Source organism: Phalangium opilio, unplaced genomic scaffold, assembly GCF_054372755.1.
Source record: "Phalangium opilio isolate 3A_F unplaced genomic scaffold, DU_Popi_V2 ptg000013l_1, whole genome shotgun sequence".
Classification (NCBI taxonomy): Eukaryota; Metazoa; Arthropoda; class Arachnida; order Opiliones; family Phalangiidae; genus Phalangium; species Phalangium opilio.
Genome location: NW_028324148.1, coordinates 4,639,846 through 4,711,934, shown reverse-complemented (window position 1 = coordinate 4,711,934; position 72,089 = coordinate 4,639,846). Strand labels below are relative to the sequence as shown.

The window sequence follows — 72,089 nt, the reverse complement described above, 5'->3', positions numbered from 1 at the left end:
AATAGTAAACTCGAAATATCTCTAAGTTGATACAATGGTAGCAACTGCAAAGTGTTAAGACGGTCTGAGTAAGAAACCCTAGTCCTAGTATTGTACATTGGAATATCATAGTAACTCTGGCCAACTATAAAAGATGTAAAATGTCTTAAAACTCTTTCAATACATGCAATGTCCTTTTTCAAATACGGCGCCCAAACCTCGCATGCGTACTGCAAGACTGGCGTGACTAAAGCTTTGAAAGCTATAATAGACGCCTTGGATTTACCAAAAGTTCTCATAATTAGTCCTGAGAGACTGCGAGATTTGGCGCAAATGGTGTTTATATGATAGTTAAACTTCAAGTCACTAGAAATGAACACGCCTAAGATTTTAGTGACTTGTACACGAGCTAAGATGTCATTACTTATTTTATAATCATAACTAAATGGATTTTTGCGCCTGCTTATTACCATATAAGAACATTTCTGAGCATTTAGACGTAGGTGATTGACAGTACCCCATTCAATTATTGCATCTACATCCTTCTGTAATTCTAAGGCTTGTGGTAAATCATTCACAGGACGGGATAAATACGAATCGTCCGCATATTGCCACATCACTGTCCCCGAGCTAATTTTCGCCGAAAGGTCATAAACATATAAATTAAAGAGTAAGGGTCCCAGCACGGAGCCCTGAGGAACACCAGACGTGACTGGTAGGTAACCAGAGGGCTGTCCCTGAAACAAGACTCTTTGCTTGCGACCAGAAAGAAAATTTGATAACCAGCGCAAAATGTCTCCCCTTATACCAATGCTGCTAAGCTTGCATATAAGAGGCCCGTGAGGTACTGAATCGAAAGCCTTTCGCCAATCAAATACAACGACATGAATGTCTGAGGGGCGTCGTTGATCAAGTATTGTGGCCCAATCGTGAAAAGCCTGAACTAATTGAGTCACGCAACTAAACCCCGAACGAAAGCCAAATTGACTGTCTGGTAGAATGTTTGATACCGCACAAAAAGATTTAATATGATTAGATATTAGGATTTCCATTATCTTACAAAATATAGAAGTTAACGATATGGGTCTATAATTTGACATATCAGATCTGTCCGAACCTCCCTTAAATTGTGGTAACACGTTAGCTTTTTTCCAGTCTGAGGGTAACTGACCGCAACGGAGGGAATAGTTAAAAAATTCCGCAAGTGGTACAGATACCGAAGCACTACAGAGTTTTAAAATTTGTAGTGTGGTCCCATCTGGACCCGCAGCATTTGACTTTAAATTTTTAATGGCTCGGACCACTTCCGAAGGGGAAAAGATAATTTCATATTCGTTTATGGTATTATACATAGGATCATCAGCACTAGGGCAAAGGGTAGAAGGAGCAAAACACGATTGAAAATATTCATTAAACTTGGTAGCTATTTCCGATGGGCTGTTTATGGGGACATTGTCAATATTCAAGAATTTCGGGACCGGAAGTTTGGTTTTACTTCCAACAAATCTCCAAAACTCTTTAGGTTTAGTTGGAATATTAGCAGTCAAATTATCGATGTACTTCCGATATTGTTTCCTCACAAGTTCTCTCACCTTATTGCAAACTCGCCTAAATTTGGTTCTATTGGTATCAGAAGGATTAGCTTTAAATTTCCTAAATAAAGATCTCTTAATATGCGACAAGTGAATAATTGCACCAGATATCCAAGGTTTTGTCACACATTTGCGTTTTACAAGAGCTACTGGAACAGAGTCCTTAAGACAAGCCATAAATATAGCTGACCAATTCAGCCAGATATCGCCAACATTACAGTCTAGGGCATAGCAAAGATCCCAGGGTGCAATGGAAATTAGTTCGTTAAGTTTTGCCGTGTCCGCGTCCTTTAATTTAAAAATTTCTCTGGGCGTAAAGTTGACCTTGGCAACTTCGCAAGTTAATTCACCAAAAACCGCGTCATGATCACAACCGGGCAAGTTATCAATAACCTCAACCCGATTGATGAACCTTCTATTGTTTATGAAAACAAGGTCTAAAGTATTGTTAGCTCTAGTTTTATCACTAATGACTTGAGACATGCCAAAGCTCGAGACGCATTCAAATAAGTCAAGTGCAGCTGGACAATCCGGAGTAGGTTTTATATAACCAAGAGAGGGTAAATTAAAGTCCCCCATCAGAATGAATATGTCATGATTGTGTATAACCTCAGAGATGCTGTTCAGGGCAGCACATAGCGCAACTACGTACTCTTGTTTAACTGGCGGTGGAACATACGCACAACCAATTAATATTGACCTTGTGTTACACTTGGCCGAGGCTAGCACTAATTCAACTTGGACCCCTGATGATGTTGTCAGTGGGTGTGACCCAAAATCCCCCCAGCCAAAATCCCCCCGGACAAAATCCCCCCAAATCATAAGTAACGGACAAAATCCCCCCAATGTAGGACAAAATCCCCCCAAATCCTTATAACAAGACAAAATCCCCCCAAATCATTATAACAAGACAAAATCCCCCAAATCATTAAAACAAGACAAAATCCCTCCAAATGATATTTAACGGTTAGGTTTGGTTAGGATAGGTTAGGTTTGGTTAGGATAGGTTTGGTTAGGATAGGTTAGGTTAGGTTAGTAATATTTTATAAATCATTTAACAATGCTACGCCTTTTCCAAAATTTTGATGTTTAGCTTCATTGACTTCTCAAATAATATGCCTTTTCCAAATCATTACTGTTATGTTAGGTTAGGTTTGGTTAAGTTAGGTTAGTAATATTTTAAAAATCATTTAACAATGTTACGCCTTTTCCAAAACGTTACTGTTATGTTAGGTTAGGTTTGGTGAGGCTAGTAATATTTTATAAATCATTTAACAATGTTACGCCTTTTCTAAAATATTGATGTTTAGCTTCATTGACTTCCCCAATAATATGCCTTTTCCAAAACATTACTGTTATGTTAGGTTAGGTCAGGTTTGGTTAAGTTAGGTTAGTAATATTTTATAAATCATTTAACAACGTTACGCCTTTTCCAAAATATTGATGTTATGCTTCATTGAGTTCTCGGTACAATTTCGGTATGAGTGAATAAGGTCAAAAATCATTTTAGAGCAAAATCAAGCACACCATTCGATAGAGCGTAAAATTAAGATCTAAAATGGCCGCCGCTTTTTTCAAATTTCCAAAAAAAAAAAGTCTTATCCCTCATAAGAATTGCCACCTTTTCCAAAATATTGATGTTTAACGTTAGGGTTCATTTTCACTTAAGAGGCCGAATAGGTTAGGTTAGGTTAGGTTAGGTTAGGTTAGGTTAGGTCAGGTTAGGTTAGGTTAGGTTGGGTTAGGTTAGGTTAGGTTTGGTTGGGTTACGTTGGGTTGGGTTAGGTTAGGTTAGGTTAGGTTTACTTAGGTTTGGTTAGGTCAGGTTAGGTTAGGTTAGGTTAGGTTGGAAAAGGTGCCAAATTATTGGCCCTCTGATGTTTTCCACACTGTTTTTGACCTTGTTCACCTATACTGCAAAAAATATTTTTGGGTTTTTTTTTGGAAATTTGAAAAAAGCGGGGAATATTTTAGATCTAAATTTTACGCTCTATCGAATGGTGTGCTTGATTTTGCTCTAAAATGATTTTTGACCTCATACCGAAATCCTACCGACTTCTCAAATAATATTTTATAAATCATTTAACAATGTTAGGCCTTTTCCAAAATATAAATTTTTAGCATCATTGACTTATCAAATAATATGCCTTTTCCAAAACATTACTGTTATGTTAGGTTAGTAGTATTTTACAAATCATTTAACAATGTTACGCCTTTTCCAAAACGTTACTGTTATGTTAGGTTAGGTTTGGTTAGGCTAGTAATATTTTATAAATCATTTAACAATGTTACGCCTTTTCTAAAATATTGATGTTTAGCTTCATTGACTTCCCCAATAATATGCCTTTTCCAAAACATTACTGTTATGTTAGGTTAGGTCAGGTTTGGTTAAGTTAGGTTAGTAATATTTTATAAATCATTTAACAACGTTACGCCTTTTCCAAAATATTGATGTTATGCTTCATTGAGTTCTCGGTACAATTTCGGTATGAGTGAATAAGGTCAAAAATCATTTTAGAGCAAAATCAAGCACACCATTCGATAGAGCGTAAAATTAAGATCTAAAATGGCCGCCGCTTTTTTCAAATTTCCAAAAAAAAAAGTCTTATCCCTCATAAGAATTGCCACCTTTTCCAAAATATTGATGTTTAACGTTAGGGTTCATTTTCACTTAAGAGGCCGAATAGGTTAGGTTAGGTTAGGTTAGGTTAGGTTAGGTCAGGTTAGGTTAGGTTAGGTTGGGTTAGGTTAGGTTAGGTTAGGTTGGGTTACGTTGGGTTGGGTTAGGTTAGGTTAGGTTAGGTTTACTTAGGTTTGGTTAGGTCAGGTTAGGTTAGGTTAGGTTGGAAAAGGTGCCAAATTATTGGCCCTCTGATGTTTTCCACACTGTTTTTGACCTTGTTCACCTATACTGCAAAAAATATTTTTGGTTTTTTTTTTGGAAATTTGAAAAAAGCGGGGAATATTTTAGATCTAAATTTTACGCTCTATCGAATGGTGTGCTTGATTTGGCTCTAAAATGATTTTTGACCTCATACCGAAATCCTACCGACTTCTCAAATAATATTTTATAAATCATTTAACAATGTTAGGCCTTTTCCAAAATATAAATTTTTAGCATCATTGACTTATCAAATAATATGCCTTTTCCAAAACATTACTGTTATGTTAGGTTAGTAGTATTTTACAAATCATTTAACAATGTTACGCCTTTTCTAAAATATTGATGTTTAGCTTCATTGACTTCCCCAATAATATGCCTTTTCCAAAACATTACTGTTATGTTAGGTTAGGTCAGGTTTGGTTAAGTTAGGTTAGTAATATTTTATAAATCATTTAACAACGTTACGCCTTTTCCAAAATATTGATGTTATGCTTCATTGAGTTCTCGGTACAATTTCGGTATGAGTGAATAAGGTCAAAAATCATTTTAGAGCAAAATCAAGCACACCATTCGATAGAGCGTAAAATTAAGATCTAAAATGGCCGCCGCTTTTTTCAAATTTCCAAAAAAAAAAGTCTTATCCCTCATAAGAATTGCCACCTTTTCCAAAATATTGATGTTTAACGTTAGGGTTCATTTTCACTTAAGAGGCCGAATAGGTTAGGTTAGGTTAGGTTAGGTTAGGTTAGGTTAGGTCAGGTTAGGTTAGGTTAGGTTGGGTTAGGTTAGGTTAGGTTAGGTTGGGTTACGTTGGGTTGGGTTAAGTTAGGTTAGGTTAGGTTTACTTAGGTTTGGTTAGGTCAGGTTAGGTTAGGTTAGGTTAGGTTGGAAAAGGTGCCAAATTATTGGCCCTCTGATGTTTTCCACACTGTTTTTGACCTTGTTCACCTATACTGCAAAAAATGTTTTTGGTTTTTTTTTTGGAAATTTGAAAAAAGCGGGGAATATTTTAGATCTAAATTTTACGCTCTATCGAATGGTGTGCTTGATTTTGCTCTAAAATGATTTTTGACCTCATACCGAAATCCTACCGACTTCTCAAATAATATTTTATAAATCATTTAACAATGTTAGGCCTTTTCCAAAATATAAATGTTTAGCATCATTGACTTATCAAATAATATGCCTTTTCCAAAACATTACTGTTATGTTAGGTTAGTAGTATTTTACAAATCATTTAACAATGTTACGCCTTTTCCAAAACGTTACTGTTATGTTAGGTTAGGTTTGGTTAGGCTAGTAATATTTTATAAATCATTTAACAATGTTACGTCTTGTTATAATTATTAGGGGGGATTTTGTCTTGTTATAATGATTTGGGGGGATTTTGTCCTGTTATAATGATTTGGGGGGATTTTGTCTTGTTATATTGATTTGGGGGGATTTTGTCCTACATTGGGGGGATTTTTTCCGTTACTTATGATTTGGGGGGATTTTGGCCGGGGGGATTTTGGTATACAATCGTTGTCAGTAAATCCGAGTTAATTGTTTGTCCAATAGGATGAAATTTCTCGTGTATTGCAAGCATAACACCACCTCCACGCTTATATACACGGTCTTGGCGAAAGACAACATAATGGTTGCTAAATAATTCCGAATTTGTCACATTCGCATCCAACCAGGTCTCCGTAAGCGCAAAAATATCCGGACTAAGGTTTTCCGATACCAACTCTATATCGCGTAGCATATTTTTTACACTCCGAACGTTTGATAAGAAAAACGATAGAAAATGCGATTTTTTAAAACGAGATTTGATAAAACGTTTGTCTCTAGTCCTAAAGCCATTGACTGGCAACTCTTGAGTAAGATTCAAATCATTAATAAAAAATGAATCGTTCAACTGTGGGAGACCACAATTCAAACAAGTAAAGCATTGTTGCAGTTGGAATTTCGCAAAATTACGTTCTGAATATACGCACTTTGAATGAAAATAATTGCAGCACGAGGAGCACATAGTTCTTTTCTGATTCCACCGAATGATTTTTGAACAAGACTTACAAGTACTACGTTTTCCCGACATAGTTTTTAACACGGCTATATCAGCGCGAGGCTTAAGCATACACTGCGCGAGGCTTAACAACCAATACTAAAAATCCTGAGACTGGAGCACTAAAAAAAATGCGACTGCTCTCGATGATGGTCTAAAAGGGGGGTGTAGAAGTGTAGGTGTCATTTAGGATGCGAATTTTCACCATTTTGCCCACACTCCTAAAGCTAAATTTAGTTAAAGGTTGATTTTCACTGCACCCAGAAAAATAATTGTTGTATTTACTAAAAAGATTCAGTTTATATTTACAAATTACCCAGTAATAAGTCTTTCACTGCGAATTCACGTTTTATAAGCAGGCCCTGTTTTGGTTAATAAAAAAGGATCATTCGTATTTTCTCAGTATTGGCTACCACTTGTAATATCAACGCTATTCCTTGTAGTTTCGACAAACTATACCGAGTCGTTTTAACAGGGAGCTTGTTATTAAAGAAATACAACCGCTTATTTGTAAAGTTTACAGGATGATAGTGAATTTACGTGATCATTGTTAAAGTCATTACACGTGGAACTGTTGTGTATTTTACGAGTGCGTGCTCGTATACACAACATGACTTATGGATTTGTTTATTATCAGTTCGAAACTGTAATTTCAACGCTCTGCTTTGTAGTTTTGACGAATTATTCATACTCATTTTAACATGAGGCTTGTTTTTAACGAATGTCAAGCACACATTTGTATTATATACAGGTTGATATTGAATTTACGTGATCGCTGTAAAAGTCAATAAACGTGAAAATTTTGCGTTTGTTTACGATTGCATGCTCGTTTACACAACAGTTATAGTGGTTTTATTTAGTACAAATCAAACCTGCAGTAACAAGGCACTGCTTTGTAGTTTCAACATTTTAACTAGAATTTACACTAAAGAGCTGATTTAACTTTTACACGTAGTTTGCCTATAATGTTTGCTATTAAACACACATGGCCCTTTTGTCAGTTCCGCATGAACAGCATAAAGTAGAGGCGCTCGGAAGTGGTTTAGCTTTTAACTCCACCCTATAGGGTATATATACTTTCATCATGGACTTAACACCTACGTCAATTTGCGCCCAGAGCTCTTCCATTGGCTTGACCTTTCAGCATAATGAGACGCCTCTATAGACTATAAAAGCTGTACGGAGGTAACAGGACTGACCTTGAAACGTCACACCCTTCTATCTCTTACTGGAGTTTCATCCCCCCTAACGGTTGGAAACAGTATTCTACGTGCAAAAATGCCAGCCAGAAGGGGGCTGCGTGACGTCAGACTATCTCTTCCCCGTAGCCAGTTGTTAGCTCCCTAATCAATACACAGGATCTCACGAGAAAAACTATATATCAATACGTTTGTTTCCTTTTATGGAATTTTCAGTCTCCCTTTATTTATTTCCTGATTATTCATTTCATCTGAATATTTTATCAGTTTCAAAGTATTTATTATTAAAAATTGATATGGATTTTAATAAGAAAGAAATAAAAAAATTATGAAATGTTCCTATTAACTTTGGTTAATTATCACTACCTCGAGACGTGACTTGAAATAATCAGTATATATCAAACTTGGAACATCTTAAGATTGTCAATAGACAAATTCGGAAATTACAAAAAGAAAAAGCAACACACAGGGGGGGGAGACCGCTATTGAGAGGCAGTGAGAGTTCACTACACGCTTGAGACTAATGAACTTGCAATGCCTCTGGCGGAGCTTCTTGGCGAAGTGGATAATACCCCAATGGCTATCTCGCCCCTGTGTGTGTAGGTTTCTCTGTTTGTAATTTGCGAATTTGTCTATATTGACATCTTTTTAAAGCGGCCTAACCAAAATCTTCAAAATACATTTCAAGTTCCCTAACGCCCTATTAAATGTACAACCAATTCTCGCCTTTCATAAAGGGGTGCTAGACCTGGCACGTCACATTTTTTGAATGTCCCCACAAAGTTTATTAATTTAGCTAAATCTTTGATGTAAAATAAAATTAAAATTTTAGTTTATATTTAATAATTGGTTTGGATTTTTAATTTTGATTTTATGGATGAAAGTGCAGATTTAAAAACTACTTTGAGGGCAGTGACCCTTTATATATTTTTTCTTGCTTCTGCACCTCGCCGCCTGGGCAGTCAATCTTTGACATACCTTAAGGATTAAAAAGAGTGGAAAGTTTTCAGAATAGGCCAAGCCGTAAAAAGGGTGGAGTATGAGGGGGAGGGGGTAAGATAAGAGAGTTTTTTTTTATTTTGCACAAAACCGATTTTTTTCCGCGAATTGGCTGGGTTTTTGCTGTTCTAAAATTTCGGGCTGACGAGGACGAAGAAAGGAAATTGTAAAGTGGAATTTTTTTCATTCACGAATCGCGATCCCAAATACAAGTTAGAACGGTAGCACGGTTACCGGTCTTAATAGTACGGATACATTGGCAGAAGACTCAACGTCTTAATTTTTTAAGGTAAGATATAAACGTTTTGGTATATTTTTCTTTAGCCCCGGAAAATTAGGAACAGTGTTTAATAGGGATAAACCTTTTCCTAACCATTCAGGGCTGGAGAATCGTTTGCGTTCATTTAGTGTATTTTCAATTAAATGAATTCGAGTAATTAGAAGCATTTTTATCAAATAAATGCCGCTAAATAACATGGATCTGATATAAAAAAGAAATGGGCTTTGTAACCGATATATTTTTCTGATCTTCCGACATCTTCCTCGGATATTTCTCAAGTTTGAAAGATTTTGTGTTTTTGATTGGACGGATTTAACGGTTTTGTTTTTAAAAAAGAAACTGGGCCCGTATTTTCTGCAAACTTCGGTCAATAACAAACGCGTCATTAGTTTGGAATAATTTTTAACAATCTTATAATCCGTCTTAATTCAACTTGATCTTCCTGGATTCCAAAAGTTCAAGCAAACATGTTCTGTGAACATTCAAAATATAATTGTAACAGATAACTTGCAGACATATATTTATAAGGTGATCTCGGTATTACTTGGATGTTAAATGATTAAAAAATTAATTAGCTTTTAAAACTAAATTAATGTTTGAAATTCCAAAAACCAGTTTCTCAAAGCGTGCTAATTTTAGTTACGTAATATCACAATGAATTTTAATTGTTCACTGAATGCCTGTAATTTCTCTACGGATAATGGCTCAAAAGCAGGAAAATCCTCGTGCCGTGCCTTTTTTACTCCGTGTGGTTATGTAATAACCAACGGAGTTATAGGCTGATGACCAGTTTTTAGCCATATCGTAGTATACGATAGGCTCTTAGTTTGACCCGAGCCGTCGTAATAGTAGTAGTAGTAGTAGTAGGGGCCGGGGTTGTCGCTTCGTTATCGTCAGATTTTAGCTTAAAAGGAACTTTATATTACCACAACCCACCCATAGGGGTTACTGGGCTCGGTTAGAGATTTAATTTTAATTAAAAAATTTTCAGGTCAGACCCGGGAATCGAACCCGGGTCGCTGGCGCAATAGGCAGACATTCTGCCAACTGAACTATAGAGACTTGATAGAACCTTCGAGTTTTTTATTATTTATTCTTATCTCTAAAATGTCGGGGTGATGTGGGGTGGGGTACCTCTTAATCTGTGGGGTCGGATACTTATGAATTTGTATGTTTGGGGTTTTTATATTTATTTTCTTTTTATGTATGTGCTAATTAAATAGATAACGATTTTCCCCGTTTCCTACCGCGCTCCTTATGTGTTTCGTTCTCGTTCGGTAGCTATCGTCATCTATGTTATGTTTGACTGGAACGTTTTGGCGGTTAATTCAAATGTGGGTTTAGATAGAGCTAACATAGTGTTAAATGAGTGTTATGCGTTTGATCATTTTAGCATTGCTAAAGGTAATTCGAGGGGATAATCACTAAAATGCGTAATCACTATAACTAAACTTTCTCTTTCAAAAGTTTCTGGGCATAAGTCCTTGTTAGAAATTTATAAGATGCGATAAGTGTGCATCGGCATAAGTCTATGTTGTAAACTCATCGAGGGGATTATCACTAAAAACTATCTGTTCTTCGATTCGCCGGAATATTAGAATTACAGCATAAGTAAATTTATACGGTTATAATTTAATCACTGTTTAGAGTAGGGAATCGAGGGGCTATTCACTCTGATTTTATGCACGGTAAATCATTTAAGCATTGAAAAAGATAGCGCAATTCACACATTAGGGTAAGGTATAGAGGGGTTATCCACTCATTAGGGTAGGGTATAGAGGGGCTATTCACTCGTACGATATGGCTACTATTACGAGCCCTTGGGCCGTCTTGTTTAGTTATATTGTTATTTAGTTAGCATGAACGTAAAACGGCAGTGCACGCTATGGCATGGATATTTCAATTGTTAAAGGGACTAAAAGTTACTGCTTTGATAGTTAAAAAAATCGTGGCACGAGGATGGTTTTGAAGTTGAGTATAAAGCTCGGGTTCTAAAAGGAATTGTGGAACGTATCTTATAAGAGTTTGTAGAAGTACAAAATCATTTTTAAACTCGTCCTAGAAATGAAGAATTTCGCATTGTTTGCTAGTCCCGTATGATTTTATATTGTCCCTGGCCCACCAGATTTTCGACTTTTGAAATATTTGCCCATTGGTAAGAGTTCAGTTCACTTGTCAGTGAAGGTTAAAGTTCAAAAAATAGTTAATCCCTACTTCGTTAATGATCATTCCCACGTATCCATTCCAAGTTCCATTGGAATTAGGCGAACCAAACGCATTTCCTTTCGGCATTATTAGTCGATACCTGTGGTATAATCCAATCTCAGAAGCCGTAAAAGTATTAGTGTCAAACGGCTTTTTAGCCACATCGTATCATGGAAGAAGAAGGGTGTATGGAAGGGACCTATAGTGTTAAAGAGAGCGCGTTGAAAAATCGTAACTTCCCCCTTTTCATCCCCTCCTTCCCGAGTTTATCACCAACGTTGAAAGCTTCTGCGCAGTAGTAGAGGCGGTAGAGAGCGGATCTAAACAGTGTATCCCTCTCTCTCTGTACGCGCAAGGAGGTGACTTGCGCGCCAATATTGCGCAGAGCAGTAATGGAGTTACAGCTAGTGCCGAGAGGAGAGGAGAGTTTTCCCACGTGACCCTACACTTCGCGTAGCCGTCTGCCTATTCACCTCACCATTCCATTACACGCTTCTTCTCCCATGATCTACGATGAGCCTCTTAGTTTGATCAGTTATTGTCGTCCCCGTTGTGCCAGACTACCGCCTTTGGCAGTATTAAAATTTTCGTTCGTCATTGACGGGAGAGTGAATGGGAGAGAATTGTGGTGAGGTTATATTTTTCGTTCGTGTACTTTAAAATGATGAGGATTATAATAGTAAGTTTAAGCATTGCATTTAATTGTACTAGTAAGGTTAAGTATTGTGAATTATGGTTTACGTTTTCTCGACATATTTAAGGTGAAGAGAGCATTATGGGGATTGCCTTAATTTAAATGGAAGGTGTTAAAATTCCTAAAATAAGTATCCCAGAACTTATTTTATTTTTGCGGGCCTTTATTTTTTTGAAGAAAGAAACCAATTTACTTGAAACCAAGAACGGATGACAATATTTTTAATACAATGGTTTGATAGCCGGATCGTGGAACCAAAGTGCCGTCTTCCAGTCTATCCACAATGAAGCTAGAACTCTGTAAACGAAAATTTGCAACTCATAAGTTTTTCCAATGAATCAAATTATTTATTTAAAGTAAAACACACGTTTATTATGGCCACGGAAAATGTGAAATTTTCCAACGCTGGCATTTTCACTGGTCTTGTGAGACTCGGAAAAGCTTCAGCTATTATTTTATTTTCAGGGTATTCTAAAGGGACTGTAGGCCCTTCTCGGTAAGAACCTTCACCCTCCGGCAATTTTTACAGAGTCTGCGTTCTTTTCCTTCAGAAAATACACGCTTGAGTTCCATCACACGCGCCCTAGAATTAGAGCGGAAAGTCAATTTGCAATCGAAACCCTTTTTTTTCACTTTGTGTCGTATGAGATACGCTATTAGTTCGTTATTTCCCATAGATAAAGGTGTTGTGATATTATATAAAGGTATCTGAATGATTTGAGGACTGGTAAAGCCATTTTATTTCACATTTCCAAGTTTTCATCATCAGAATTTTCATTTTCGATGGTATGCTTGTTTAAAGTTAATACAATCCTATGAAAAACATTAACATGTACAAAAATGGGCCAAGCCTCGCCTCGTGCCCTTTCCGCCGTAAAACGTTCTGAAATCCCATGTAGAGCCAAGTCTGCCTTTTGTTCTCATTCAATCGCCAATTGAACAATTATGTTATAAATTAAGTCCTTTTCCTAATAAATAACCAATATTCTTTGACTCTATCATAATTATACATCTTTGTTCGTATCAAAAATATCGTGACTTGGCAGGCGCAGGTCATCCCCTTCGATTATTTTAAAATCGGCAACGATTTAGTGAATATCCCTTCGATTATTTTAAAATCAGCAACGATTTAGTGAATATCCCCTCGACTTCCTTTTAATATTACTTACCTGCGATTGCCAAGTCACGATATTTTTGATACGAACAAAGATGTATAATTATGATAGAGTCAAAGAATATTGGTTATTAATTAGGAAAAGGACTTAATTTATAACATAATTGTTCAATTGGCGATTGAATGAGAACAAAAGGCAGACTTGGCTCTACATGGGATCTCAGAACGTTTTACGGCGGAAAGGGCACGAGGCGAGGCTTGGCCCATTTTTGTACATGTTAATGTTTTTCATACGATCTCACTTCTTTTTGTAGACCCTCTCGTTATACTTCGGTAGTTAGATTAAAACAAGACCCTCTCGTGGTACTTCGTTTGCCAATATAATCGCCAACGTTTGTCCTTATTTACGCTGAATTACCCCTTTCGACCCGCAGAGAATATGTAATAAAGATTGTACGCGATATCCTAATATAAGAATGTAGCATCAGTTACGACACATTTCTTTTAAACTACTACTCTTATTAGCTTTAATATATATTTAACTTTCGGTTAACTTTGGACCATTACGTCCTTTCATCAAGAACACACACTATTTCTGTTGAAAAGACGGCAGCGCCATCTAGTTTTAAAATAAAGAACTAAAGAACTATTTTATAAAAATTTCGGGATGTTTTAATTTTTCTGTGCTTTATAAAATAAATGAAAACTAAATCCTGAATTTTAAGTTTCTATCTACCCTAGAAGTACCTTAGAATTTTGATGATCGGTGAGTGAGTGAGTGACAAAATAAGGTACATTTCACCTTCGATATTTCGAAAAGTATATAGGGTAGGAACTTGAAATTTGGAAACTATAGCTAGGATTGACAGTCCTCGCGGCAAGCAAAATTTCAGACTTTTACCTATACCCATCACGAAGTTACAGTGGGTTTAAAAGTGTCGTGAGTTGCTTCGAGAAAAGGGTGTCAGTGCTCGACTTGGCTGGGAGCACTGCCGTGCTCCCAGATATTTTTTTTCTCCACGGTGAATGTCTTGTTGCCAAGGAAACCATTTTCTATTGTTCTAGCTTCACTCGGAAAAATGGTTAATCGTTAAAACGTGGCTATAGGCCAAATTAGTAATTTACTTTCTTTACCAAGTCAGAGCAGAAAAACATACCGGAGATTTAATAGAAGATGCACCCAACCGTGAAATTAATTACTGTAGCGGCGTAAAGGTTAAGATGGTTTTAATATAGATCAAGTACGAAAATATGAAACCAACACAATACAATTCCATGAAATTTCACAATAAATTGTCATTTCTTAAAAGTTAAGTTAATAGTTATAGTCCTGGGACCAGCACTAAGAACAAGTGAAAATCAAGTGTTCAGAAGGACTTATATCACAGTTTAGTACAGCCAATGGAATAGTCGAACACCTTTCATGACAATTACCAAGGAGTCGATATTCATCAGCTGGATTTAGAACTGAAACAATGGCTAAAACTAAAATTGGTCAAGGACAATCATGACGACCTAGAATACCTATGACAACAACGCGGGGTATATCCATCGATGTTGACCAGCTGAACAACGAAGGTACGGGAGAGTCACCAGATTATATCCCAACAATAATATCTTCCCTCCCACCACACTCTCGCCGATAAAATCAGATTTCTTGATTTTCACTTTATCAGGGGGATAATCATTTATGACCAACAGAAACCAGGTCGGGAGTTATAAGCCCAACACCCACAAGATACCAAGGAGGATCAACAGTACATGACCAAACTAATTGTTGATTAAGAAATAAGGAAGTATGTTTAATTTTATACTTCGATTTATTATTAAGTGACGCAGCTATATTGTACACAAGGGAGACGTTTTCAGCCTGCCTGTATTTATTGAGTAGGGCTCTGATTGTAATGTAAATCCAGTATTAAAATGATCGCTTCACAATAAAGTATTTATGATTAAAACTTAGTCAATTAATAAACAATAACAGCAGCTAAATTCTATAATGAATAGTCCGCATATTGCAGCTAAATTCTATAATGGATAGTCTGCACATTACAGCTAAATTCTAAAATGTATATTATACAAATTAGAGCTAATATCTAAATTGCATATTTTACAAATTACAGCTAAATTCTAAAATGTATATTTTACACATTAGAGCTAAATTCTAAATTGTATATTTTACACATTAGAGCTAAATTCTAAATTGTATATTTTACACATTAGAGCTAAATTAGATTATGTATATTTACACATTACAGCTAAATTAGATTATGTATATGTTACACATTACAACTGAATTCTAAAATGGATATGTTACACATTACAACTGAATTCTAAAATGGATATGTTACACATTACAACTGAATTCTAAAATGGATATGTTACACATTACAACTGAATTCTAAAATGGATATGTTACACATTACAACTGAATTCTAAAATGGATATGTTACACATTACAACTGAATTCTAAAATGGATATGTTACACATTACAACTGAATTCTAAAATGGATATGTTACACATTACAACTGAATTCTAAAATGGATATGTTACACATTACAACTGAATTCTAAAATGGATATGTTACACATTACAACTGAATTCTAAAATGGATATGTTACACATTACAACTGAATTATAAAATGGATATGTTACACATTACAACTGAATTCTAAAATGGATATGTTACACATTTCAACTGAATTCTAAAATGGATATGTTACACATTACAACTGAATTCTAAAATGGATATGTTACACATTACAACTGAATTATAAAATGGATATGTTACACATTACAACTGAATTATAAAATGGATATGTTACACATTACAACTGAATTCTAAAATGGATATGTTACACATTACAACTGAATTCTAAAATGGATATGTTACACATTACAACTGAATTCTAAAATGGATATGTTACACATTACAACTGAATTCTAAAATGGATATGTTACACATTACAACTGAATTCTAAAATGGATATGTTACACATTACAACTGAATTCTAAAATGGATATGTTACACATTACAACTGAATTCTAAAATGGATATGTTACACAGTACAACTGAATTCTAAAATGGATATGTTACACATTACAACTGAATTATAAAATGGATATGTTACACATTACAACTGAATTCTAAAATGGATATGTTACACATTACAACTGAATTCTAAAATGGATATGTTACACATTACAACTGAATTCTAAAATGGATATGTTATACATTACAACTGAATTCTAAAATGGATATGTTACACAGTACAACTGAATTCTAAAATGGACATGTTACACAGTACAACTGAATTCTAAAATGGATATGTTACACAGTACAACTGAAATCTAAAATGGATATGTTACACAGTACAACTGAATTCTAAAATGGATATGTTACACAGTACAACTGAATTATAAATTGAATATGTTACACATTACAACTGAATTATAAAATGGATATGTTACACATTACAACTGAATTATAAAATGGATATGTTGCACATTACAACTGAATTATAAATTGAATATGTTACACATTACAACTGAATTATAAAATGGATATGTTACACATTACAACTGAATTATAAAATGGATATGTTACACATTACAACTGAATTATAAAATGGATATGTTACACATTACAACTGAATTCTAAAATGGATATGTTACACATTACAACTGAATTATAAATTGAATATGTTACACATTACAACTGAATTATAAATTGAATATGTTACACATTACAACTGAATTATAATATGGATATGTTACACATTACAACTGAATTATAAAATGGATATGTTGCACATTACAACTGAATTATAAATTGAATATGTTACACATTACAACTGAATTATAAATTGAATATGTACACATTACTGCTATAACAAAATTGTTTTTTCTATTCTAAATGCCATCAATCTTGATCATGTATTGCAAAATTGCAAAGTTTTTCTTGAGAGCTTTTGTTCGTATTCTTAATCAGTAAATTAACAGATCGTTGAATTATTTATAGTGAAAGTATGCAATTTCTGCAAAGAGAATGCATAGTGCGAAACCGTATGTAATTAGAAGAGAAACAAATACGGCATCCATGTCGGCCATATCAATGTAACATATCTTCTTAGGAGCATTTACTTGAATTTTTATGGAATTCAAATGTTTAGTCAATTTTTGCATAATTCCAGATGCTATCATTCGAGACACACTTTTCGAATTGAAAACGATAGATAGGTTTTCAATTAATTCAACTATCTAATAGGAACTTAAATTAATTTAACATTAATCTGAGGTTAAAACAACGGTTTTTGGGGTTAGGCCTCGGAATTTGTATAACCTTTGTTAAATGGATAGGGTCTATTGAATACCAAACAAGTATATCCATACAAATACATTAGGCCTCTCTTTATCTTCAAATAAAGTTATTCGAAATCAAAACCATTAATGTGTAATTTTTACCTCTCCGAGTGACGTATGTCACGGAGAGGTTCTAATTTCGACGTGTCTGTCTGTCTGTCTGTGTGTCTGTGCGTGTGTCTGTCTGTTGTTATTGACTTACACCCCAGGGGACCGCGTTCGCAGTTTTCAAATCGGAGCAAACGTTTTCCCCAATTCCGGACCGCATTTACAGTTCCCGGAAATTTGGAAAATTGTATTCCACTTACCATAGCTATTATCCATTACCTGTCTAACACCACCATCCTCTGGCCATTTGTCCATCTCATATGGACACCAGTCTTTACCCACTGGCTTCTATAGTCCACCATCATTTTGGCTCTTTTTCCATGGCACATGGACACCAGTCTGTACACACTGGCTTCTACACACTATCATTTTCTGGTCTTTGTCCATCCCACTTGGACACCAGTCTGTACACACTGGCTCCTACACACTGGCTCCTACACACCGCCATCTTCTGGTCTTTGTCCATCCCACATGGAACACCAGTCTGTAAACACTAGCTTCTAATCCCCACTATCTTCTAGTCTTTGTCCATCCCACATGGACACCATTCTGTACACACTGGTTTCTACACACCACCATCTTCTGGTCATTGTTTTTGTCCATCCCACAGGGACAGCAGTCTGCACACCTGGCTTCTACTCTATCATCATCCTTAAGGTTAAGACATACGCGGCGATCGGCCAGGGTTACGAGAAACGTCCGGCCTCCCTAAGGTGGGGCTTCCACCAAAGGTTCACGCAATTGCGCTGTTCTTATCCATAGCTGCGATTCGAAACCCTTATATACTACCTATTTTAGTAAGGCGAAGCAACCGGCGTATGCTTCATTTCAAACGCCAATATTAGTCAAGTCTCTCAAGATAGTTTAATTGTTCTTTTTTAAAACGATGTAACGTTCAATAAGGCGAATAACTAACGAAGAAAATATTAAATATTAATTATATTTATTTTAATATTTATGATAATCTTGTTTCTCAATTCAAAATTAATACGGAAAGAGTTAAAAAGCAGTCTATGTTATTGTCTATGTGTGTCCGTCCGTTATTACACTAGAGCAGTTCGTTTTGTTTTGATGTGTAAAGAAATCCTACAGAACCATAATATTCCCTTTATCCTTAATATGAAGTGAATATGATGAAATATTTTTCGTAATTATGATGCATTTAGTGCTTTTGTAGCTTTAAAGCTCTGTTTCATTTTGATATTCCAAAGATTTTTTTAATATTATTATTTGAAATGGCTGATTATATATTACTTAAGTTATACTACATCTGTATATAGAATAATCCTTGGTTTAGTAATTTCATGAAGAAAGCTAAGATCTAGACTCCGGCGGGTATATCTAGTATTACTTGCAATAAGCTTAGTTTAATATATAGAGTAAATAATTGAGGCCTGAGGTGAAGTAAACTTTGGGTTTTGATTTTCTTGTCTGAAATGAAGAGACATCAACAGTTCAGAGTGAGCCGAAAGTTAAATACACTATTAAATAATCAGGTTACGATTTTATAATAGAAGAAAAGATCATGGTGGCAATTAGATGAGTAGGGTGAAGCTACAGAGTTTTATTATCTTTATGGTGCGCATTGACTATCAGTGCGTCTAGCTACAATTTAGCTTTGGTATTATTTAACGTTAACACTCATGTTGGCAAACTAAGAATATTGTTGAGGTGAGACGAGACGATAGTGTTTACACTGCTAACCAGTTGTGAATGTAGCTATCAGAATATAGGGTAAACAGCTGAAGCGTAGACTTCATTTCCTGTTCTTTTTGCCATTAACTGATTTCCATGTGTCCAAGATTTATCCTTATTGGATGTAAAATGTCGTCTGCTTTACTGTATATTCGCTTTGCTTGGAATACTGCTTCAATATTTCGTAAATTTTTACTTCAAAAACGAGAAATAATTCCATATCTAGGTAAATAACTTTGTAGTAGTAGACCTCTTGACTCGGAGAGGTAATATTTTGGTTTTCCCAACTTTTTGAACACTAAAATGTGTTCAAATCTTTAACACACTTTTTTCTGTGTTTGATACACTAGTGCACAGCGTTAGCAGTTCGCCTTGTAAAGAAATCCAACAAAACCTTAATATTTTCTTTTTTCATAATATAAAACAAATTCGGAATTTCCATGCCCTTAATAGTTTCGTAGCTATAAAGCTCTGTTTCATTTTGATATTCAAAGAACATCTTTTGATTTTAATATTTGAAATGGGTGTTTACGTATAAATTTTACAATACTACAATTGTATATAGCTCAAACATTGTTCTTTCGAATACAAAATGAAAAGGGCGGACGTTTGTTGTTCCATCTGTTAACATTGGCCTGAAAAGTAAACTATTGAGGACCGAGTTGAATTAAAATATGGGTTTTGTTCTTTCTGTATTGAGGAGACATTGAAGGTTCAGAGTGGGCCGAAAGTTAAATACACATTTAAATAATCAGGTTTAGATTTTATAATAGGAGAAAACATCATGGTGGCAATCAGGTCAGTGAAAGGTCTGGTCGTAATCGGAGATTGTGATAGCTAGAAAGAATATCGTTGAAGTGAAACGAGAGGATAGTATTTACACGGTAATCCAGTTGTGAATGTTGCTTTGATCATAAAGGGCACACAATTGAAGCGTAGACAATTGGACCTTTACAAACACGTAAAGGTAATATCTCTCCAAAATGTATCCTCTTGCTCTTCATTTCCTGTTTTTCTCCATTGACTGATTCCCATGTGTACAAGACATATCCTTATTGGATATAAAATGTCGTCTGCTTTAATCAAAGAGGGTATATAGAAGGGGAAGTTGAAGCTAGCAGCTTTAGCGAGGCATTTTTTGAGTTCTCGCTTTTCTTATTTATTTGTTTGTTATATTTTCCTCCTATTATCCGGTTCACTGTATTTCAACCAATAACAGGGCAGAGAAAGGTGCGAGCGCTGACAGAAAACTTTCAAAGCGAGAACGCTCCAGCCAAACCTTCTATTCCACTCTTTTTACCATCTTTACTTTAATGTTTATTCGCTAAGCTGTGAATACTGCTTTGATAGTTCAAAAATTTTAACTTCCGCTCACCAATGTTGGGAAATGTAAGTAGTCCTCTTGACTTGGAGAGGTAATATTTTGGTTTCCCAACTTGTTTTCAATTACAACGGTAATAAAACCGTATATGCGATTGATATCATTGAAAGGCCCTTTAAAAGGTGTAAATCAAAAATACCCTAGACCCGCTCGTCTCTAAAGTCCCGTTCTCTTAAAGGGAGAGTGAAATGGAAAATCAAGTGATTTTTCTATTGATTCTTCTACTAAATAGTGATGCATCCAAGAAATGACACCGAATTATTTTTAAATTACAATAAGTTTGAAATTTCATAGACAATTTTAAATAGTAGCTCCGACCAATCGCGTAACGCCCTGCCTTTACATTAACTAAATCCTTGTGCACGCTCCGTGTTGAATGAAATTTATCGCGAGATTTGATAACTTTCGCGCGATGTGACAATCGTGGTGCGAGACATGGAGCATGTCACGAGAATTTTCAAAGGCAGGGGGTTATGTGATTGGTTGGAGGTACTTATTTAAAATTATCATGAAATCTCAAACGAATTTGAATTTTAAAATCATTCGGAGGTATTTCCTGTATGTTTCACTACGTAGATTGGTCATATAATTATTAATTAGTAGAATAATCGATAAAAATCACTTTATTTTCTTTTTCACCCTCTCTTTAAACGTGCTTCGCAATCTAACTCATAGCGGGTTTGGAGGCGTCTTAAAGGGAGGGTGAAGTAGAAAATCAAGTGATTTTTTTTCGATTCTTCTACTTAATATAAGACCAGAGTCAAACATTCAGGAAATACTTCCGAATGATTTTAAAATTCAAATTAGGTTCAGATTTCGAGGATAATTTTAAAGAAGGTCCTCCGGCCAATCGCGTAACGCCCTGCCTTTTTATTAACAAAATTCTCGTGGCACGTTCCGTGTTGAATGAAATTTATCGCGAGATTTGATAAAATTTGCACGCGACGTGACAATCGTGGTGCGAGACATGGAACGTACGTGTCACGAGAATTTTGTTAATAAAAAGGCAAGGCGTTACGCGATTGGTCGGAGGACCTTCTTTAAAATTATCCATAAAATCTGAACCTAATTTGAATTTTAAAATCATTCGGAAGTATTTCCTGAATGTTTCACTATGCAGACTGGTCTTATAATTAGTAGAAAAATCGATAAAAAATCACTTGATTTATCTTCTACTTCACCCTCCCTTTAAAGAGTGGACCGAGGCTGTTGAAATTGCTTCCAACTGGTAGGCATAATGTAGAGGATTTCAAAACAAGTCAGTTCTGATGCTCCTAAAATTCAACATAAAGTCGAATGTTCTTATGACCCCCCACCCCCGTAAAAAGATTCAGGCTTCAAGCATCATATAAAAGCCATATGCCTAAAATGTTCCCTTAAGCTTTAATAAAACCATAATCATTACTAAAAATATTTTATGAAAGACTGACATTAAATAAAACCGAAAAACAGGTTGTACTGTCAATCATCGCAGGAAGACACTTGTTTTTTAATCTTTGTTTTAGTATAACAGCACTACAGTACGCACAATGATAACCTTTATATTGTATTATTATTTTTTTCTTCATGTTGTTTAATTTAATAACTGGTAGTTTTTAACTCCTGCAAAATTGGGTTTCATTTATGAGAAATTATTTTCTTTTCTTAAAAAGGATTTACTAAAAAACCAAGCAAAAGTTTCTCATAACACCCTTATTTTTTGTTTCCCAATACGGGATTTTCTTCTCGTTAACGTATTTACAAAGTTATGCCATAAAGTATTCATTAGTATTTTTATAAAAAACAAAGATTTGACGCCATAAATCCTTGCTTTTTATTTTTATGTTGTGCCATCAAGGCAAAATTTTCATTTAATGTAACAGCCTTTAATTAACTGTAAATATAATTCAATAAATCGCCATCATTATGGGAGAGTTTTCAATTTCGTTTTTTTTTTGTTGCAATTGCAAACAAATTACGAAGTTTTGTAAACGCGTGTAAATAACACACGCAATTTTACTATGGATTTTTTTTCTAATTTAAAGGGGAGTACAATGTTTATCTTTAAATCAAACAGAGCCCTAATAGGCATGCGTGAGTTTCGTAGGGTCAAAAACGGATTTATGTACTAAGAACGTCGGATCGTAGCTTTAGCCTCTAGTACCATCCTCGCATACTTTATTGAGGAACTTCGTCTGCTTATATTTTGACTCCACCCACCCATTCTGTATATAGCGACTTCTAGAGATCGAAAATGTCATTCTTATCTCTATTTTCGTGGTTAAATTTTTTTTCGAAATTGCTATATACAGAATTTGTGGGTGGAGTCAAAATATAAGCAGACGAAGTTTCTCAATAAAGTATGCGAGGATGGGTAGTGAATTTGCTACGTTCAACGTTCTTCTTACATAAATCCGTTTTTGGTAAGGTGCATTGGGAATGGAGATTCGCATTTCCATTAAATCCATCCGCCAAGTTGTTCAACGCTTACAGTCACGTGACATTGCCCCATCACTACTACAAAACAGTTCTTGACACGCCCCTATATAACGCATTGTACATCCCTTTAAATATACACTTATAAAACATTTTCCAACAGTCAGGTAAAACTTAAAAAAAAAATCCTTTCAGACTTTTTATAAATGGCCAGTCAAAATCATTTTTGTTAAACAGCAGCAATCAAATGAAAAAGTTTCTGTATGACTCATAAATTATTTATTACATTATTATGAAATTTAACATTTATTTCTATATAATAATAATTAAATCAATTTATCTTGTAAACATTGATGAAATAATTGATGGTCTGATTTATCATTATTATTATTATTATTTTGATAACTATAAATTTTAACAACTTTTGTCAATTTTATTTTACATTCAGTTTTAATTAGGTTTTACTTTTTTAATTATTTTTAATCTGAAGTCTAATACATCATCTATTTACACACCAGCATGCATACAGAAAAAACACTCACGTAAAAATTAAAAACTGCACACACCCACAAAAAAAAACTGGGAGAGCTTTAATTTATTTTTTATTTTTTTTTATATAGTTAATATGGTAAAAAAATTATGGAAAACGGTTTGCTTGAAACATTCAAACTTATTTTTTTTTTTTATTCCCAAAACGTTTTTCAGTTTTTGGCGTTTCACAAAATAAATTATGCATTGTTCAAAGTATAATTATGTTCTCACTGAGAAATAATTTTTCTTTTTACTACCCAATCGTCAAAAATTTGTCTTTCAGTTTCCATTGGAGCCTTTGTACTTGATTATCCACTAATTTCATCACATTGATCGATAAGGACCCTTCATTTTCAAGTACTGCAAACAAAATTGATTTCGTATTAGTAAAATTACAATATCTCGAATTAACAATAAATATTAAAATCCATAAAATTAAAGGAATACCGACGTTGTTTAAAAATTATTTCAAATCTAAAGAAAACATTACTTTTTTGAAAGTTTAAACTCTTCTGAATGCAAAAATATGTTTGATTAATATGAGGGAAAACACAGAAAAAACTCTTCGAAAACTTGAAAATTGGGGGGGGGGCGCAAAAGCAAATTTGCGGAAAAGATTTTTGGCGGGTTTTTCTCTCCTTGATACGTCACTTACGGCATCTCACGGAAATGACCAAGAGCGAGCGCGCGAGACTCCCGACGTCTACTAATGCCGCGCGAATCTGAATAAAATAGGCTTAACGAGGTGACACTAACAGGCGTCACGTGAGCGACATCTAGAGACAAAATTTCTCCTTACTACGTCATCAAACGAAACAAAATTTTAACTAGGCCTTTTCCAAACACAATACTTTGATTGCAATTTTATAAATTGTTAAGAAACCAAATAAAAAAGTAAACATATCATAATAAACTAGATTTTTCAAGCATTTTTTTTCGCATTTTAAGTTTGTGCATGACGAAAATTATGTCACTAACACTTTAAGTTAGGTTTGTAATCCCTAATAACATAAATTGATAATCTACCATTAAGTTTACATTTCTGCCTGTCATCCGTCTCACCGGTATTAAATTATATGAGCCCTGAAAGCCTTCCCTTTAGTGTAGTCTTACTGTAGGTTTTCGTTGCATAATTTTCTCCTCCAAAATATTTACAAGGCTATGATCGCTTAAAACATGGATTAACTAACGCTAGGGATTGTACACTACCTGTGTTTCCCATGTATTGCTATTGCCAACTACATGTTCCGAATCATTCCTTGAATCCCCTCTTCATTCCCCCAATTTATTGGACCAAAACGGATGCAGATATAGCGCCATCTCTAGACAAAATAAATAGAAAAGATGGCGGCGCCCAATTTAGGCCGTATTTGAATTTTGACGTCATAGAACACGTGATATTTTGTCCAATTTACTTATAACTTCCTGTTAGGTATAGTAGCTGCTGCTAGGGGGCGTTTGGAACATGCATGCCTTATCTTTTGGGGGGAACGAACTATCCCTAACAGGAAGTTATAAGAAAATTGGACAAAATATCACGTGTTCTATGACGTCAAAATTCAAATACGGCCTAAATTGGGCGCCGCCATCTTTTCTATTTATTTTGTCTAGAGATGGCGCTATATCTGCATCCGTTTTGGTCCAATAAATTGGGGGAATGAAGAGGGGAATCAAGGAATAATTCGGAACATGTAGTTGGCAATAGCAATACATGGGAAACACAGGTAGTGAACAATCCCTAGCGTTAGTTAATCCATGGCTACATAGATATATCGCGGCAAGTTAAAGGGGCTCACCGGCGCTGTTGGGGGGAGACCGCCCTTAGTTCAGGGGGAAAACATCCAGCTCTTTGGACATAAGGAATGGCGCCACTGTCGCGGTGGGCGGGTAAGCAATATGCTAACCAACAGTTTGACCCCCCCCCCTTCACCCCAAGAGCTCCGGCCAGCCCCTTTAAAAACTCATCCGAGTTATTAAGTCGGCAATTTATGTAAAGACCTTTTAGACGATACAAGTTTTTGACTCATTTGAGTTGAGTAATCTAGGTGGGTCTTGTGAATAGAAATTGGACAAGTTGAATCACCAAAATTAGAAATTTATCAATGACCAATTTTTGTGTAGTTGGGTCAAATGTTGTATCGTCTGAAAAGGCCTTTAATCACATATTATGCTCTTGAGATTTAATGATCCCCCATTCACAATTTCAAAAAAAAAAAAAAAAAAATATGGCACTTCGGTTTCTCATTTCCCTCCACATTAAAAGCACTATTCCGTTGGCGCCCTTTCTTTCCAGCTGCCCAGAAGGATAAGCTTACTAAGGCTTGTTTTAGCTCAGCCCTTACACATGAGTTCAGATTGGTTCTTCCCTTTGTCAAGGACTCAAGGTAAAAAAGGGTCAGTAGACTAAATAGCGTACTTGGGGCACCAATGTAGGAGAGCCCTGCTTTAAATGCAAAAACGGAATGCTGTACTCACTCCTAATAAGTGTCAATTACCATATACATAGCATAAGTTTATAAGATATGTTCCATCAGAAGGGAATAAGAGAGAAGGGAGACATTAGAGCCTGCTATGGTAACGAGAGTCCGACCAACCTCAAGAAAACCGCGAAAACTTTGCGCAAGTACACAGCTTTTAACCAATTTACTGCAAATATAGTTCTTTAAGTTCTCCGAGTCCGCGGTATCAGGCGGCCTATTAGTCTGCTAGATTTTCACTCTCCAAAGGCTTAGGGTTGTCGATGTTTCGTTCTTGTGTAATTATAACCTCAAGTATGTATTTTATTGAAAATAATTTGTATTTTTTAATATTAATTCAGAATAATTAGTTTCCATCTATTTATTAACTTCAAATTATCTGATTTTGGTATGTTCTCAATTCCCGTGTATCTAAATTAATTGCACAGCTTGATTTCGTTTATCAACATTTTATCTCCTTCAATGTAAAGTTGTAAACAAAACTACTTTTTATACGTCAACCTTCTTATGTGACGTCACAGCTAAGACAGAAGTTAGATAGCCAATCAGTGAAGGGTACTTGATTTGATGTTAGTAAGACTGTTGTTACGAGTGTAAAGCATTATGGAGATATAAAGTGTGTCCCTTCTCTCTTATTCCCTTCTGGTTCCATTAGTATAACACTTCCTATACTCCGTAGTGCTAGAGACTTACAGCTCGAGCTAATTCGAGAACGACAAGCGAGAATTCACTACGCGCGGTTTTACAATCCATCATCCTATTTATCCTGTACTAAGCCTTTGACAGTGCCTCGCCAGGCGTGCGTCGCTTTACAAGAATCTATGACCTACCTCCCCCACTTCGTGACAAGCTCCAGTTTGTAACCAGTGACAAACTTATGGAACATATCTTATGAACTTATGGTAATAATAAAAATGTAGACGTAAAAAGTGAAACTGACTTGAATGACAAGAGATGGTCCTCCATTGACAATATCCTGGGGTATTTGAGACAATGGACAGTTTTCAATACTCATTATTTGCAGATTTGTGCACAAAGCAAGCTCAAATGGCAGACTGTGAAGGTTAGGATTATCGTTTATGTAGAGTGACTCTAGCTTTTCCAGCGTTCCTATTTCTTCGGGTATGTAATTCAAATTGTTTTCTCCCGAACTCAGGAAGGTTAAGTTGGACAGGTGACCAATGGCTCTAGGTAAGCTGGTTAACTGGTTGCTCTGCACAATTAATCGCGTTAATGACTTCAAAAAACCTGTACAAAAAAAAAGAGAGAGAGAATGCATTAGGAAAATATTCTACAACATCAGGTTGAACGCAGTCTAGCATGTGATTATCGAATCATATTAAAAAAATATTTGATCCCTTTGCTTAGCGGATGATACATCATTTTGGTCTTTGAATGTGCATTTATTTCATTGGAGGCACGGATGTGTATTGTAGAAGGAGTAGAGACTCGTAGCTTCCCCTCTACTAAAAAAAGCTAGACCTTATTTGTCCATACAAAGGGGGGTATGAAATATGACCCTCCCTCCCTCCAAACCTAGGCGAGCCCAGCCCATTTAAACAAGAAAGATGGCCGCGAGCTACGGACGTTGAGAAGGGTTAAGCCAAGGATTATTTAAATTAAAATGTCTATTTTAAATAATCCTTGATTAAGCCTTGGTCTTTTGTATATCGAGTCCGAGTGACGGGGAGTTTCTCAAGCGTTTGCAAATCTTAATTATTTAAATTTTTATTTTTACTATTTTTTCTATTTATATTAACTATAATGTTAAAATATTCAAAGAATTAGGCCGGGAAAGAAGAAAACGACGCCTTCTTTAAAACACATGACGTCAGAGATTGTTTACATAGGCTCGGTATGCGCGAAAATTGTGCGCGGAGCACTAGTATGGTTATGTCTAGGCCCTAGAGGCCTAGTCTCTACTCCTTCTACAATACACATCCGTGGAAACTCTGACTACTGTCTCGCCATGTTTAGAGACGACTGCTAGCCAGAAACCCTTACCCCAATGGCATTCATTGAACCAATCCCATGCGGGTTGGGGGGGGGGGGCTAATAAATGGTAATTACTTTTAAATATGAGATCATAATTTTTCCCTTCTATTTTTAGAAAAAATAGCTAGCCGTTTGGATTTTTGTTACATTATCCTCGCGTGATAATTACATACGGTAATTTTTTGGCTCAAGGTTTAATGACGCCCAAGACTTAATGCCAAATAAGATCTCAGAATCTCAAAAGAATCAGGAGATTGGCACTAATCCTTTAATCAATAACATAAGTTTATCATGCCTCTTAAGTAGAGAAATGGCTGCTACTCCTATGGCAATAGTGTTTGTCTGGCTCCCTTTTATGAAACCCTATACTCTCTCGCCGTATCATTTATCACCTCAACTTCAATACAAAATTGTACCGCCTAGCCTAGCGTTTCTTTTATCCCTTTTAGAATGTTTCAGGACTGAAACCGCCTCTATCTCACGAGAGAGAGAGGGATTTTGGGGTTGCTCAAGTAAAATTCGTTCCCCCCCCATTGCCTGTCTATACGAAACGTAAAAACCTCCTTTATCCCATTGGATGATTTTTTATCACGTGACCCATTTAGTAATCGTCTCGACCGCTTGGTGGCTGCACCGTAACAGAAATTTCAAAGTTTCTCTCTTCGGATCTTAGCGCTATACGAGTTCTGACGTCACAGTAGCCTGCAGAAGATGCCCAGTTGTAACCCGTATTTGTGTACTTAGAGGCATGATAAACTTATGTCAATTCTATTTCAGAGGGGGTAATGGCTACGTCACCAATGCTATTTTCCCATAGATAAAACCCTCATAAAATGGCCGCCCTACACTCAAAGGCAGGCCCAATTTTCGTAGCAGACGAAATTTTCCCCCACTGAAATAGCTCTATACGAGTTCTGACGTCACAGTAGCCTGCCTAAGATGCCTAGTTGTAACCCATATTTGTGTACTTAAGAGGCATGATAAACTTATGTCAATAATTATAGTTTACGATAACTAGTGAAAACAGAGAATTGGGGATTTTACCAGAGCTGCTGGGAATTTTCAAACCTTACAAATTGCTACTCGGGTACCGATTCAGGTACTAAGCCAGAGCGTTTCGGGTATACCCGTCATCGGGTACTCGCACACCCCTGATAAAAACATATCTTTCATATTCAGTTCATAATAAGCTTACAGAAACTGTCTCAGGGTTCGTACAAAATTTTTGGAATGAAATTCCCTGACTTTCCCAGGTTTTCCCTGACTAACTTGAACAAATTTCTCTGACCATTTGCAATAACGTACATAGCGAACATATATGAAAACCAATCTATATTCACTCAAATAATTTTTGCACGAGTTATTTTTATAAAAATTAGCCAATTAAATCGTTTAAATTTAATTTAAAGTAAATCATAAATAACCTGAGCGAGCGAAGCGAACTCCGCGAATTTGGGGCTTTGCTCAAATCTCAGACAAAAATGTTTCTGATCACCATTATACTTTAAATTTCCCTCCAATATATTTTTCCCTGACATTTCCCTGACTTTTTAGGTCCATTTTCAATTTCCCTGACTTTTCCAGGTTTTCCAGGTCGTGTACGAACCCTGTGTCTACTGCACTGTGGATTTGCCACTTCTGTGCAAAAACCATATATACTGAAGGGTTCTGCGATGGTTTGCACAATTAAGGCAAGAACAATAACAACAAAAATTGTGCATTGAAAAAAAAAAAAAAAAAAATTACCGAATATCCATATTCTTTTAAAACAAAGGGCGGGTCACGTGGTTCCCCAAACACGTTGGCTTTCCTAATGAACTCCAGTTTTGATTTGGCGAAGGCTAGTGGGTGGGATTTATAAGTCCACTTATAAACCCCGCCCACAAATACCTTGGCCAAGCCAAAACTAGAGTAAGACAGGGTTCATACAGCTTTTGGAAAACAATTTCCCTGAATTATCCAGGTTTTTCCCGTAAATGGAGTATCCTATGGAGCAAATGTTAACGAAGGGGGGGGGGGGCGCAAATAGGACTATTACATAGTCAAGGGACATCCCCGTATCTCTAATATAACCAGAGTTATGAGCCTCCAAAGTGTAGCGTAATGTTAATCCTATGGAGGGTATGTTCACGAACATTTTGCTTAATTACTCGGCCCCTGTTTGACGCAAATTTCCCTGATTTCCCTGAATTTTACTAACAATCCGAAATTTCCCTGATTTCCCTGAATTTTGCTAAAAATTCCAAATTTCCCTGATTTCCCTGAATTTTGCTAAAAATTCCAAATTTCCCTGATTTCCCTGAATTTTGCTAAAAATTCCAAATTTCCCTGATTTCCCTGAATTTTACTAAAAATTCCAAATTTCCCTGATTTCCCTGAATTTTACTTCAAATTCGAAATTTCCCTGATTTCCCTGAATTTTACTAAAAATTCGAAATTTCCCTGAATTTTACTTCAAATTCGAAATTTCCCTGATTTCCCTGAATTTTACTAAAAATTCGAAATTTCCCTGATTTCCCTGAATTTTACTAAAAATTCAAAATTTCCCTGATTTCCCTGAATTTTACTAAAAATTCGAAATTTCCCTGATTTCCCTGAATTTTACTAAAAATTCGAAATCTCCCTGATTTCCCTGAATTTTACTAAAAATTCGAAATTTCCCTGATTTCCCTGAATTTTACTAAAAATTCGAAATTTCCCTTAATTTTACTAAAAATTCGAAATTTCCCTGAATTTTACTAAAAATTCGAAATTTCCCTGAATTTTACTAAAAATTCGAAATTTCCCTGAGCTTTTTGTCAACAATTTATTTCCCTAATTTTTCCAGGTTTTCCAGGTTTGTATGAACCACGTGACCCACGCTTGGTGTAAGTTTGGTTTACCATGAAAATCTATTTTACCTATTTCACTGGGTAATCCTTCTAATTTGTTCTCTTCTAGGTCGAGTGTACGTAGTTTTCGCAGATTTCCTATTGTAGTGGGCAGACGCTTGAGCAGATTGTTACTTAAAATAAGAACTTCTAAAGACTGCAAATGCTGAATATCTTCAGGAATTTTTGTCAGCTGATTAGTTCCCAGATTTAACTCTGTCATGTGCGTCCATGTGCCAATGTCTGGTAATTAGAAAGTAGGTTCGCAATGTCAATTATCCCCAGTACATAGATTACGCCTTCAAGTTAAAGGAAAGCGCGGCTCCATGATCACCCCTAGCATTCTGGCTAACCTTCTGCCCACGAATTTTACCTTGCCAAAGGCAGGAACCAATCAGACCTAATGCACCAGTTCCCATTGGTCCCTGCCTTTGGCTTAACTAGCCTTTAGCAAGCTTAGCCACTGTGTAGCAGAAAAGCCATCTATAAGGGTCATCAACGGAGCCGAGCTTACCTTTAATGATTTACCTAAAGGTAACGATGTCAACTGGTTATCTTTCATTATGAGTTTCGTCAGGCATTTGGCACGAGAAAAAATTCCAAATGGAATTTTATTAATTTGGTTATGCTCCATGTTTAGCGTCTGAAAAACAGAAATTTCAAAAAGTGTAGAGCAAAATAGCAATTAAAAACCAATCATCTATACTCCAGTGGTGTGCGAGTACTCGATAAGTTCGAGTACTCGACTCGATAACAATATATTGAAATACTCGAGAAAGTTTCGAGTAGCTTTTCAGCTTCTTAAATACTCGAATCCGAGGCTTATAACTTTAGCAGACGAAAATAAAAAACCCCTTGATAATGAATAGAGCTATCTTATAGCGTTTTTCTTTGAGGTGATCCGAGCACTCCCGAAGCGCTCCGAAAAAATAATCGTCTTTCATTTGAAAAAAAACGAGCTGCTCCGAGACGGAGGCGCGTCTTACCCAGTCGCTCCCTCCCGGTTTGCTCCCGGATTGATCCCAACCGCTCCGACTCTAGAGACGGAGCGTAGAGTCGGAACGAGCAAAATGGAGCGACTGATGACGTCACAAAACCGCTCTCAAAAAACTTTTATCTTTCATTGGGAGGAACTACATTCGGTCCTCCGAGCTAGAGCGCTGACGTATCACGAAAATATGGAGCGATCTCGGGCGACCACAAAGGAAAACGCTATCAGAAGCCTTATGTGACGTCAGCCATGCTATTTGCCCATAGAACCAAAGCGGTACCAAACATGACCGCTCACTGCCGCATCTAAGCCTGTGACGTTTAACCTAGGCACTGACGTTACAACCGAGATAGCTCTATAAAGTGAATTTCCTATAAAAGTGACCATTTACTTTTAAAATAACCCGTTTAAGTTTTAATTGTTCACTAACCAATCAGCAATCTTCTAAACTTGTTAGATATTACGTAATAAAGTGTTATTTTTAGTGCTGTGCGAGTACTCGATAAGACTCGAGTACTCGATCGAGTAAAGGCGCGTTTACTACTATTACTTTTTTTATTTATTTATTTTTTAAGTTAAGGTTAGAAATTTTCGTTTGGAACTTTGCGCGAAGTATAACAATGGCTTCAAGTGACTTCGGTGAGGAATGAGATGATTCCGAAGAAGATATTAATGAGGAATTAAGTTAGTAAAATTTAAAGTGAAAAAGACTAATACCGTCTGGGAATTGATGGAAGTAGTTGTTGATGATCAAAATTACACTAAATGTCTATTATGAGAGCAATAAATTAACAGAAAATGTGAAAATACTAGAAAATTAATTCCCAATTACTCGATAAATACTCGAAACAGTTTTTCCAACTACTCGATACTCGATTCGAGTACTCGAGACTCGGCTCGATACTCGATAAGGGAAAATTTCAATACTCGAGACTCGACTCGAAACCAAAAATTCAAGGCTCGCACAGCCCTAGTTATTTTCTAGAAATTTACTCGATTAATACAAAATAAGTAAAATTTGACCTAATCTAAATACTCGATACTCGTTAAGAAATGTTTTTGATACTCGGACTTGGCTCGAAACGAGACTCGCACACCACTGCTATACTCACATGCAAGCACTTGATAAAGATTATTTATTACAAGATTTTAAAGTAGAGCGCGGGTCCAGCGGCTCCCCTACAAGGTATCTTCCCCGCTGAACTCCAGATTTAGCTTGGCGAAGACTAGTGGGCGGGTACTATAAGTGCACTTATAAATTCCGCCCACAAACGCCTTGAATCTTCGCTGAGTCAAACTGGTGTTCGTAAGGAAAGTCAACTTGTAGGAGAACTACGTGACCCGCGCTTTGCTTTAAACTTTTTTAAAGGGTGAATGAAATGGGTAGACAACTGTTTTATAATCGATTGAATTGAAAAAACAAGATGAAAATCATTAACAATTTTATATTAAGTTTCACTTGCTAAAGAGGCTGGCCGGAGCTGTTGGGGTGAAAGGGGGGTCAAACTGTTGGTTAGCATATTGCTTCCCCGCCCACCGCGACGGTGGCGCCATTTCTTATGGCCAAAGAGCTGGGTGTTTTCCCCCTGAACTAAGGGCGGACTTCACCCCAACAGCGCCGGTTAGCCCCTTTAAGCCTTGGTCTGAAGGAAGTTTAAAATTTAATGGCACCGTTGGACCAAGGCTTAGGTTTTCCAAGAAATTTAATTTCTCCGCCTTAAAAACAAGTCTTTTGTATGTATGTATTGGCAACCTATAACCAATTAACGACCGCGATCATATGTAAGTTTTCAGCAGACATTGAACACTTTCCATTGCCAAAAGATCCTTTCATAGAGCTATATCAGTTGTGACCAATGAGATAGAGTTACAATTCAAATCGGCTTACCGCGAAACACATTGTTTTTATCAAGCACGTTTATCCAAACATGACAGCGCCATCTATGAGCCTCTAGCGGAACTAATTACAACTTTCACTCGCTTATTTGCAATCAGAAACATCGTTATGATTTTTATTTCATCTATTAATTAGATTAAAAAGGACTAGGGTTTTTATTATTTAACTCGCGTGTTATATTTAACACGTTTAAAAAACTATCTTGACAGAAGTTGTTACGCAGATTGTAGCAGCAGACGGTAATTGAAAAGTTCTTCGAGCGATTAATAGGTGGCGCTACCCGAATTTGATAAAGATTCATACTCGACAAAAAGTCTATCGCGAAACATCGATCTCGAGATCCCACGTTGTGACTCTAGGTTTAATACATATATTCTATCTCATTGGTTGTGACTAGAGATGGGCCGATACCAGTTTAAACCAATACCGATATGATCCGATACTTGGGAAACCGATACGTACCGATACCGATATTTTACCCGATCCTTCGATTAAACCGATATCAAACCGATACCGATATGGTATCGGTATCGGCCCATCTCTATCCAATTTCGGTACTTGAAACTATAAAACTGGCTTTTCATACGAAAACCCCATTTTAGACACTAGTTACGTTATCCAAAAATAGATGAAAAACTGTGCTGTCTCAGAGTTTAGGTCTTATGGCGCCATCTACTCTCAACATAAGTATTTATTTTCTTCAAAAAATATCGGGTAGAAATATCGGTTCATTTTTAACCGATACCGATATATCAGTTAAAGCCAAATATCGGTACCGATACCGATATGGTATCGGCCCATCTCTAGTTGTGACATTAGCATTAGTGCCTAAGTAAAACGTCCAGGGCTTAGCTTTGTCTGTGGGCGGCCATGTTTGATACCGCGCGGCTTTAGTTCAACGCAAGATAGCATGGGGTCACTAAGGCTTCTGTGATAACTCTATCGGGATTGGTTTAAGGTATTTAAAAAATTGCACTCTTTGTTTATGAAAAATTAAGCATCCGACTTAACACATAAACTACTGAACCTTTCAAAATTTGTAAAACATATCAAGTGCACGAGTTTTTGCATAAAAGCACACTTACATAAACATTGCAGAACTGTGAAGGTCCACCGATAGGATATGAAGTGAAGGCATTTCGAGATAAAACCAAGGTAGCTACTTTGCTGAGACATGACAGCATTCCCTCCTAAAAATAACCATGAGAACGATCGGCATTGAACAACGGGAAGACCAGATTTAAATTTAAAAAGGTCAAACATAACTATTATTATACACGGGTGTGAAGTAATTTAGAAAATTAAAGAAATTTAAATTTGTTTCACTTACAGGTAGCTGTGAGATTGCGTTGCTTTCTACATTGAATTCCACAATATTGCAACATTTACTTAAACTCTTTGGCAATGATGCTAGCTGGTTATATCTTTAATAAAAACAGCGTATTCAAAATAAAGACCAAAACTGCTTGATTCCACTACGTATTAGGGATTCCCAACCTGGCCCAAAAGCGACCGGCCGGCCACCAAAATGGGTGAAAACCACAGGGTGTGGGGAAAAAGGAACTATCGCTCTGTGGAGAACACCGAGTGGTGAGCGAGGGGGCCCTCATTACGCATCAGAGCCGTACGAGATTTGAAGGAGCGACTGTTAGGCTCAATAAAGATTAGGGATGTCAGCGAAATGACTAAACTCGTTTCTTGACATAGTAATGATATTTAATAAAGGATTTAATTGTTACAAAATAAGAATGGGGTCTAACTCTGACCTACGAGAACACTCCTTTCCTTAGGAGGGTAAAAACGATACTAAAAGCAAACATCACATGACGGTGATGATGTCAACTAATAGGGAACATAATATTGTCGCGCCATCTAGGATGGCAGTATAGTTATAGGTCAAAGGTTAACAATAGCGACGGCCCCCTCGGGTGTGGGTATAGAATTCGTGTGAGGAATTGTTCTCACGCTAAAGGAATGGCAACTCTTAAGCACCGACGGCAGCTGATTCGATATATACTCTGTTCGAGCTTCGGTTGTCAGAGCCAGGTCTCTATGAAATGTAGATTTGCTCACTTTCCAGGGTTCGTACGAAATTTTTACATTGAAAATCCCTGACTTTTCCAGGTTATCCCTGACCAAATTTTGGAAATATCCCTGACCATTTTAACGTGTTTACCAGAGCCAACTTCATCACATTTGGCCCATATTTAGTATTGCTCGAAGCATAGCTTAATATACCGAACGAAATCCCTGACATATCCCTGACTTTTCAGGAAAAAGTTTCAAATCCCTGACTTATCTCTGACTATTTTCCATATCCCTGACTTATCCAGGTTTTCCAGGTTCTGTACGAACCCTGGTTTCAGGATTTATTTTCAAAAACTGAAAATGAGTATTTCGTTTGTCTCTTGTCAGGACGCACAAAGCTACATTACATAGAGACCTAGCTTTGCTAAAGCCGACCATGAACCTTCAATCCAGAAGGACCAGAAACTGGAAGGGTTTTTTCTGCTTACAACGTCTGTGCGCAGTTGCCCGCCAGTCCACCTTATTCCCTTTCGCCGGAAGTTAGGCTTAGCTTGGGATTCATGGGGGTGAGTAACGAGAAGAAATTAGTCTGTCGTCTGCTACAAAAGCCAAAAATATGTACTGTAGCGGACGACAGACCAATTTCTTCCCGTTACTCACCCCCATGAATCCCGAGCTAAGCCTAACTTCCGGCGAAAGGGAATAAGGTGGATTTCGCAGGGTACGTGCACCGCGGTACAACGTAGACATACATGACGCTTTTGGGAAGAGTACATAACTTATGTTTTCACATTTTAATATCCTCGTATCACTTTCACAATTGCCAAACGCGCAATATTTATCTATTCCATTTTTAATAATTTTATTAAACTAGCTACTTTTAAATTGATGGAAAAAAATTAATATTAGTCCCAACTCCCAAGGCTTAGCGAAATGAGACCAAGCGGCCATTTTACTTGTTTACATTGTAACTTCTTTCTTCAAGACCTTGTCGTCTGCTAGCTTTTTTTTCTTTAATATTTTGGGACACTTTAGCAATAAAACTTTAACATGGGATCCGCCATTAAGATTCTGGTCCATGAGCCGACTACCAAAGCTATAACAGAGTGCATGCATATCGAATAATAAAAATAATCCGTCATCGAAGATAGCGAGTTGCCTATCCTAAAGCTACTCCTCAACGAAGAGTCTTGTGGAAGGAAATACATGGAAATCCGTAATACATATCCGTAATTATACATATAGATGATGAGCGTGACCAAATGTGGATGAGAGGAAAAGTATGACAATGGCCTGTGTTAAAAAACGCGGACATCAAAGTTTCGCCAATAACTATTCAGTTTACTAGTGACTGATGGACTTGCAAACTCGCGACTGAAAGTAGTTCCGACATTTATGCTCCTTGGTTTAACCATAGCCCACTCAATCACGCGAATCACGACGCAAGCTGCCCGCGCTATAGCTAAATTACCGAGATTTGTTTTAAACGTATCTAGTTTTATGCGCTCTTCTATTGCTTCGATAACCTTACTTAAATCCATATTATACCTTCAAATACCTTTTAAAACATTACCAGCGACTCTGTTCTGACTACAAACACAAATCGGGGAAGTTCTAGCATACGCAATAGCAGACGACGGTAACCGCGCAACCGCGAATTAACACAAGACCTATTTTAAGGGAGTGAACAGGCCCAGTATAGCTACGCCAATAAAACGCTCAACTACGGCGAAACTCTGATGACTCGCGAGTCGACTTTTGGCCATTTTTATACTTTTCCTCTCATCCACTTTTGGTTTCGTTACTTATCATACCTGAGTCCAATTCGAGTTAAAGCTGTCAAATTTCCTATTGTTTCAGGTATGTCAATTAGTTCATTATGCTGAATATCCAAAGTGGACAGTTGAATGCAGTTGCCAATTTCTACAAAAGGAAATACTTACGTATAACATATTTCTTCAAAACAAAAAATGGATAAAGAATGCATGCGCCTGAGGAAATTTGTTTTCACTTTATAGGATAGGCAACTCCCTATCTCGGACGACAGCTTATTCTGTATATACTCTGTTACAACATCGGTTGTCAGCACGCGTAAAGCTAGGTCTCTATGCAATTTAGCTTCGTGCGTGCTGACAAGAGACGAAAAACTTCAGGATCTTCCGGATTTAAAATATCCGCGAGTTTTTTTTAGCTCGAGTGCATGCACGGACCTCTAGGCCTTAGTTTCAAATAAGTGTAGTAGGCTGTAGGCAATTTCAAACGTATTTTAATAAACTAAGGCCTAGAGGGCCGTGCATGCACTCGAGCTAAAAAATTCGCGGATATTTTAAATCCTGAAGATCCTCAAGTTTTTTTTGTCTGTTGTCAGCACGTACAAAGCTACGTTACATAGAGTCCTAGCTTTGCGCGTGCTGCCAACCGATGTTGTAACAGAGTATATACAGAATAAGCTGTCGTTCCAGATAGGGAGTTGCCTATCCTGTAGAGTGAAAACAAATTTCCTCACGCGCATGCATTCTTTATCCATGGTTGTTAAGTACTCTCACCAGGTGGTAAATGTTTCAGATGATTATTAGATGCGTCAAAGGTTCCTAATTGGGTTAGCTGACCAATTCCAGCTGGCAGCTCCCGAATTTTATTTTCTCGGAGGCTAAGCATATTTAAGTTCTGGGAAAAGGGGGCGGGGCAGAATAAATTAAAATTTTCATAAATTAACCACCAGCCCCAGCCCCGGGTGACGAATGTTACCGTTAAATTAGCTATTCCTTCTCCAACGACTCTAATTCTATTGAACCTCAGATACAAAGTTTTTAGTGAGGAGAGCCGATAAACCACATCAGGAATCTAGTAAATAAAAAGGAGTATGCCTACAGTTATAGTTACCACCATAAGTACCATAATTACCCCTGGTTGCTATATGAATGGCGTATTTTATGGATGACCCCTTAAATTAAGTCAGACAATGCTAATATGATTAAGGGGTCATAAGTAAAACCAAAAACGGATTTATGTACTAAGAACGTTAGATCATAGCTTTAGCCTTTGGTACCGTCCTCGCATACTTTATTGAGAAACTCCGTCTGCTTATATTTTGACTCCATCCACAAATTCTGTATATAGCGACTTCTAGAGATCGAAAATGTCATTCTTATCTCTACTTTTGTGGCTAAATTTTTTTTTTCGAAGTTGCTATACATTGCCGCCTCTATTGTATAAGGCCGGAGCGGGCGGCTCCCGAGGTAGGGAACATTCGCGGGGGGGGGGGGGGGGGAACCTCACTTCTCCGATAGACGGAGCTCGTTTTGAAAGAATTTCAAAAATTAAATGGCGCGTAAATTCAGTCTTGTTATGGTTCCTTTGCAAAAATGACGAATTACCCAAGTTATTTGGCATATCTTCTCTAGGAATTGGAAAACTAAATATAAACAATATAAACAGAGGAGCTTTAAAAGATTTTATTTTGTTTTATAAGAGTAACAATTTTAAACTTTGATTATTTTTCTACATAACGGTTTTGAATTTAGTTTCTTAAAAGCCCCGTACTTGTCAGTTATATCTTCAGCGTAATTATTTAAAAGAGGTCTTAAAACCTTTTCTAACAATATCTTTGGAAATTTTATATTGTCACAATTAGCCTTATTCCTGATCAGCGCCATCTACCCATAGCGGTGACTTTGAGAACTACTGTAAGCGGCAAGCCAATCAGATGTCGCTAAAATCTGGTGACGTCATTTTTGGTAAGACCCGAAGAGTGCCAGTCAGTGACGTCACCAGATTTTAGCGATATCTGATTGGCTTGCCGCTTACAGTAGTTCTCAAAGTCGCCGCTATGGGTAGGTGGCGCTGATAAGGAATAAGGCTAATTGTACTGTAATGGATGACAGAAATAAGGCAATAAAATATCCACGTAACTCTCTAGAACATTAATGAATTGAGGAATGGTAACGAACCGACTTAGCACACTCCTTGCGCTAACGTCCCCAGACCCAACAAGCTCCAGACTATAACCCTACCCTCCCCTGCCCTGCCATCGAAGCGGCGCGAAAAGCCTGAGGTTTAAAATTTAAAAAATTATGACGTCACATTTTGCCAAAACGAGCGCCTCTCGCGACAGAAAGCGGCGAATTAAAATGTCAGATTTTGAGGAGGGGGAATATCACCCGCTCGGGCCTTATACAATAGAGGCGGCAATGTGCTATATACAGAATTTGTGAGTGGAGTCAAAATATAAGCAGACCAAGTTTCTCAATAAAGTATGCGAGGATGGGTAATGAATTTGCTACGTTCAACGTAAATCCGTTTTTGGTAAAACACTATTACAACTTTTAAACGATGGTCTGGATGGTAAAATGTCACGGAACATTTCGCCAATCAAAAATGTCCTGCCACCGTTTTTGAAACGCCCGGTTGATATTTAAAGATAAAGTTCAGGTAACATAACATTACACCTTGAAAGAAAGGCTTAATTTCTTAATATACAAGGAAAAATGTTAAAATTAGCATAATTTAATTAGTCTTAAAAACGAGGACTACTGCGCCATCCGCCATTGGTCTAGTGGCGTCTGCTAAATCGAACCACTTGCTCCAAACAGTATTGGTTGAATTCTCACAGGTAAGGGACTAAACCAATATTTTTCCATTTATATTTAGAAAAAGGCCGTTCTTTTAAGGTATAATGTTACGTTACCTAAACTTTTCCTTTATCCTACACAAATAGAGAATATCTAAGCCTAAATATAAGAGCAGTTAAAGGGAGGGTGAAGTAGAAATTCAAGTGATTTTTTATCGATTCTTCTGCAAATTATAAGACCAGACGGCGTAGTGAAACATTCAGGAAATACCAGCTCCGAATGATTTTAAAATTCAAAATAGGCCTTTCCGAAAAAAAAAACCAAAGGAATCGTGGGTAAAAGGTCCGACAGTAATTCATTCGAGTCAATTCAGTTCTAGCAGCAGCAGCCAATCAAACCAAAGTACTTATAAAGGCCGCGTTCTGTCTAAGATTTAATGCCATAGTCGTATTTTTGTACTTTCGAGTTTCCAGTTCTTGTTAGTTATTATTTATACTTAATTTTGTAAAATATAGTGTAAATATTACCTATTTATAACAGTTAAAAAAAGCCGTTAAGCCTAACTGTATCCCAATAATCAAGCACTAGATGGCGCTTGCTGTAATATCAGTAACGTTTATCCGCTTGATTTGCGCGTGCGCGGACCTTTTAAACAAGATTGCCCCGGGCTACGAATTTTTTTCGGAAAGGCCTATTGGTTCAGATTTTAAGGATAATTTGAAACGCACTGCCTTTTTGTTAACAAAATTCTCGTGGCACGTTACATCATGTCAAATGAAATTTATCGCGAGCTTTGATAAAAATTGCGCGCGATGTGACAGAACGTGCCACAAAAAGGCAAGGCGTTACGTGATTGGTCGGAGGGGCTTATTTCAAATTATCCCTAAAATCTGAACCTAATTTGAATTTTAAAATCATTCGGAATTAAGTATTTCCTGAATGTTTGACTACGCAGTCTGGTCTTATAAATAGTAGAAGAATCGATAAAAGAAATAACATGATTTTCCTCTTCACCCTCCCTTTAAAATAAACATTTTATCACAGCATACAACTAACGACACCATCAAAAATTAATTACAAATTTAACAATAATAAGCAAACTTACATCGTTCAATTTATTATGCCTCAGATCGAGGACTCTGAGTTGCTTCAGGTTAGCCAAGGAATCTGGTAAACTTGTGAGAGAATTCTCGCTTAACGCTAGTGTTTCTAAGTTGACTAGGCAACCAATTTCAGTTGGCAAGGTCGAGAGCTTGTTCCCGTACAGATACAATTCAACAAGGTGAGTTAATTCTTTTACAGCTGCTGGGATAATTGTAATCTGAAGAAAAAGTAAACAAACATAAACAAATACACCAATTTCGGAAAAAAACAATAATCAAATATGCTCGAGGGGTCCGTCAATCGAAAAAAAAAAACGTACGGGATTTTAATGGATTTTTACGTATTTTTTTTAATGGATTTGTTGATTTTTTTATAAAAATCCAAAATCCAGTAGGATTTTCAAAAAAAACCGGTGTGTTTTTGAATTTTTCGTGGAATTTCCTATTTTTTTCAGGATTTTGTATTTTTTTTTCGGGATTTTGTATTTTTTTTTCGGGATTTTGTATTTTTTTTTTCGGGATTTTGTATTTTTTTTTCGGGATTTTGTATTTTTTTTTTCGGGATTTTGTATTTTTTTTTTCGGGATTTTGTATTTTTTTTTCGGGATTTTGTACTTTTTTTCGGGATTTTGTACTTTTTTTCGGGATTTTGTATTTTTTTTCGGGATTTTGTATTTTTTTTCGGGATTTTGTATTTTTTTTTCGGGATTTTGTATTTTTTTTTCGGGATTTTGTATTTTTTCGGGATTTCGTAATTTGTTTTAGGAATATCGTTATTTGTTTTGGGATTTCGTATTTTTTTAGGATATTGTATTTTTAACTGTAATTTGTATCGTCGTCCTTTTGGATTTTTTTGGGGATTTTCACAAAATTTTGAATTTCTAAAAAAATACGAACACACTCCCGGATTTAACATTTTATTTTGGATTTCTAAAATTTTTTCGGTATTTTTGGATTTTCGGTGGATTTTTGGATTTTTTACATAATTTTACATATTTTGAAACTTTGAAAGATCTTCGGATTTTTCAAAAAATACAAAATCCTTTTTGTATTTTCACTGGAATTTTGGATTTGTTTTTGGATTTTTCCCCGAGCGTACGGGATTTTTTGGCAATGACGGACCCCTCGAATATGCTTAGCTGAATTTTTCATTATTAACGCTTAATATACCATTTCAGCCACTTTCCATGTGCACGAGCAATCTTCTGACCCACTCAATTAGAAAGATAAAATTGTCATGCACAGTCTTTATAAGACCACTGCCGCTTTTATCAAGATATATTGAGACCTAACACTTCTCATCAATTAATAACTATCTCTCTCATAGATGGCGTGTTAACACTAACCAGGGTTTGAAAAACCCCGGTTTTATTATAAAAAAAAAAGCTTAGCCCACCGCGTTTAATTGCGTTTTTATCTTTACAGGGTTGCCATGGAATTTTCAGAACCAAATTCCCTGACTTTTTCAGGTTTTCCCTGACCTTTTTCTGAGATTTTCCCCGACCTTTTTCTGAGATTTTCCCCGACCTTTTTCTGAGATTTTCCCCGATCTTTTTCTGAGATTTTCCCCGACCTTTTTCTGAAATTTTCCCTGACCTTTTTTGAGATTTTCCCCGACCTTTTTCTGAGATTTTCGCTGACCTTCTTAGGCCAAAAGTGTAAATGTTTACAGCACGTTTTAAGTGCTTATAACTAAATAAACTCGATCTACATTAAGTTTTCCAATGTATTTGTTTCACCAAAATGAATAAGAAACATTTGAACTATAAATAACAGTCTAAGAGATTTTTTTAGAGAACATTGTGTTGACACTAACGAGGGTTCGAGAAAACCCACAGCGTTTAATTTAATTCAAGAGTCACTACTTCATTGAAGACCTTATTGATGGGTTTTATTAAGTGGGTTTCTATGGTGAGTAAACCAAAAAAAAAAACTGTATGTTCAAGTTCAGCTAGCTAATTGGACCAAGTCATCTTGCGACTTATTGCCACTTATCTAACGCCTTTACAATGCATAGAGGGGTGGTGGCTAGCCCCTATGCCACAGCTAACCGACAGCGCCCTATACTAACTATTACCGTTAACCTCTGCAAGTTTTGATGGAAAGGAGAAACCGGGTTAGACCGCGGAGGAAAACTCCTTTAACAAGCGGGGAGAGAACTTGCAAACTCTACGCAGAAGGATTTATTCCCAGATTTTTCACCCGGTGCCACAGTCCGGGATCGAACCCGGGATCCTCTTGCTGCGAGGCGAAAGCGCTAACCGCTACGCCACCCCACCGCCGCTACGCCACCCCAATTTTTAATTGAACCCTGACACTAACCCTTAAATCGATTAAAAGATAATGAAGTGTGCCAAAACTATTTGCATAATTGAAAAAAGCGATGTTTTATATAAAATATAGATAAATGCGACTAAACATATACAAGATTTATACAAAAACCACTAATTTAAAAAGTCTTTTCTTCCTAATTAAAGGGAATCATGTGAAGCTTCGTTTGAAAAACCAGCTCTGATTTATATAACAAAAGATAGAATTAATTTCTGTCAATTCAAAAATATCAAGCTTTTAATTCTCCGATTTCTGCTGGTTATTTGGCAATATGCATTTGAAAATGCTTCATTTGAAATCCACTTTTTATGAAAGGCTAAAACGTTTCCCGTAGGCTGACGTCACAGATATATTTTTCCCCTTAGAGATGGTGCCACTCTCTCCGCTATCAGACCCGGAGTTTAGACTAGCGAGAAGCTCGAGACGCGTATAGGATTCCCGCGCTTTTTCAATTCCCCCTGACGTCATAGTGATGTCATCAAACGGGCGAACAAGCTCGACAAGACTAAATTATTGATATATATCAAAACTGACATATCGAGTTTTCGTGATTTTTCAATGTGTTTTAAAAATAGAAACTTTGGTTCAATTAGATTAAAAACTTGATATTTTGAAAGTATAGACTCGAAAGTGTAACATTACATAATACAACTTTCGTGCTAAAATATGATATGAAATTGTAAATTCGCATTCCCTTAAACCATCTAAGAACAACAACAACAAAGGGTGATCCCTGACCTTTTTCTAAGATTTTCCCTGACCTTTTTCTAAGATTTTCCCTGACCATTTTCTAAGATTTTCCCTGACCATTTTCTAAGATTTTCCCTGACCTTTTCTAAGATTTTCCCTGACCTTTTTCTAAGATTTTCCCTGACCTTTTTCTAAGATTTTCCCTGACCTTTTTCTAAGATTTTCCCTGACCTTTTTCTAAGATTTTCCCTGACCTTTTTCTAAGATTTTCCCTGACCTTTTTCTAAGATTTTCCCTGACCTTTTCTAAGATTTTCCCTGACATTTTTCTAAGATTTTCCCTGACCTTTTTCTAAGATTTTCCCTGACCTTTTTCTAAGATTTTCCCTGACCTTTTTCTAAGATTTTCCCTGACCTTTTTCTAAGATTTTCCCTGACCTTTTTCTAAGATTTTCCCTGACCTTTTTCTAAGATTTTCCCTGACCATTTTCTAAGATTTTCCCTGACCATTTTCTAAGATTTTCCCTGACCTTTTCTAAGATTTTCCCTGACCTTTTTCTAAGATTTTCCCTGACCTTTTTCTAAGATTTTCCCTGACCTTTTTCTAAGATTTTCCCTGACCTTTTTCTAAGATTTTCCCTGACCTTTTTCTAAGATTTTCCCTGACCTTTTTCTAAGATTTTCCCTGACCTTTTCTAAGATTTTCCCTGACATTTTTCTAAGATTTTCCCTGACCATTTTCTAAGATTTTCCCTGACCTTTTTCTAAGATTTTCCCTGACCTTTTTCTAAGATTTTCCCTGACCTTTTTCTAAGATTTTCCCTGACCTTTTTCTAAGATTTTCCCTGACCTTTTTCTAAGATTTTCCCGAATAATTATGCCGAATAAATAGGCATAAAGACCGAAATGGTATATTAGCAGAAATAATTAAAACCAATTAACTTTAAACGTTAATTGGGGTTCTTACATTCGATTTACTCAAATCAAGCCTTGTTGCTCCATCTTCTTTGCATTTACTAAATTCTTTAACTACATCCTATATTCATAAATGATACCAAAAAGAAAACACCATAAATTTAAACCTTCATTAATCCCAGAATTAAAGCGACTTTGAAAAACGTCACAAGCACCACGTGACGCCGATTACAAAGACTCTAAATGGAGTACGTGGAACTGGACACCTCGTCATTGGTTTTCGTGAGATTGCAGTGTCAATTCCCTGAAGTGGTAGTAGTTTTCGAAATAAAACCAACTAAAAGCTTCTTTTAACCACGCCTTTTCTCAGTCACGTGCCTGTGACGTATTTCAAAAAATTTTTTCCCACCCGCCGATGCCTTTAAGATAAAGGGAGATGGACTTACCAAATCCGCTTGTATTCCAGGTTTTTTCTTGGATGTTGGCTTAATTTTGTTGGTGCCAGGGTGAGTTACCATAACCTGTTTTGGTCTAGCTGCATCTCCAGATCCTAATGACGCTGAACTAAGCTTCTTTTCCTAAATAATAAAAAAAAAGGTTAGAACGTTTTATTACACCATGACTCGATAAAAAAAGTTATAATTTTTTATGTAGGTAGAAATTAGCGGTAATTTTTAAAAATGGTAATTTATCGGGTAAATTACCAAATTACCGATTGAAATTTTGGAATAATTAACAAAAATTATCGTTCAGTCGGGGTAATTTAGGGTATTTTATATTTTCACAGGTTTATTACAGCAGTAATTTAGCAGTAAATTACCATTGTAAAGGTAAGATATAAATCGGTAATTTACGAGGTATTTGGTAAATTAGCGGTAATTTACGAGGTATTTGGTAAATTAGCGGTAATTTACGAGGTATTTGGTAAATTAGCGGTAATTTACGAGGTATTTGGTAAATTAGCGGTAATTTACCGGGTTAATTACGGATGAAATTTAGAAATAACAAAAATTATCGTTCAGTCGGGGTAATTTATGGTATTTTATATTTTCACAGGCTTATTACAGCAGTAATTTAGCGGTAAATTAGCATTGTAAAGGTAAGATATAAATCGGTAATTTACGAGGTATTTGGTAAATTAGCGGTAATTTTTAAAAAATGGTAATTTACCGGGTAAATTACCGATTGAAATTTTGGAATAATTAACAAAAATTATCGTTCAGTCGGGGTAATTTGGGGTATTTTATATTTTCACAGGCTTATTACAGCAGTAATTTAGCGGTAAAAATTACCATTGTAAAGGTAAGATATAAATCGGTAATTTACGCTGTATTTCTTAAATTACCGACTCACATCTCTAGTTACGACAGTATACAGAGTTTTCCAAAACAGAGCTAGATTAGGGCCGAAACACTGCTTTCAGGGTATTATTGCAGTGTTTACATCCCGACACAAAATAGTTCATAGAACTCGCTGTACTTTGGTCCTAAGACCCTTTTTAGGGCCCCCAAGTGAATTTCGAAAATATTTATAGTAATTATAGGTATTTTTTCAAGTGAATATAGGTTTTATAGCTGCCCAAACGCAAAGCTCACCATGCGGTGCTGAGCACTGAACATAAGTTACCTGAACCATAATATAACAAGGCAAGCTACAATATTAGGGAAACCATCCCCATTTTATGATATTATTTTTTAACCGATGGATTGCTTAACCTTAAAATTTAAAAATTATAGGATTTTTGGAAATTTTTGCCAAAAACATAGGTTTATACATCTGTATAACAACCTAAGTGGCAAGATTGAAACTTTGAGAAAAATAGTTATTTCACTCAGACCTCTACTCAACGGGTGTCTAAATAAAATGCAATGAGATAGAATATATGTATTAAGCCTAGAGTCACAACGTGGGATCTCGAGATCGACGTTTCGCGATAGACTTTTTGTCGAGCATGAATCTTTATCAAATACGGGTGGCGCCACCTATTAAAGGAATTGCGACGTGATTTAAAAATTATCTCAAATCTAAAGAAAACCTTACTTTTTTGAGAGTTTAAACTCTTCTGATTCCAAAAATATGCTTGATTTATATTTAAATATGAAGGAAAACACAGAAAAAACACTTTGAAAACTTGAAATTTGGGGGCAAAAGCAAATTTGCGAAGAAGATTTTTGGCGGGTTTTCTCCTTGCTACGTCACTCACGGCATCTCGCGGAAAAGCCAAACGCGCGCGCCCGAGACTCCCGAGTCTACTAATGCCGCGCGAATCTGAATAAAATAGGCTTAACACTTAGGCTGAGACACTTATAGGCGTCACGTGAGCGACATCTAGAGTGAAAGTTTCTCCTTACTACGTCATCAAGCGAAACAAAATTTTAACTAGGCCTTTTCCAAACACTAAACTTTGATTGCAATTTAATAAATTGCTACGAAACCAAATAAAAAAGTAAACATATCATAATAAACTAGATTTTTCAAGGATTTTTTTAGCATTTTAAATTTGTGGGTGACGAAAATTATGTCACTAACACTTTAATCACTCGAAGCACTTTTTTATTACCGTCTGCTGCTATAATCTGCGTAACAAGCTGTCAAGATAATTTTTAAAATGTGTTAAATAAAAAACTCGAGTTAAAAAATAAAAACTCTAGTCCTTTTTAATCTAATAAATAGATGAAATAAAAATCATAACGATGTTTCAGATTGCAAATAAGCAACTAGTGAAAGTTGGAATTAGTTCCGCTAGAGGCTCACAGATGGCGCTGTCATGTTTTGATAAACGTGCTTGACACAAACAATGCGTTTCGCGGTAAGCCGATTTGAATTGTAACTATCTCATTGGTAAAATGCTGTGGCAGTGGTCGGCGTTTGGACAAGATAAACCACAGAATTTTGGTTAATCAGTTATCCATGAATAATAATCAGATAATTATTCGGGATTACATTGCATTAATCATAGACTTCTCGTGGATAATTTCAAATTATGAATAAAGATAAAACAAACAGATATTATCCTATCGAAATGCCGACCACTATGCTGTGGTAACAGTAAGAGTTGGGAATCCATATTATCAGAAGTATATAGAAGGAAGTACGTATCTCCAGAGGGGCCTATTCTGTAATTTTCTTGGATGCCGATCTTCGAGAACACCATAGTAGTCGAAAGAGTTACGCACTTCCGATTCATGGTACCAAGTTGAAACTATTATTAGCAGACGAGGATGTGAGAGTTTAGTTTAATTCATGCTAATTTGAACGTGGCAATATAAAAATAAGTATTTAAAGTAATTAGGCTAATGCCTTACCATTATTTATATAACCATAACCTAGTGATCTACAGGCTGAAGTTTTTATTTGACTGCTAGCTCAAACCTATAGATTTATCTCTAGGGGCCAGTCTGGGAAATAAGAAATTTTTTTAAAATAGTCCTTGGGATCAGTGACCCCAAACCCCCCTAGTGTCCGAAATAATAAACTAGTCTACGGACTGGTCCCACCTTTGTTCTCCTATAGATTTGAAATTAATAAACTGGTACCGAGGACCAGTAACCGCCTCTTTTTGAATTTAAAAACTATTCCAAGCAATTAATGAACTGGTTTTGGACCAGAGGAAGTGTACTATTTCCCAGACTGCTTGGAAGGCGCCAAGAAACCATAACTGGACGTCTTGCGAACCCTTTTTAATACGTATTTCCATGAATTTGGAATTTCCCTTTTTTTACTGTAGTATTTATACGCATTCGTAAACTCAAGTTCAATGGAGAAAAAAAATGGCGCCCATATATTTACAATCAAACCGAGGGTCGAAGGTTCTAGAACCAGCAAGCTCCTTGGAGATATTGATCCCATTTCAAGCTTTTATGGCGCTCATATAGAGCTATTTCAGAGGGGGTAATGGCTACGTCACCAATGCTTTTTGCCCATAGAGAAAACCCTCACAAAATGTCCGCCCTACACTCAAAGGCAGGCCCAATTTTCGTAGCAGACGAAATTTTTCCCCCACTGAAATAGCTCTATTGTCTATTGTTGAAGGGGGTGATGAGTTAAGTGTATATTGTGCACCCCCAATGGTGTTCCTAACATGTTGGCTAACCTTCTAAACACCAATTTCATCTTGTCAAAAGCAGGAACCAATCGCAACTTGTCCATGAAGGTGGAGCTAAAACTAGCCTTTGGTAAACTTAGTGGGCCATTGAAATCCGCCCCACAAATATGGGAGCCATCTAGTGGCATTTGTTTCAACTAAACCATTCCAGACTTGCTTTAATAGATCAAGATAAAGGTGTTAATTGCAGGAGAAATCACATTTATTTTTATAGCAAAAATTGGCCCACATTCTCCTACCTTAAAAAGTAGGACTATAATTTTTACTGCAAGTTCGATCGAAGCCTAATTTTCCTTGAAAATCATATATGTGTTCAATGAATTTTTCTCAGAGTCAGATGGCTCTTTACTGTGATCAAATAACTAGAGATGGGCCGATACCAGTTTAAACCGATACCGATATGATCCGATACTTGGGAAACCGATACGTACCAATACCGATATTTTACCCGATCCTTCGATTAAACCGATATCAAACCGATACCGATATGGTATCGGTATCGGCCCATCTCTATAGATGATTTTCGATCCAATTTCGGAACTTGAAACTATAAAACTGACTTATCATACGACAAACCCATTTTGGACATTAGTAACGTTATACAAAAATAGATGAAAAACTGTGCTGTCTCAGAGTTTAGGCCACCTAATCTTAACATAAGTATTTATTTTCTTTAAAAAATATCGGGTAGAAATATCGGTTCATTTATAACTGATACCGATATATCGGTTAAAGCCAAATATCGGTACCGATACCGATATGGGATCGGTATCGGCCCATCTCTACAAATAACATTCTCTTTCTATAACTTTCACATTCATTTCAGCATTCAGCTAAACAATAACCCATGGCTAAAGTTCAATTCAAGTGCTCATTGAAAACAGTGGCCTCGGTGACAGGCTAGGAAATAAGACAGGTTTACAGGTCAAAAACCAGTTTATTAATAGCTTGGACCACTTTTTTTATTCAAAACGTGAGGGTCACTGGTCCCAATGACTAGTTTATTAATTCCTACTTTTATGAAAAATTGATATGGGGACCTCTTTAATTATTTTCATTTTAACATAAATTTCGACTCCATGAGTCCAGTTGCGTATACAACCCTAAGCCGAGAGAGATTTTTTTAGAAGAGAGAACGACCACAAGTCCTGGTACCAGTAGAAAAATAAATTGGGGAAGGGTCACTGGTCCCGGGACCAGTTTCATATTTAAGACATCAGGGGTCACTGGTCCGGAGGACTAGTTCAGAAATAAACCTTATTTCCAAGCCTGCGAGTCGGTGAATGGGTTTGAAATATTTCTAAATCTAAATTCTGTTCAGTTCCCTTGAAAATTTTACTTTATGTTTCATTGATCGTTGATGGATTCATTTAAAGCAAATATCTGCTCTTGTGGCGCCCCTCACAAGCTGGCCAATATTCCACACACCAACTTTACCTTGTCAAAGGCAGGAACCAATATAAACTCCTCCACATGGGCGGAGTTAAAACTAGCCTTTGCTAAGCCTAAGCTTAGCAGGCCCCTCACCCCTCAACTATGGGAGCATCTAGTAGCGTTTCATTGAACTAAACCACAACTAGGATTAATTTAAGTGTAGTAGCGCCATCTATTAGCAACACGAGTATTTATAGATATTGTTTAATTTTAAACCGATCCCAATGTAATTGCATACTTTAAAAAAATATGTAACAATAGGGAGTTGGCAAGGTGGTCAGACCTTCACTTAGCCAATCAGGAGCCTTCCCCTACTAGCCTTTCACTCTGTGAAGTTTGCCGCCATTTTGGTGGAAAGGGGAGGAGCCATTTTAAGCCACACCTCTGGCAGCTTCCTATACTACAACCACCACAGGCTGAGAAATAAGGATTTTCTTATAAGTGGACATGTTGCCAGTAGTGCACTGCCTAGTACGTAGATTAAAAAAAAACTTAACACTCTCCACTTAAAATGGGCATTCACGGAACGTTTTTTTTCTTTTATTTACAAGGCCAGTAAATAAAATTCCTGACTTTTCCAAACTATACCTGACCATTTCTAGAGCACACTTGATCAAACCCAAGTGCAGCCCACATTTAGCGTTGGTCTAAGCATGATCTGATAGACCAACAAGATCGCTAACAAATTAAGGTTTCCCAGGCTGCATTTGAATCCAGATTTTACATATGAGAATTTTATTTTTTATTAAAATTATTTTCAAATTAAAGTTACAATGCTTATCTACAGTTATTGACTAGCCCTTAATTCTAATTTCTATACTATAATTGTATTAGACATTCCTTAAAGCAGCCCAAAAGAGGGAATTCTAACTCCTATAGGCCTGCCCAAAACACTGACAACAACTTGACCTAGACTAAACTAACCACATAAATCTTATATAACCTAAATATAAAAATAAACATCAAAAATTAATTACCTTATTAGTCATATCTTTGGGTTCTTTGCTGGTGCATGGATGATCTTGGGGTAAAGTGGATAAAACATCAGCAGACTCTGCTGGATTGTTACTAGTTTCAATGAGTGGATCAGACTCTTTGGTGCTCATTTTTTCCATGCTGTATTCAATACTATGGATGCAAATTTTTCTTTTCAGGCAGTTCAGGTTCCAAGATAGGCTTAAGCCTATCTTTTAATTTTAATATCACACTGAGATTTCAACATTTGGGCTCAAAAAGTATTTAAAGTTTCCAAACTTTTAACTCAGTGAGTCCGTTCGGTTTTGATATATAATTGAGGCAAAGGCTTAAAGAGGATTGTCAGATCATCGGCGGCGCCGCTAAATAGACTAACATAAATCCCTAATGAAAATCAAAACTGCGCTTAAGTGAATTAAGACGGAATGCAAAACGTTAATACGCTCCCGAAAAGGCTTAAATCTTAAAAGTCATCATTGTAAAACACTTGGAAAATTCTATAACCCCTCGGTTTAATTCCAAAATGGTTTTTACACACACTACGACCGCGGTAAGTTCACACTAGTTCAGTAAAGACAGTAACATAACAGCTGCGAAGGCCAAGGCCCGAACGATAACGGTGGTAACTCCACATTAGAATTTTCTAAATACATTATTGAAAACTTAAAGAAGAGAGTACCGATCCGAGTCAACCCGAGTCTCAACTCTCAACATGTAGAAGCTCAACCATTTATCAGATACAGGTTACAAACCGCTCACTTACAATTTGCATAACTTCCCCGGGAATTATGGATGGTTCCTAGTGGGCCGTGGTAGGTCCCACTCCCACTCCCACACCACTCTTCTAATAATATATTCCCTCCTTTAAAGGTCATGCCCATAGAGTGACACTAGAAAAGAGCCTGTGTTAAATTTTTAAGGCTTCTTGTGACACAAAAATTCAGTATGTGCCTTCCCAGCAACAGTAAAACTTGCGCAGCGCTATCTATCGAGGGAAGGAGAAACTATAAAATTAAAAGCAATGCATAAGCATAACCCCTTCGATCGTCGGCTTCCTAGCCATGTCCTAACCACGGCCAACCTAGATAATCTAATCCGGGCGTCGGAGGAGATGATCTAAGTTGGCCGTGTCCTAACGAAATCAGTTCGATCACAGCCCACTCGTTCACGCTTTGGTCTCACGACCTACAGAAGCCAGGGTGGGAAATAAGGATTTTTTTTAAAACTGGACATTGGGCCAGCGGCCCTCTGGCCTGGAATAAATAAACTGGTCCATGACCACTGACCAGGGTGCGTCGTCTGCTAAATTGAAGAAGTGTATAATTACAATATATTTGCTAATGTCTGGACTCTGGAAACTTTGAATTTAGGACCACTGACCCCCCTCCGATTTAATTTTTAAACTGGTCCAGGCAATTTTTAAACTGATCATTTGCCCCTGTCACCGCCTTATTTCCCACGCTGATAGAAGCCGGAGTAGAGACGGAGAGGTTATGTAGGCAGACTGACTACGGTCACCATACACTACCATAACGGGAAAAAAGGGGTAAAAATATTAATAGCGTTTTCCATAGGAGTTGTCTGGAGCGCTCCAAGATTGCTCCGTATTTTGTTGATACTCTTCGCTCTAGCTCGGAGTTCATGATCTAGTTGCTCGGTTGCTCCTTATGAAAGGAAAACGTTTTTCAGAGCGGTTTTGGGCCGTCATCAGGCACTCTATTTTGGTCGCTCTAGAGTCGGAGCGGTTGGGATCAATCCGGGAGCAAACCGGGAGAGAGCGACTGGTCCATTAAAAGACAGGGGCGTCGATCATGTGGGGCATGGGGGACCGAGCCCCCACGGGGATAAATGAGAGGGGCCTCAGCCCCCTCTGGGAATCTGCGTTTAATTTGGGTGCACTGCGAGTCGGCGACTCGGCCGAGACTGGTCCCCCACGCTCACTCTTTTGACCCGATAAGGAAAATATTAATGGCCTTTTGTTGTTGAAATAATAGAGTTATTTTAGTCTATTTCACTATTTACGATTTGGTCTGTATTTACATCGATATAGAATATATGTCCTAAATTCCTAATAAACATTTTCTACTATATATGGAAGTAGCAAGACTATATTCAGAATGAAGTGCGCAAATGTTTTTAGGCTGGATTTTTTAATGCCAACCAGTTGGCAGGCCGAACCAAAAGGACTCTTTTTATATTGCAGGCAGCCCAGTGGTCCTATAATTACTATAAAATGCTTCATATTTGAACCTGTACCATATTATCTTATAATTTCATATATCCTATACTCTTGACATAGTCGAAGTTTTCGTATAGTTAAATGCCAAATTTGTCAAAATTTAGCAGCTCTTTCATCGAGATCGGTCGGATCGTGTGATACGCGTTTTGAGGCCACTTGGATTGGGGCCGACGGGCTTCTATATCACGTGAAGCCAACGCGTGATCAAGTTGGCTGTGAGAATCTGCAGCAGAAACTGGTCCGTCCTACAAATTTACGGTTGTATATGTACAAGGAGATTAATACCTTACCCTCCTGGTTAATTATTTTTCCAGTAAAAAACTTTACTTGGGATGGACCTATGGGGTTTTTCGATAATCGAAAAATTTAGTTCACAGTTGGCCAGGCACGAACCGAAGTTACCAGGTTAGCTTCCGGATGCTGTGGTAACTGGCACGCAGGTTTACAGGTTTAATTATTGCCGTTTATACATACACCCTTTTGAATCAGGGCGCCTCCCGAAAGAGCACAGTGTTAAAAAGAATAAAAACAATAATATATGTAGCTAGGTGGAGACCAGGATATAGCACACTTGCACTGGTGTTTATTAATTGCTTGCCCTATTTTTAAATTCAAAAAAGTGGGTTACTAGTCCTCGGGACCAGTTTATTAATTGCAAATCTGTAGGAAAAAATGAGGGGACAGGTTCGTAGACCAGTTTACTATTTCGGTCTCTGGTCCCAAGTACTAGTTTAAAAAATATTCTTATTTCCTAGACTGGTGGAGACATCATAGCGCGAGCAGGGCCGAAAATAAGCACAGGACACTGACACTGTCCAATAAAATTTTAAAATGTCCCATAGGTTTTTTTTTTAAACTAAGGGGGTCACTACTCATTGGACAGTTTGACCAATAAATTTTCCGAAGTTTAGATATAGCGTTTTCCCTTGTGGTCACCCGAGAGCGCTTCGAGATCGCTCCATATTTTTTTCAGAGCGGTTTTGTGACGTCATCAGGCCTCCATTTTGGTCGCTCCGTCTGGACCATCTCTAGAGTCGGAGCGGTTGGGATCAATCCGGGAGCAAAACTGGAGGGAGCGACTGGGTTTGTGTAAGACGCGCCTCCGTCTCGGAGCAGCTCGTTTTTTCCTATGAAAGATGACTTTTTTTTTCGAAGCGCTCCGGGAGCGCTCGGACCACCTCAAAGAAAAATGCAAATAGCTTGACAATGGAAAACCGACAATAGTATTGCACACTTCAGTCACAATGTCCTATAAATTTTTTAGTCAAACAGGGGTCACTGGACACATGTGCCATAAGAAAATTTTCTTATTTCCGGCCCTGAGCGCGAGCAGCTTGCGTCCAGTCTGGAATAGACACTCTGGTCCAAAACCAGTTTATTAATTGTTTGGACTAGTTTTTTAATTCAAAAAGTGGGGGTTACTGGTCCAGTTTATTCATTGTAAATCTATAGGAGAACCAAGGCGGGGACCAGTCCTGAGACCAGTCTATTATTTAAGACACTAGGGGCCCGGGGTCACTGCATGGATGAAGGATGCGCGTGAAAAACATTCGACGCTCTACAGGATGTGCAACTCCCTATACTAAAAAGTAGACAAGTCGATACTAGCGCCGCCTGGCTACCAGCGCTGGAAACCCTCGCGGGAAAAATAAAAAATACTTGACATAAGAAAAAAACACGCGCTACCGAAAATTTTTTTTCCTTAGAGTCGTCTGCTAGAAGCAAAACAGACGGTTTTTTTCTTATGTCCAGTATTTTTTATTTTTCCCGCGAGGGTTTCCAGCGCTGGTAGCCAGGCGGCGCTAGTATCGACTTGTCTACTTTTTAGTATAGGGAGTTGCACATCCTCTTGAGCGTCGAATGTTTTTCACGCGCATCCTTCATCCATGGTCACTGATCCCAAGGACTAGTTTAAAAAATATCGTTATTTCCCAGACTGCTTGCGTCGTCGAGCGCGTGATCGAGTGGGCTATGAATGAACGTAACCTGTAATGTATATGACCTTGGGAAGTTACATCATCCGAACGTTCCTCAATAACAAATAAGAGGCGTAAGGAGTTTGTTATTGTTTTTGATACTTTAAAGTTCAATTTAATTTCCAAAATCATGGGAGTCATTCAAAACCTTAAAAAGTTTGTCGACGAAGCGGCTGCTCCCGTTGTCATCGAAGATATTCTGGAAGAGTAAGGCTTCGTTCAATTATCTAGAAGTTTTGAAAGGTTGTAACTGTTATTGTGTTGCTTATGATTTTGTGAAGATCAAATGTATCGATTTACGATGTTCACACATACGTCACTCTGTTGACTTTGTGAACAACACATTCAAATAAATAAATAAAAAAAGGGGCCAACTCTCGAACTTTTCTGTGGAGTTATTGCTAATGATAGCTATCGAGTAATGTCAATCTAGTGATTCTATGCGAGTGTGTATGTGTCATTAAACCTTGAACAGTACAAAAAGTGGAAGTGGTCTTACAATTGCACTAGTCAGGGTTCATACAAACCTTGAAAACAGGGAAAACCTGGAAAAATCAGGGAAATAAATCGTTGACAAAAACAAAAGAGAAATTTCGAATTTTTACTGAAATTCAGGGAAATTAGGGAAATTTTCGTCAAACAGGGCCGAGTAATTAAGCAAAATGTCCGTAAACATACCCTCCATAGGATTATCATTACACAGGGTTCATACAAACCTGGAAAACCGGGAAAAATCAGGGAAATAAATAGTTGACAAAAAATTCAGGGAAATTTAGAATTTTTAGTGAAATTCTGGGAAATTCGGGAAATTTGCGTCAAACAGGGGCTGAGTAATTAAGCAGAATGTCCGTAAACATTCCCTCCATAGGATTAACATTACACTATATTTGGAGGCTCATAACTCTGGTTCTACTAGAGGTACGGGGATGTCCTTCGAGTGTGTTATAGTCCTATTTGCCCCCTCCTTCGATATCATTTGATCCATAGGATACTCCATATAGAGCTACTTCAGTGGGGGAAAAATTTCGTCTGCTACGAAAATTAGGCCTGCCTTTGAGTGTAGGGCCATGGATGAAGGATGCGCGTGAAAAACATTCGACGCTCAACAGGATGTGCAACTCCCTATACTAAAAAGTAGACAAGTCGATACTAGCGCCGCCTGGCTACCAGCGCTGGAAACCTTAGCGGGAAAAATTAAAAATACTGGACACGAGAAAAAAAAAAACACGCGCTACCATCGTTTTTTTCCTTAGCGTCGTCTGCTAGAAGCGAAACAGTGGGTTTTTTCTTATGTCCAGTATTTTTTATTTTTCCCGCGAGGGTTTCCAGCGCTGGTAGGCTGGCGGCGCTAGTATCGACTTGTCTACTTTTTAGTATATGGAGTTGCACATCCTGTAGAGCGTCGAATATTTTTCACGCGCATCCTTCATCCATGGTAGGGCGGCCATTTTATGAGGGTTTTCTCTATGGGCAAATAGCATTGGTGAAATAGCTCTATACGGGAAAACCTGGAAAACTCAGGGAAGTATATGGGGAAAAACCTGGAAATCTCAGGGAAATTGGTTTTCCAAAAGTTGTATGAACCCTGAACTTAAGAAACATATCTTTTCTATCTGATTAAACGCTGCCTCCAATTTTGTTAGTACTGAGTTTACATTTTTCTTTAGTGTCTCTGACGAAGCGAGTGTCCACGCTGAAGAGCCCTTGCGACGTAACCGCAATCGCAACCGAATCAGGGTTCCAGTAAGAGCTGAAAATACCACAAAACCAATTTCCTGTAGATGGAAAAGTGGTAAAAAATACCGTCGCTATCAGCATACCACGCAATTGATGGACTTGGTCGAAGGGGAAAATGAACTTCACGAAGTGTCCATCTACGATTTCATCTCCCCCACTGTCTCGCCATTTACTCAGTTGCTGATGGAGAAAGAAGATATGCAGGTTGTTTGAAGCAATGTCTCCTGTATTTAGCGGGGTCGGTGGATGGTGGTATTTTTGGGGAGTACTTGAGGTTGTCGAGGGTTACCTAATCTTTCTACCTAGATGGCGCCGTTTATCGGCCATTTTCCAATCATTATAATAGAGCTATCTCAGTCGTGACGTCAGTGCCTATGTCAGGGTTCATACAAACCGGGAAAACAGGGAAAACCTGGAAAAATCAGGGAAATAAATAGTTGAAAAAAACCTCAGGGAAAACTCAGGGAAATTTCGAATTTTTAGTAAAATTCAGGGAAATCGGGGAAATTTCGAATTTTTAGTAAAATTCAGGGAAATCGGGGAAATTTCGAATTTTTAGTAAAATTCAGGGAAATCAGGGAAATTTGCGTCAAACAGGGGCCGAGTAATTAATACCCCAAAATAGGATTAACATTACACTAAACTTTGGAGGCTTATAGCTCTGGTTCTACTAGAAATACGGGGATGTCCTTTGAATATGTTATAGATAGTGTTCACACATGGAGGATTCATACCATTTACACCAGGAGGCCGGGCTATCTGGTGGACAAAAACCCGTCTGCTTTTGACCTCCAGATAACCCGGCTTCCTGGTGTAAATGGTATGAATCCTCCATGTGTGAAAACTATCAATAGTCCTATTTTCCCCCCCCCCTCCGTCAAACAGGGGCCGAGTAATTAAGCAAAATGTCCGTAAACATCCCCTCCATAGGATTAACATTACACTAAATTTTGGAGGCTCATAACTCTGGTTATATTAGAGGTACGGGGATCTCCTTTGACTATGTTATAGTGCTATTTGCCCCCCCCCCCCTCCTTCGTTAACATTGGCTCCATAGGATACTCTATAGTATATGAAGAAAAACCTGGAAATCTCAGGGAAATTTGGTTTCCAAAAGTTGTATGAACCCTGCCATGTTTGTTTGGTACCGCTTTTTTTCTATGGGCAAATAGCATGGGTGACGTCACTCTAAAGGTTCTGAGATATCTCTATTACAGCATGCGGAATAGAAATTACCCTGACGTCATTACGCGAGTCTGATAAACGGCGCCTCTTGCGGGAAACAGTGGCGAACTAAATTGTCACTTTTGAGGACAAAAATAATGCCGAGTGTCAATGAGGCAGTTTTTTGAAGCAAACAAATGTAGGGCATTTTTGCTAATTCGACTTGTTATTCTAGACTTGGAATAATTTCATAAACTGCACTGATGATGATCAATGGGCTGTCATTGATAATTGGGAGAAGGAAGCCGGAAATTACAAAATAAAATCTGATTCCAGAGCAGGTATAGCAGTTATATAATTCCTTTATATTCAATCAAACCATTAGTTCTTAACGTTACTAACCATAATAGGCCTATTTGATGATTTTGAGTCGAAAATGTTGTATGACATTTTGCCCTAAGGTGAATTGAATTTCCTTACGAACTCCAGTTTTGGCTTGGCGAAATCAAGGGGCATGTGTCTTCGCCAAGCTAAACCCGGAGGGTTGCCATAGTACCTGGAAAACCTGTAAAATTCAGGGAATTAGCCTTATTCCTGATCAGCGCCACCTACCCATAGCGGCGACTTTGAGAACTACTGTAATCGGAAAGCCAACCACTCCAGATGTCGCTAAAACATCTGGTGACGTCATTTTTGGTAAGACCCCAACAGTGCCCGTCAGTGACGTCACCAGATTTTTAGCCACATCTGATTGGCTTGCCGATTACAGTAGTTCTCAAAGTCGCCGCTATGGGTAGGTGGCGCTGATCAGGAATAAGGCGGGAATTTGGAAAAGGGTGTATAAAGTCAGGGACTTTGGAAAAGGGTGTATAAAGTCAGGGAATTTGGAAAAGGGTGTATAAAGTCAGGGAATTTGGAAAAGGGTGTATAAAGTCAGGGAATTTGGAAAAGGGTGTATAAAGTCAGGGAATTTGGAAAAGGGTGTATAAAGTCAGGGAATTTGGAAAAGGGTGTATAAAGTCAGGGAATTTGGAAAAGGGTGTAAAAAGTCAGGGAATTTGGAAAAGGGTGTAAAAAGTCAGGGAATTTGGAAAAGGGTGTAAAAAGTCGGAATTTGGAAAAGGGTGTAAAAAGTCAGGGAATTTGGAAAGGGTGTTTAAAGTCAGGGAATTTGGAAAGGGTGTAAAAAGTCAGGGAATTTGGAAAAGGGTGTAAAAAGTCAGGGAATTTGGAAAAGGGTGTATAAAGTCAGGGAATTTGGAAAAGGGTGTAAAAAGTCAGGGAATTTGGAAAAAGGTGTAAAAAGTCAGGGAATTTGGAAAAGGGTGTAAAAAGACGGGGAATTTGGAAAAGGGTGTAAAAAGTCGGGGAATTTGGAAAAGGGTGTAAAAAGTCGGGGAATTTGGAAAAGGGTGTAAAAAGTCGGGGAATTTGGAAAAGGGTGTAAAAAGTCGGGGAATTTGGAAAAGGGTGTAAAAAGTCGGGGAATTTGGAAAAGGGTGTAAAAAGTCAGGGAATTTGGAAAAGGGTGTAAAAAGTCAGGGAATTTCCGTTGCATAGTAACTTGAAAATGTGTAGTCACGGCTCACTAGGCGCACCAGCTCAAATATGGGCCAATTATAACGTCTTTTAATGTAGATTAACTGTTTCTGATAGTTCCTAATAAAGTTTTATTAACTACTAAATAGTTATAAGTAGTTTCAATGAAAAATCGTGATAAAATTAGCATAATTGTAAGTACAAAGCTGATGATAAATGAAGGCTCCATTCTTACTTTTCTGTTAGTGTGACTTTGAAAACTGATCAGGGAAATTGGCTTTAGATGGTCAGGGAAAACCTAGAAAAGTCACTAGGGAAATTTGAAATGAAAAATCTGTGGCAACCCTGAGTCCCGGTGTTCAAGAGGACAGTCACCTTGTAGAGGGGATCCACTGCAGCCGCGCTATGCATTAATTTTCTGGAAAGGAATTAAATTAACTTGCTTCGTTAAAACCTTGTTCATGCACACTTGATATTATTGGTCATTAAGCGCGTTTCTGTTGTGTTTATCTTAATTTAAACACATGCCACTAGATGCTACGCTCGCATAGTCGATGGGACCATGGAGTAGAGCTATCTCAGATGTGACGTCAGAGCCTAGGTAAAACGTCACTGGCTTAGCTTTGGCAGTGGGCGGCCATGTTTGGTACCGCTTTGGTTCTATGGGCAAATAGCATGGGTGACGTCACACTAAGGCTTCTGAGATAGCTCTGTTGTCTGATACTCTTAGTTAAGGAAAGGCTATATTTAGCTCCGCCCTTGTGGATGAATTCTTCTTGGTTGAATAGAGCTCTCTCAGAAGCCTTGGTGTGATGCCACCCATGCTATTTGCCTATAGAAGCAAAGCGGTGCGGTACCAAACATGGCCGCCCACTGCCAAAGCTAAGCCGTGACGTTTTACTGACGTCAAAACTGAGATAGCTCTATTTTGGCAAGGTAAAACGAGGTCACTCAGTGTAATCGGTGTACACGGCTGTAATCAATGAGATAGAGTTACAATTCAAATCGGCTTACCGCGAAACACATTGCTTTTATTAAGCACGTTTATCAAAACATGACAGCGCCATCTATGAGCCTCTAGCGGAACTAATTCCAACTTTCACTCGCTTATTTGCAATCTGAAACATCTTTATGATTTTTATTTCATCTATTTATTAGATTAAAAGGACTAGAGTTTTTATTATTTAACTCGCGTATTTTATTTAACACGTTTAAAAAACTATCTTGACTGCTTGTTACGCAGATTATAGCAGCAGACGGTAATAAAAAAGTTCTTCGAGTGATTAATAGGTGGCGCCACCCGAATTTGATAAAGATTCATGCTCGACAAAAGGGAGTATCGCGAAACGTCGACCTCGAGATTTCACGTTGTGACTCTAGGTTTAATATATATATTCTATCTCATTGGCTGTAATACGCGTAATTTTTAAAAGTACTGCCCCTGACAGAGCTAAAGTGATTACCCGTAATCCGTGTACAGGGACTTTGACAGTAATTAGCCCCTCGAAGTAAAATTGGTGCGTAGAAGATTAGTAACCATGTTTGCGGCACCACAGGAGTTGACGTCTCCATTAATCCATGTCCTCAACCCCTTTTTTGGTGTATCTGTGTGCTAATAGCGAATTTTCTTTCATAATGTTTTATATATTGGCATTAGAGATGTGAATTAAATTACAGTAATTTTTAAAAATGGTAATTTACCGGGGAAATTACCGAAAAATAACCGGTAAAAAACCGATTATAATTTGGAATAACAAAAATTACCGTAATAGGGACTTGGCATTACTACATCATGAAACGTCAGGCTACCTTCCACTAGTGCTAAAAACATACCAAGAGGAGGGGCTTATGTAGCTTTCATTCTGTAATAAAACATACCATAATGGCGCTGGGGGCGGAGTTAAGCCCGAATTGCCAAGCCCCTATTTATTATGGTATTTTATATTTTCACAGGCTTATTACCGCGGTAATTTACAGGTAAATTACCATTCTAAAATTACGGTATGATAAAGTCGGTAATTTACGCGGTGTTTGGTAAATTACCGGTAATTTAGGGATGGTAAATTACCGACTCCGCATGATAAATTGGCTAATTTTACCATTATGCAATTTTTTTAAATATTTTTGGTAATCTCGTCTCGTATCACATTGCATTGTCAAAAAAATAGGCTTTTAACTAAGGAATTTAGTATCTGCCCAGTTTTCTTGTTGCCTAAAATTTAAAGCAACGTGAAATTAACTTTCCCATGTAGTTTTCCTTATTAATCTTTTACATGTATATGTATTTTTAATTTGAACTAGAGCATCCTGCTGTGTCTGCGAAGGACTGTTTTGCCAAAATAGATAGCGATCTTCGAGCTATGCTCAAAAAACGTCACGTGCCTTTGGGTGATTTATATCGTCTGGAACAAGACATATCCAGTTATTTTACTGCCAATCCAACTTCTATAAGGAGGTACCACCTACCCAATAGCTTCCAGAGGCTGATGGTTCACGCATTATGCCAGTATATGGATTTGTGCTCCAACAGTAAGTGTACATTATTAATATAATCAAATGTGGATGAGAGGGAAAGTATGACAATGGCCATAGCCCTCTCGATCACGCGCATCACGACGCAAGCTGCCCGCGCTATAGCTAAATTACCGAGATTTGTTTTAAACGTATCTAGTTTTATGCGCTCTTCTATTGCTTCGATAACTTTACTTCAATCCATATTATACCTTCAAATACCTTTTAAAACATTACCAGCGACTCTGTCCTGACTACAAACACAAATCGAGGAAGTTCTAGCATACGCAATAGCAGACGACGGTAACCGCGCAACCGCGAATTAACACAAGACCTATTTTAAGGGAGTGAACAGGCCCAGTATAGCTACGCCAATAAAAGGGTGAACTACGACGAAACTCTGACTCGCGACTTTTGGCCATTTTCATACTTTTCCTCTCATCCACTTTTGATATAATGATATGTTTAAAATATAGCAAAGGTTAACTGAAAATCATAGTCGCGTAGCACTAAAGCTGAGAAATTTAGACTCCTTACTTTCCAAGTTAATTCGAATTTTTTCCTGCAAGAAAGTAGTCTTGCAGGTAGAAAACTTTGAGCTGTAGGTCTCGTAATCTTGTTAGTGTCTAAAACCATGGATAAAGGATGAGCGTGAAAAACATTCGACGCTCTATAGGATGTGCAACTCCCTATACTTAAAAGTAGACAAGTCGATACTAGCGCCGCCTGGCAATAAAAAGTACTGGACATAAGAAAAATGAAAAACATGCACTGTTTTGCTTCTAGCAGACTTAACTAAGGAAAAAATCGACGGACCAGGTCCGTGGTCCGTCGATTTTTTTCCTTAGTTTCGTCTGCTTTAAGAAAGTTTAGGGCCGGAAATAAGCACAGGACACTGGAAATTGTTCAATAAGATTTTAAAATAACCCATAATTTGTTTAAAAACTAGGACGGTCACTGGACATTTTGACTTATAAATTTTCCGTAGTTTTGATGGTTTGACTATGAAGATGCGACACTAGTTTTGCACACTCCAGTGGACGATGTCCTATAATGTCCTATAATTTTTCCAGTCAAAGGGGGCGTTGCTGGACACATGTCCTATAAGAATTTTTCCTTATTTCCGGCCCTGTCGACTGTAGCAAGTTTTTGTTTCTTATCTCCAGTATTTTTTATTTTTTCACGCAAGGCTTAATTTGCAGCGATGGTAGCCAGGCTGCGCTAGTATCGACTTACCTACTTTTTAGTAGAGAGTTGCGCACCATAGCTAACTTGTATTAAGACAAGTGGGCTCTGGTTGCACTTGCACATATCTTATAGAGCATCCTTTTATCCATGCTAAAACTAAGGGTGCTTTCTGCATACGTCTCCAGGAAGGAACTTTTATTTGAGCCCGCCCCTTTAAAGGGAGGGTGAAGTAGAAAATCAACTGATTTTTTTATCGATTCTTCTACTAATTAAAAGACCAGTCTGCATAGTGAAACATTCAGGAAATACAGTCTCCGAATGATTTTAAAATTCAAATAAGGTTCAGATTTTAAGGATTACTTGAAATAAGGACCTCCGACCAATCGCGTTTACAAAAGTCTCGTGGTACGCTCCATGCTAAATGAAATTTAGCGCGAGATTTGATAAACGGTGCTCGTAGGACTGTTCACGAGCCGAGCTGAGTGAGCATTTTAAAAGCTCGGCTCGGCTCGAGACAAAAAAAAAACGGCGGCTCGGCTCTACTCGAGCCGAGCTGGGTCTTGGCTCGGCTCGATTAATATATGCATGTTTAAAAAAATTACTACTACCAACGTCAATCTTGAAAACGACTATAAATGCCATCCCATGTTTAGGAATGTAGAGGTTCAGTAAAACCCGCTCGTAAAATATGCTCAAGGCTAGAGGCGAGAGATTTTTCCCACACTTTATTTCATGTAAAATTACAACGGAACGCTATTGGTGGAGAGAATAAAGACTAAAAGTAAAGCACTATATCCGTGACTAAGCTCGCGAGCCGGCTCGCGAGTCGTAGTGGCTCGATGCCTGTCGGCTTGGCTCGGCTCGACCATGAAAAAGCTCGCTCGTTAATTAATCGAGCCGCAAAAGTGGCGGCTCGGCTCGGCTCGAACTCGGCTAGCTCGTCACGAGCCCGAGCTGGCTCGAGCTCGTGAACAGTCCTAGTTGCTCGCGATGTGACAATCGTGGCTCGAGATGTAGAGTGTGCAACGGAAATTTTGTTAACAGGACGGCAGGGCCATGGACAAAGCAATACTGAAGGACGGATGCCAGAGGGAGAAAGTTGAAAAATACTTGTTAATTCGCCTTCTAGCGGCGCAGATAGTAGCAAACCGGATAGTGGGGGGCATTTGGGGGAATCAACGTTCTAGAGAGGGAAGCGGCTAACGTCTTACTTTGTCTAGATGGCGCTAACTTTTTCCGGGATTTGACTCAGTATTTTTTATAACCCCCTGTCCATTTTGGGGCTTAACGTTGGATGTTTAGTCGTTTAGTATGGGGCTCTATAGGCTGCCATCGGTCCTTCAGTATTGCTTAGTCCATGGCAGGGCGTTACGTGATTGGTCGGCAGTCCTTATTTCAAGTAATCCATAAAATCTGAACCTAATTTGAATTTTAAAATCATTCGGAATTAAGTATTTCCTGAATGTTTCACTATGCAGAATGGTCTTATAATTTGCAGAAGATTCGATAAAAAAAATCACTTGATTTTCTACTTCACCCTCCCTTTAATGCTACTATTGGTCTATGAGTGATAATGTTTTACAATGTCGGCTTACTAGGCCTAGCTTCTTGACAACTAAACATAAAATGTTTTTTGATGTAGGTTACGACAAGGACGGAACTCGATGGACCAAAATTCAAAACCATTGTCCAGTATTTTCAACTCCCGCGGTACTTTTAAGTGCCTATCTTGAACAACGATTTCTGTCTCGCTCTCCTCCTCTTTGAATGAATTGTCGCTTCATTGTACTTTTTAATGCACCTTTAACTTTAACCGCGTACAATTATGTACTAGAACGCAACCTTAGCAGGAGTAAATATTCTTATATCTACTCCCAAGGTTGGGTTCTACAATTCCCTCAAAAATTATTTTAAAGTTAAACGAAATGTACCAACGATGTTCGATTTTAAACTTATGTTTTATGTGAAACCCATCATTTAAAGAAATTGCTTCAGAGATATTCAAATCAAACAGCCAATAAATTACAGGGTGTACTACCAAAAAGGGTTGTAGGACCAGTTGTCAGCACGCGCAAAGCTACGTTACATAGAGACCTAGCTTTACGCTTGCTGACTACCGAAGCTGGAACAGTAATATACATAATAGGCTGCCGTAGGTAGTTGCCCGTCCTATAGCGTGCAAACCAATTTCTTGACGCTCATCCTTTATCCACGACAGCGTGGGAAATAAGGCGGTGGCACAGGGCAAATGACCAGTTTAAAAATTGCTTGGACCAGTTTAAAAATTAAATCGGAGGGGGGTCAGTGGTCCACAGTACCACTAAGAAAATTCAAGGGTTTCCAGAGTCAAGACATTAGCTAATATATATTAATTATCCACTTCTTCAATTTAGCAGACTACGCGCCCCGGTCAGTGGTCATGGACCAGTCTGGGAAATAAGGATATTTTTAAAACTAGTCCTTGGGACCAGTGACCCCCCCTAGCGTCCTAAATAATAAACTGGTCTCTGGAGTAGTCCCCACCTTTGTTCTCCTATAGATTTGCAATTAATAAACTGGTCCCGAGGACCAGTAACCCCCACTTCTTGAATTTAAAAACTAGTCCAAGCAATTAATAAACTGGTTTTGGACCAGAGGAAGTGTGCTATTTCCCAGACTGTCATGGGCCAGTTTATTTATTCCAGGCCAGGGGGTATCGCTGGCGTAATGTCCAGTTTAAAAAAAGATCCTTATTTCCCACCCTGCGCGTGACCAATTTTTGGTAAAGAATTACGTAATTGAAAATATATATTATTGGCTAGCCTATATCACGTGTTCGTCTGACTTTCAAAACGCATAACAACCACGGACAAAGGCAGGAATTAATGGACGGATCTGAAGCGGAAATTTTCAATGTCCTAAGGGCCACCATTTACACGTTATGGACGGTTGGAGTGTTTTACGGATGGCCCCTTAAATTTAAATAAGTACCTGAAAGAATATGCCAATTTAATTAAGTTATAGCAAAAGTGGATGAGAGGAAAAGTATGAAAATGGGCAAAAGTGGCGGGTCATCAGAGTTTCGCCGTAGTTGACAGTTTTATTGGCGTAGCTATACTGGGCCTGTTCACTCCCTTAAAATAGGTCTTGTGTTAATTCGCGGTTGCGCGGTTACCGTCGTCTGCTATTGCGTATGCTAGAACTTCCTCGATTTGTGTTTGTAGTCAGGACAGAGTAGCCGATAATGTTTTAAAAGGTATTTGAAGGTATATTATGGATTTAAGTAAGGTTATCGAAGCAATAGAAGAACACATAAAACTAGATACGTTTAAAACAAATCTCGGTAATTTAGCTATAGCGCGAGCAGCTTGCGTCGTGATTCGCGTGATCGAGTGGGCTATGGTTAAACCAAGGAGCATAAATGTCGGAACTACTTTCAATCGCGAGTTTGCAAGTCCATCAGTCACTAGTAAACTAAATAGTTATTGGCGAAACTTTGATGTCCGCGTTTTTTAACACAGGCTCTATGGCCATTTTCATGCTCTGTGAAATACTCCAATCATAGCTTGTAAACGGCGGTCCTTATGTAAAAAATGTCATAGAACATTTTCGACTAAAAATCGCCCATAAAATTAACCCACTGTACTTTGGTCCTACCACCCTTCTTGGTACACCCTGCAATGCATATCCGTAAGATTCAGAAGCGGAATTGTCCATGACACAGCCTACATTATTTTTGATAGAACCGTACGCGCGAGTGAGGCAGCTGACTATAAGAAATTATTGGACCAAAGAATGCTATTTAGAGGCTAATGTCGTTTTGGGGTTCCAGAAAAGATGAATAATATTTAAGATTTCCAAGCTTTTTCTTTAAAGGTGGGCCAACAATGCGTAAAATAAATTATTTAATTGTTAATGTAAAAATAATAAAACTATAGTAAAAAAATTATTATTTGCGGTATGATTTCGGTATGAGTGAATAAGGTCAAAAATCATTTTAGAGCAAAATCAAGCACACCATTCGATAGAGCGTAAAATTTAGATCTAAAATAACCCCCGCTTTTTTCAAATTTCCAAAAAAAAAACCAAAAAAGAAAATTTTGCAGTATAGATGAACAAGATCAAAACATCAGAGGGCCAATAATTTGCCACCTTTTCCAACCTAACCTAACCAAACCTTACCAAACCAATTCGGCCTCTTAAGTGAAAATGAGCCCTAACGTTAAACATCAATATTTTGGAAGAGGTGGCAATTCTTATGGGGGATAAGACTTTTTTTTTTGGAAATTTGAAAAAAGGGGCGGCCATTTTAGATCTAAATTTTACGCTCTATCGAATGGTGTGCTTGATTTTGCTCTAAAATGATTTTTGACCTTATTCAATCATACCGAAATTGTACCTTATTTGCTATAATCATCTTCAGGCGTATTTCATGAAACACTCAAGTCTTAGGTGTATGAGATATGAAGTACGCTTGAAGTTTAATAACATAGTAATAGTGGAATTAGTTTGATACCGATCTCCTGAAGGAATGTTGTATCTTACGTGTTAATAGATCTAAACAGGGATAGATTTAAGTTTAGAAGTAGGAATGGAGAACTGTTTGTATTTACTTCAGTCCGACTCATAGACCACCCAGTATAGAGCCCCTCCCTCCAACACATAACGAAAATTTTAAATTGTCTTATTGGCTTGCTTCAACTACGTTTTGATGACGCTGCTGCCATGGACGGCGAAAAATAGTGACGTAATACCTTTTTACCTCTTTCGCTATGACCCTTCCGCCTCTTCTTTCATACCCCCCCCCTCCGTCCTTTGGAAGGGGGTCCGGGACTTAGACGCGCGCCCACATTACTCTGTTCTCCATTCCTACTTCTAAAATTAAATCTATCCCTGATCTAAACTTAAATTGTTTATTTTTGAGTTAAGGATTTTCATTCAAAGACACCACTTCTTTGGTGCACCTCACAAGGCTCGCATGCTGCGTAATCTTCGACACACCAATTTCTGTCAGGCACGGAAGCAGCCTCTAAGGTGCACCAAAGGGGCTGCACTTTGCTTTCAGTTGTGTACATATTACGAACTTGGTAAAATAGGGAAAGCGGCCGAGGTGTATGAATAGTCCATGTTAAATTGTAAGTGTTGAAAGTTGTTTACGTATAAGTTCATTTAAATTAAAATCTATTTTAATCGAAATTAATTTTAATCTTTATTAATCTGTTTTTTTTTAATGAAATTTCCTCTTCATTTGGGAAGTAGAATATTCTATATAAGACCATTAAACAAGGATGGACTGAAATGAAGATACGGCGCGTAGTTCTTTTAGGGCAACGCCTCTCTAGCGCTACGCCGCGACCGATATTGAAACTTTTTTGACATAAACCATATCATAACAGGGTCTATGAGTCTTAAAGTTTCGGGACTCTCCCGCTAGGGACGGCGATAGGCGATGCCATTAGAAGAACGGGGGATTTTAGCTCATCATTCCTGTGTTTAATGGTCTTGGGTTTCGAGGCTTTAAAGCAACTCCAAAAGATTCAGCGGCGTCTTATGTAACAGGGTTCGTACGAAATTTTTACATTGAAAATCCCTGACTTTTCCAGGTTATCCCTGACCAAATTTTGGCAATATCCCTGACCATTTTAAGGTGTTTACCAGAGCCCACTTCATCACACCAGACTCATATTTAGCATTGCTCGAAGCATGGTTTGATATAACAAACGAAATCCCTGACTTTTTAGGAAATATTTGTAAATCCCTGACTTATCCCTGACTTTTTCCCCTATTTTCCATATCCCTGACTTATCCAGCTTCCGTACGAACCCTGTGTAAAAGTTATTTGAAATTTGAAATACATCAGAGGCACTTGACCGAGAACAGTTAGGCGTGGTTGAAAGAAACTTGGATAGTTTAATTCCGGAATTAGCGCTGCAATCTTGGGGAAAACGAGAACTAGGCCTAGGTGTCCAGTCCCATACTCCATGCCGAGTCTTTAGACCAAGGCTTGACGTATTTCAAATAATTTTTTCATTGGAGTTCAGTTAATTCTATTAAATTCGATACTTCCATCCTAGTATTTGTTAGTGGTATACTCTTGGTTCAAACTATTTGCGTGACCCTCGGCTTCATTTGGCTAGATGTGCTTTTGGTAACCCATATTCTACGGTATAGTCTGGTTTTATCTTATTTTTAGATACTAGGGTTCATACAACTTTTGGAAAACAAATTTCCCTTAGATTTTCAGGATTTTTCCCGCATTTTGCTTAGTTACTCGGTCCCTGTTTGACCGAAGCCAAAGTTTTTAGTATCTTTGGATGGGGGGCAAATAAGACTATAGCATACTCGAAGGACATCCCCGTATATCTAGTAGAACCAGAGTTATGAGCCTCCAAAGTATTATGCCATGTTAATCCTAAGGAGGGAATGTTCACAAACATTTTGCTTAATTACTCGGTCCCTGTTTGACGAAAGGCCAAGTTTTTAGTACCTTTGGATGGGGGGCATTTAAGACTATAACATACTCGAAGGACATCCAATTATCTCTAGTAGAACCAGAGTTATGAGCCTTCAAAGTATAGTGTAATGTTCATCCTATGGAGGGAATGTTCACGAACATTTCGCTTAATTACTCGGTCCCTGTTTGACCGAAGCTAAAGTTTTTAGTATCTTTGGATGAGGGGCAAATAAGACTATAACATACTCGAAGGACATCCATTTATCTCTAATAGAACCAGAGTTATGAGCCTCCAAAGTATAGAGCAATGTTAATCCTATGTTTATGAACATTTTGCTTAATTACTCGGCCCCTGTTTGACGCAAATTTCCCTGATTTCCCTGAATTTTACTAAAAATTCGAAATTTCCCTGAGTTTTCCCTGAGGTTTTTGTCAACTATTTATTTCCCTAATTTTTCCAGGTTTTCCCTGAGATTTTTGTCAACTATTTATTTCCCTAATTTTCCCAGGTTTGTACGAACCCTGGATACAGTTCATAGCATAACCCTTACAATTTCCCATAATATGGGTCGAAAGAATGTTTACAACGATGACCACTAGCTCATATTTTTGTAAAAGGGTATAAAGCGACTCCTGGTGGCGGATTTGCTAGAAACTTAAACCAACTGTGATCTTAATTTCTACCCGTAAACCGGGTACTCTACCAAGGAAATAACTTTAATTCAGTTTCAAACTTGATATGATAGTCCTCTACAACCAAACCCATACCAGAAGTGAGATGAGACCAGAAGTACTGAGCTAGCCAAATTCTTCACTCGGCGAAAGTGAATATTCTTGATAACACACCAACGGTTGGCCCTCTGGTAGTGGTTTCTGAATTTCCCCCTCCAAAACGTGAGACGCTCGTGGCGGTAGACGGCCTAACTAGATTCCAGCACCCGCGTCCGTGTTCGGCGGCTTTAGGTTAAGGGGAAGGGGGTAGGAAATGTTTTTGGAACTCGACCAATTGTTTTCTCTCTAGTTTTAGCGCGTGGGAAGCGGCATAAAATCCTCAAATTTGTTCACTAGTGCCAGGATCTACTATCAATGCTAGAGCCCTTCACTTCTAGTCTCATCTCACTTCTGCCCATACTTATGGAGTTTCATGATTACCTTCATGTTTTTTCTTTATTTTCGCTATTCTTCTCGCAGATTTTATGTTTATAACTAGTTTTGGCAAGTAAGTTTGCATATGTATTTCCGTTTGCTCGTCACGCCTACCTTGGTCTCAAGGCGTAGACGGGGTAGAGATGGAAACACATTCCCACTGTACCCCTATGAATGGCAACGAAGTCCCGCCATCATTGTCAATGGCAACGCTAAGGTAGGGTCGTATAAAATCAGACTCCTCTGTGCATTTGAAAATAATCTAGCAGCTTTCAAACTAATAAAAAA

At 37.6% G+C, this 72,089-nt stretch overlaps 2 protein-coding genes across 2 annotated transcripts; one reads left to right on the top strand and one right to left on the bottom strand.

Annotated features, from left to right (window-relative positions):
- Nucleotides 1–21,994: 21,994 nt before the first annotated feature.
- LOC149707892 (uncharacterized) lies at nt 21,995–52,715 on the bottom strand. The gene is made up of 13 exons (XM_089864158.1): nt 51,871–52,715; nt 45,801–45,932; nt 45,407–45,475; nt 41,422–41,637; nt 38,494–38,589; nt 38,292–38,412; nt 37,560–37,668; nt 35,048–35,141; nt 34,803–34,907; nt 31,358–31,472; nt 30,860–31,072; nt 26,905–27,212; nt 21,995–23,847 (listed from the first exon to the last, which is right to left on the bottom strand). The coding sequence occupies exons 1-13, from the start codon at nt 52,006–52,008 to the stop codon at nt 23,812–23,814; spliced, it is 1,752 nt and encodes a 583-aa protein (XP_089720284.1). The 5' UTR covers nt 52,009–52,715; the 3' UTR covers nt 21,995–23,811.
- Nucleotides 52,716–56,062: 3,347 nt separating this feature from the next.
- Nucleotides 56,063–69,397, top strand: LOC149707891 (R3H domain-containing protein 4-like). The gene is made up of 5 exons (XM_089864160.1): nt 56,063–56,290; nt 57,751–58,024; nt 59,220–59,325; nt 62,825–63,052; nt 65,865–69,397. Exons 1-5 carry the CDS (start codon nt 56,214–56,216, stop codon nt 65,987–65,989), a joined length of 810 nt encoding a protein of 269 aa, XP_089720286.1. The 5' UTR covers nt 56,063–56,213; the 3' UTR covers nt 65,990–69,397.
- Nucleotides 69,398–72,089: the final 2,692 nt, after the last annotated feature.

Excerpts from the sequence above, each read along its gene's own strand:
- LOC149707892 (XM_089864158.1), bottom strand. The coding sequence starts at position 52,008 with ATGGAAAAAATGAGCACCAAAGAGTCTGATCCACTCATTGAAACTAGT. Across the intron at positions 45,476-45,800 it reads CTGGAATACAAGCGGATTTG|GATGTAGTTAAAGAATTTAG; the intron begins GTAAGTCCATCT and ends TTATGAATATAG. Across the intron at positions 35,142-37,559 it reads TTAACTCGAATTGGACTCAG|ATATAACCAGCTAGCATCAT; the intron begins GTATGATAAGTA and ends TTTTTATTAAAG.
- LOC149707891 (XM_089864160.1), top strand. The coding sequence starts at position 56,214 with ATGGGAGTCATTCAAAACCTTAAAAAGTTTGTCGACGAAGCGGCTGCT. Across the intron at positions 59,326-62,824 it reads AAAATCTGATTCCAGAGCAG|AGCATCCTGCTGTGTCTGCG; the intron begins GTATAGCAGTTA and ends AATTTGAACTAG. Across the intron at positions 63,053-65,864 it reads TATGGATTTGTGCTCCAACA|GTTACGACAAGGACGGAACT; the intron begins GTAAGTGTACAT and ends TTTTTGATGTAG.